Below are 61358 nucleotides of genomic sequence, written 5' to 3' on the forward strand. Positions count from 1 at the left end.
CAATGAGTGATGCTTTATCAACATTCGGAGACGACAAAGGCAGGTAAGCTGGCACCACACCAGCTGTTTTCTTCAACAGAGTGCACAGAAAACAACACGCAAACACGAATTTCATATTTTGGCACAACACAGCCATCTTCGCTCATTACTAACGTGCTCTCTTACGCTCATTCGTGGTTTAATTAATTAATTTCACAACTAAAAAGTAATAAGTCTTGAGTTAAAAGTCAAAACTCCCAAGTCAAAAGTCATAACTCCCAAGTCAAAAGTCATTAAGTCAGAAGTCAAAAGGGCCTTCCAGTGCTTCCATAGTATGCACCTCTGATATGTGAATGAATGTTCAAATATTCCCTCTTTCTATCTTTTTTTCAAGTAAAACATGCATTTTTATCCTACCATGTAAACAGTTTATTCCTAGCCGAATTGAAATGATTCCTACAAGCTCTAACAAGGATTATAAAATATATTCATTGAATTTTTCAAAATAATATATTAGAATAGGTTTCTATTGAAAACGTATGTCAATATGTATAAGCAAATGTCCAAATGAATGCATCGTGATACGAAAATGGTCAAATATGTCCAAAAGATTCCAACCTTTCAGATTATGTTATCTTAGTGACTTCCTATCACAACAATATATTTTTACTGAATTATTTTATTTACAAAATTTCTATTGAAATCGCAAATGATATAGGGAAATAGTAAATACATCGATCCCATGTGTAATCAGGAACAGAGGGACGCTCATTCTCCTTTGTAAACAAACACTTCCAGACGACTTCTAGTTTATACAGACGAGTCTGTCAGTTATCAAACAACTCTTTATGATTATTACTCCAACCTTATTCATCTATCAAAATAATAACTTCTCACAAAATGCCAGCAAAGATTCATTGGAATAAAATATCCCGTCACAAACGACACGACTGACATTAACTGACTGACATTAACTATATGGAAAAGTCTGACTTTCTATACGGATGTAGTGTGTACAATTTAGTTAAAATAGCAGGGAACATTTTCTCTGATTACTTTACGTATTTAATTACATAGGCCACACTTTCGTACTTAACATGTCTTCGCACTTCATAAATGGGTTATGCCGAATATATAACACAATATTTTAAAACGATCTTTTAAATAAACGGTATAAATCATATACGAGGGTGTGCAAATATGGTCAAAAATTTACTGAAAGAGCAAATATATAACAATTTTCTATTTTAAACCTAAGTACGCTCGTAATAATCTACTCTTAATAACAATACAAAGTTTCAGACATTTATTCTAATTTCAAAAGCTGTAACATAGTCATCCTTAGGTATACCTTTCAATGACTCAAACATTGCTGATCCCAGTTCATTTCCACTCTTGTAGTGATGACCTGCAAGATATGTTTTAAGCCTAGAAAAGAAAAAAAAGGTCACGTCACAGGGTGCCAAGTTTGCAGAATACGATCAGCCACTTTCTCAAACAAACAATCAAGTACAGTAGCTTCCTTGTGTGCAGGAGAGTTGTCATGAAGAAAAATTAGGACTTTCGTTCCAGTCGAAGGACAAATACGTATTATTAAAGTGTTGGGTTATTTTTTCGTTTTTTTTCTTAAAATAGAGAAAAACAGAATCCCTAAAGAAAGCCCAACACGGCAAAATTGTAAAATGTTGCAGGCTCGGTACCGTCCACGACCCCTAGCACCGGCTTAAGCAACATCTCTATAATACTTGGATTTAACAGAGTGGAAACTCGAAACAGAAATTTGGACAGCAGTTCCATGGATATTGAAAAATATAAGTTAAACGTACATGACACTTGCCAATCGCTTGACAATACATGGTCAACAATCATTTTGGTTGCCTAAATCTTAATGTTACACTTGCAAACTTGGTGTTAACATTGAAACCAGTCACAATTTTAGAAAATCGGTTAGTGAAATTATGACATCCTTGTCAATAATAAATGCTTTTGTCAGTAACTATGGAGCGTTTTCTACCCGACTTGCGGGCAGCTTAATTTGACTCGTGTCCATTTATTTGATTTTAGGCATTCACCTCGAAATAGTTGCACTTCATTGGTGCCACGAATATAACACATATCATTATAAACAATTATAGCTGATATCCTAGTTTTGCTCAAGTTTTGCTCAAGCTTTTATGTTAGCCCGTACTGCGGCACTTTAAATTGAGCGTTTACAAGCCATATATTAAAATGATGTTACCCGTGTAAGATATTTTAAATGTGACTTTAATGCTTAATCGGTTGAATACACAAATGATTTTAGTATCACTTGAAAGTAGATGCTTGAATCATAGCATACTTAACACAAACATAAAATTCAAGGGCTAAATATACTACATATTCCATCCGTCGAAATGATAAATTGAAATGATGATGTATATGCATGTTTACAGTTGGCAATATTAGATAAGAGAGCTTTTTAAATAGACATATGTTAACAATGCGGCTATGTTTGTCGGTACCAATAGTATGTAGTCCTGGAGATATTTTTCAGACTACTACATAAATATTTTATAACCTGGTTACTTTTTATATACAATGCTTACGTATCTTGTCAACGAAACTGCGACAATGAAATATCTCTAGTACATTAAAGGAAACATCACATTTATTGCCCCGCAGATTCTCTCAATTTCTTAATTTCAATTTCTATAAAGAATATATAAAACCTTGTAGTTTTTCCTGATATATAGTTTCACATCACAGAACGCATACAATGACCAGATATTGGAACTCTAAAATCATTCTATTCATTTACATGTAGTTTATGTTATTGTTTCGTTATGGAGTCCGGCTAGGCGAGTTATATGCAACGTTTTTTCCATCTTTACCATTGCTTTTAGAATTCATCAGTTAGAGAAGAGGGACATAGACAACTGTGTGGTACATAAAAATATAAATATTTTGGTTTCTGTTACAGTTCATCAATTGAACTTTTGCAACCATCTGTCAAGACAACTTTTCTGAAGCAATAACTTATGCTCGAAAATCAGAAGACAAACCGAGACTTTTTAATTTGCGTCATTAAATCACTTGTTTTAGACAATATATTGTCCCCCTAGGCAGTTCTAACTTATTACGCTATCTTAGTGAATAGTAATCTGTCAATACCTGCAGCTTTCTGCTATATTGTCCTTGAAGTCTAAATAATAGTTTCATTTACGGCTTTTGTAGCTAAGACTTTGCAGAGTTTTCCATTTTGATATATTAAGTAAACGATGCAACAATGAAAGAAGTTCACACATTCTATTACCGATCCAAAAATCAACGTGTACGGCTCCTACGAAATTCTATTATATTCGAATTTCAAATACTTCCAGGAAAGTGTTTCAAGATCTTTTGATAAAAAGGCTACCTGGCTGTTTTGATGAGAGCAACTTTGTGCTTCGTCGTTTGTATAATAACGCATTTTTTTTTTTTTTTTTTTTTTTTTTTTTTTTTTTAATTATCGGTAAATTATCGAGACATTGGAAGATCATCCATCATATAATATTCAAAGGAAGCGGATAAACTGTGAATTAGATACATTGTTTGAAGTGACAAGAGTGCCGCCTCGATGCATCATTTACCAACATCGACAAGTCAAATAAAAAACGTTGCTAATTCACTGTTTATTTCACAATTATATAATATGATTAGTAGAAATATCAAAAGTTATAACGAAACACAAGGCAAGTAATCTGCCGTATAGTATCCAGACATTTTCCTTTTAATGAGGTTCAAAAAATAATGTCTTAGCATCTGTATGTACTTCTACGTTTCTTTCAATTTGATTAAGTATAAAATAATTATATAGATTAGTCCGTTTACATTCTGTGTTGCTCGTTTTGACAAATTGCACAATTTCATTGGTTTTTTTTCATTCCTTAGTTATGGATACACATGGTGACATTGACAGCGTATATACAATCTGAGTACAAAGCTAAAATGAGATGGTCGGAATTACAAAACTGAATCAACTATACCGATTAAGAAATCAGACATATTGATTGTGTTATAAAGTTCTGTTAAGTTCACCATTTGTCTATAAATATCATTATTTTAACATGAACTCAGAAACATGCGGTGTTATTTGATTTTCAATTAATGTCAAAGATCAAATAACAAAGACAAGCATAATTATGTAAGAAAGAGCATCACAATTATGATATTGATTTATGTTGATATGAACAATAAGAATACTTGTGGCGCGGGTTATAGCGTTTTCCAGACAATGTCAAGTAAATATGTCCGAGGCGACATGACAAAGAAGGAAAGTCATACAATGATAAATGACCTTCTCACGTTTGGCACATAACACTTGTCATGTTCCAGGACTATCCTTTTTACACGTTACTCATTGACCTATACCGAAAAGAAAAAAGTTAAGAAAAAAGGTTGTACCTAATATGATTGATGATTCACTCGACCCTCTTGTCTGTTTAATAAGGGAATATTGTGAAGCTTGTAGAAGTTATATAAAATAATTACATTGCTCTTCGTCTTTTTCAAATCCTGATGATGTTGTCAATTAGTTCTTTCAATGCATTTAATTATTGTATTATTAACAGTCGTTATAAGTAAATACAACCAGGCAAACTACAGATATGTATGTAGTCTAAACTATCAGAACAGTCAGACAAAGTCAATCTATTTCAATAGAAAAAACTGATTACATACAATAATAAAGACAATATAGTCGAACAATCTTCTTTCACACAAGACATATTACGAACACAGGCAATGCAATATAAACATCTCAAAAGTCATTTTAAAATGATAAAACAACACTAATAATTGTTGTAAAAAAAGGATAACGTGTGTCTAACATGTGCTTCTTGTTGCAAAATAGTAAATAAATTTTGCATTTAATTATAGGTAATACGTTACAGGACATTTATCTTTCTGATTTAAGTTATCCGACTGTGTTTAAATTAAAATATACTGAACTTAATATATCAATGCAAATACATATAATGTATAGCTATTTTCTAATTATTTGATATCCACTTCATGTTGTATATTATGGCATACCCATGCCGCTTTTGTGTCTCTGTAAAAATGTTATTGCATGACCGTGCATATATTTTGACGTGACGTCATTTGCGTTATATAAACATATATTGTAACGACGCGCTTAATGTTAGCGTTAGACTAGAAAAATGATTCTTTTTCACTTTAAACAGTGTTTATTTTGTGTATGCGATTAATAGGAGGGGTGTTCGGGAAGTTTAAGGACTTTAAAACTCGTTCAATAAATTCGGTAATGAATACCCTCATATAATATCCTCTTTATGTATATTTGAAAAAAAAATATTCCGAAAATAGTTTTATTACAAACTGTTGTTTTTTCACAAGTTATTTGAAAGCGTTTAGTACGGCAGACAATATTCTATAATTCTAGAAAAAATTGATGATATCAGAATAAGTTGTTAAGTCGTTCCCGATCCCATATCAATTTAAATGTTCCCCACACGTCCAACTTCAAATATGATTTTTTTTTCAGGAAATAAAAATATGTTGCTGTTAGTTTAATTGTCAAGAGATGTTCTTTTACTCTCATGTACTACAAAAAGTTGTATATGATGCACTTGAGGTATAAAGTATTCTTGAATATAGTGGGTTTAAACATGTATTTTATGAGTAATCGCAAATTTGTTTGAAAGTTACGCTGTGTATTACCGATTCGTTTGTTTGTTTATTTGTTTGTTTGTTTGTTTTTTGTTTTCATAAAAATCCAGGAAAAGTTGCTTAAAGTTGAATATTTCTAAACGATAGTAAAGATTATCTGGTTGTTTTCTGTCTCGCAAGATATTGCTGAAAATAGTCATTATAATAAAATATAATTGTTTACTGTTTACTATCATTTGTTTGTTTTTTACGTCAAATAAATGTTGGAAGTGATGGTATTTTTTCTTAACATTAACGAAATGAATCATCAATCCCTCACCCTCTGATTCGGTTATCGTTATGTTCACGGGAACAATTTTATAGATATCGTCGATTACGAAGGAAGTCTCCTTTCTGTGAATACCATTACCAAGTCAAATGCTGTTATTTCAAGTCAATAACGGTCATTTATGTAGCACAATAATTATTTACTTTCTACATGTAGGCATGTAGGTCCGACATTATATAGAACGATAATCAATTGTTTCTCATTTATTATTTTTGTCATTATGTTTTCTTCATATTGAACTAATAATATACTGTTCGTATACCAGTGACAAATGAGACTTCCATTACTGATAATTATATTAAAAAGGGTTACACTTATCTATTTGAAGATTTTGAAATTATTGTTTTATAGACACTCTGCTTGTAAGAACACTTAAATCTGCAAAACAATTCAACGTGTTACAGTCAAAATCTCACACACACGTCCGTTTTCACACATATCAACATATCATATCCAACGTTTAGTTTTCTGGTAGATAGTATAGGTTTTCTTTGTTTTGTCGCTATTATTGGTGACAAAAATAGTGATGTTTACCTAGATGCGAGTAAGTTGATGTCTTTTTTATTAATTTAACTATAAGTTTCCAATTCTTAATTTTTACATTTCCCGAATCACATTACAATAGAGCAATAACCACACTGCTTGCAATGATGCAAACTATGTTCTTGAAAGAAAGCCCATAAGCTATAATTTAGAATTGAGTTATATCCACCCATGTAATAACACACGTTTGACCATCAATGAAACAAGACGAAATCTGTAAAATAGAACTGTGATTGGTCAGTCGGTCGTAAGTACCGGATGTTAAAAACACTGTTATGAATATTTTTCTTTTTCATGAAATTGAATTCCATTACAGCTTGTAATGTGGTTTATAGACATGTCCCATAAATACTTAGGAGTGTGTTGCTTGGTGTCCTGTCGTTTTTTAAAAAATTGTCCTTTTGTCAGTCATTCTAGATCATTAAGGTGACGATCTAAAAATATGAAAGCAAAGCTATTCAGACTTGACATGTTTCTTGTCATTGCAGGTTAAAATCGAAAACACAATAAAATATATTTTTGGGGAATGATTATTTTATTTTTGTTAAATTGTTTCCATTTACACTTACAGTCATTATAACAATTAAAGACCTTACCATACTTGTAAAGTTATGAGCATATTTATATATCAAAGTTTTTATTAATACAGTATGCTATATCTAACCATATCCGTGTTATTGTTTGTGCCGTGTGGAGGCTGTAAAAGGTCGCCCGTACATTCAATCAGAGATTGTTATATTTCCGATCCTTAAAAATCGTTCAGCACCACATTATCGTTGTGCTTGTGGTAATTTAGTTCTTTCTATTAGCCTATTTTCTTGTTGGGTGGTTCCAGTACTCCTCACTTGAATACTGTTGAATCACCCTTAGGATATGTGGCCTGCTTTTTAAATTTGACTTTTGACGTATTATCTGTGATATGCAGGCTTCATTACCTCTGATCCCCTTTCAAAATTCCATTTCATTTAGTTCTGCCAATTGTTTTCTCGGTTAGGGCACACGCATTTTTTTACTTGGGGACCATATGCCGCTTTTCGTGGAATGGCACTAACGTGTTCCATGATGACCGCCATATGAACACATCTGCGGATGTTTCAAATTTCAAAATTATTGTACTCGTTCATGTTAAATGTTGAATTCTGCTTAAGCCGGTGTGCTAGGGGGACGTGGACGGTAATTTGCACTTGACAGTATTGTCCATTAACAGACTCAGTCAAACCGAGCCTGCAATATTTTCAATTTTGCCGCATTGGGCTTTCTTAAGGGATTCTTATTTTCTCTATTTTATTGTATGTTCGTAACTAGAAGTTCTGTGAACAAAGATTTTGAAACTTTGTTCCGGTAAAAATTTTGTTTCGAAATAATTGCAACATTTGCATTTTTACATTTAATTCATCTTTTTCAGAAAAGAAGTAAATCAATAAAACAAATATTTACGCTAGCTTTGAACAATGGTAAGCCATGCTTTGATAAATGAACGATGTTGCCTTGTATAAGGACGGTGTGAGAATAATATGAAATGGTTTATCCTATCAATGTTCAAATATCTTGAAAGGAAGCAAATTGCTTTAATGGCTTTATCGATAAGAAATCTGCAGGTATCTCGTATTGAGACAGGAGTTATTAGTAAATGATAATGAACAAACAAACTAAAATTCCCTGGTGATTTTGGTACTTTTTTCATGTAGCAACTATTTTAGAATATGAGAGCTTTAATAATTTGAATTGTTATTATTATTGTTTGCTGAGTAAAATGTGGACTACAACTTGGCAGAAATAATTATTCTTCAATGTGACATTAACAAAATTAATATTATTGCCATTATTTTTATATTATTATTATTATTATTATTATTATTATTTCCATGTTTTTTTCTTGATTTGAGTGATATTTCAAAATTAGAAATTTACTTCAGGAAAGACTGAAACATATGTTTTAGTTTATACAGAATTTATTTCAGTTTGATTGTGTAGGAAGCTATATGCTTACACAAACACCTTCGATTTTGTTCCTTGAACTAACCAGAATTTGGTAATGAGTGAAACTTTTAATTTCATTAAAATGTTGTCTGGAGGTTCAGTTCGTATATTTGAATGCTAGACGGGGTCCTTCTCAAATAAAGTTATGACTGCCAAGATATTGTTTACTTTGTCAATATGTACAGTGGCATGTAATAATAAGAGGCAGGAAGTGGTTTCACACATTGTTCAAGCAAGCCAATGGTTGCATGTCTGTTACAATAGCAACCAAGGCATAACCATTTATAAAGCCCGCTCTAGGTATGCAGGTTTGATGTCTCTTGGAATTACTAAGTATTTCCATTCATTAATTCAATATTTATGATACACTCGGTTATACATTTAAGCTTCCTAGCTTCTGATTGCTATATATGATTTCATTTTATAGAAAGCTACATATAGATTGCAAATCATGTCTAAAAAATACATTAAATGATTGATCTGTTCGGTTGGTCCAAAACCAGACAACCACAATTTTAGGTCAAAACAAAACTACAATTATAAATCGTTTATATTATCTTTATTCACAATTGATTAAAACATGTTTTGATTATCCTGTCAGTGTATACATATATTCATATTTGATCATATATTCACATATTTATATATCAGGTCAAACAATGCATTCATACTGTATTAAATCAAACACTCTCTATATCAATCATAGCAATGCTTTTAATCAGTGTACAGAAATTTACATTTTATGAAAATGATACATTACAATAAATATATCTTCGTCAAAACATTAAAATAAAATTGGTTATTACTAACCACTCTGTACAATATTGAAATATATAATATATGTAGACTAGATTGAGTTTAGATATATATCCAGTATTGTTCTAGACAATAACAATTATAAAGATTTATATAATATCAATAAGATAATGCACTATTATCTTGTTGAATTTTGTCAATGTTCTTACCTACAATAATACATTCATTTGATCTTGTGCGATTAAATTGTGATAAGGTAATACTTAGTAAAGAACAATAAAATTTAAATCAAATAATAAACAAATAACACACTAAAATGATATTTCTATAAATCAAAATTCATAAACACATTACATGTATCTACGTAAAAAAGTATCAAACGTCTCTGATACCAAATTGAATACAATATACCAACATAATTATTGAAAATATATACAACCTGTTTACTTACAGACATTCAATAATTCTTTCAAATGCTTATATTATTTCTCTAATAATATATGCAAAAGTTTTTAATATATAGCATAATTTATGCCAAAACAGAAAGATGAAATGGTCATAAAGCTGTGTATGTGACTAGTGAGGGAGAAAAGCATTCTTTTTTATTGATCTAGACTCATCGTTCTAACAAATAATTGAATAATGTGATGCCTTATATTTTATATCCATAAACAGATGTTGTCGTTTGGGTTTTTTTCTTCTGCAGATAAATATATTTAATTGACATAGGCTGAGTTCAAATATATTAACACCATGATCAGCTATAAAAACATTACTTTTAAGACATGTGAATATAATTTAAAGAAATACTATGCTTCTCCTTCGGTAAAATACTTTTACTGTCGCAATTTATTGAACTCTCTGAAATTCTTACTGATTTCATTTCTTTTAATTAGAATAAAATAATGCGCAATCCATGTTTTGTAAGCTGCATTCTTTATAATTGTCGGAAGTAAATTGGTCCTTTCTTTTTTAAAAAAATATGGCAGTTCTTTAAAAACAGTATGTAACAAATTTGAACAATGAGGTTCCACTGTCTATACATTCATAATAATCAAGCTGGTGATATAATAGTACATACACTCACTTCTTCCAACAAACATCTATTATTACATCTATCACAACAATTTTATCAGAAAAAATGAATACATTTATTATCACAAAAATTGTCAATGATTAAGTTATAAATACACATTATAAAATCCTTCAAACAAATATCATTTGAAAGAAATTAAACTCTGTGTGTTTCTATCAACAGGACATTGCAGTATGGTGACCAAATACATCAATTTGAAGCACTTGAAGAAGATAACATGTGGTGTGTAAATATTCAACTTTTTCCATTTCTTTACAAATTTCAACTTTTTACACAGCATCTCCTTTCTTTCATTTCTTTCAATGGATCAGAATGATATAATTTGATTATTGCAACTAAATGGAATGTCAACTCGTTTCGTGTAGCTAATGTAGCTACATGCATGTCAAGAGGGAAATAATTCACGTAAAATGAAAAGAGTCACAAAAACGACTGTTTGTACTCGTAATAACGTTGTCGTCTGCTTTATAATGGAAGAGTCACTTGATGATTTGTATCCCTCTCCTACGCCAATAATTCCTGAAGAGTACAATAAATAAATGTTAAACAAGTACATGTATTAACAACAAAACATTATGTTAATAATTTATAAAGTAGCATTTAACAATACATTTTCAAAAAAAAAAAAAAACAATCTTTATGTATAATACATGTATTTTCAACCAACATTTTGTATTATTCAAGCAACATATACCATAACTGGCGATTTATATCATCCATCGTATTTCTAACCAACTCCTTACAGTATACGAGTATTTCCAAATATTTATACATGCCTTACTTACATGCCTTTTAGATTACTTTAATTGTACATGCCTTACATGCCTTTCATGTCACTAAACTGTACGCTTAAACATTACTTTTACATTAACTATTTGAAATATGATATGTTGTTGTTTTCTTTTATTTTATTTTTTTTTTGTTGTTTTTAGGGGGGTTGTTTTGGGGTGTTGTTGTTGTTGTTTTCATAACAATCGGAAAGCGTGATACCTGAAACAATTACTCAAAAAGACAGGTCATTTTTTTTGTTTGAACGCTGATTACATTCCTATAAGGTGTAAATGTTCATTGTTATTTGTTGGAAAAATGCTGTTCAAAAATTTTATTAATTTACCTGCTTTATGCGGGTTACCTGTCTGTATTTTACCAATAATAAAATTACCGTCAGAGTCTGGTATATTATCGTTATCTCGATGACCTACACCTACAACTAATGGCGGTTGCCGTGATGGTTGAAAAGGGTCACGTGGTATTGTGGTAGGTGGTGGAGTAGGCTCGAAATATTCTGAAATAGATGAAAAAATATATGAAAAAATCTGTGATCTTCACGAGCACCAGATATTCTGTTTACTTTATTTAATATGAGTTACCAAAAAACAATTATGAATTATTCTGTGAATAACAAGGAAAAGTGTTATCATTAATATTTTCGCCGCATTCTTTCCCGAAGTGAAAATATAAGCGCAAATCATTTTGGATATATAGCGTGATATCTTAGGGTTTAAGACTTCAATAAAATGTTACAAAAGTGTCTTGAAAAGCAACGCATTGTAACATTTAATGTATATTTTTATCTGTTACGCGCTAGAAGTAAAACAATATTTTTTCTCACCAGATAATAAAATAGTATCACTGTCTGTTCCCAAAGCATTAGAGGCCTCACAAGTGTACAATCCAAAGTCATGTACCTCTAAATTGATTATACTTAGATATATAGCATATGTGAAATGGTCCTCCTTATACACGTATGTTGTATATTTTCTATTGTCATTTGCCATTTCTCCTACAGGTTTGCCATTTTTACTCCATGACCCCACACCATGTGGAAATGCAGCAATTAAACATTCAAGCATGCCTTCCTTGCCTATTGGTTGGCTGATTTTCTTAGTTTTAAACGTCACTTCCGGTGGAACTGAAATTTGAAGATAATAATCGTGGTATAGATGCTTTGTCAATGATAAAATAAAAAAGACTTAATGTACGTGATTAAATATTACAATATTGCTGATTTCGTCTGTTATTTCAACTGACACTGGTTGTCACTTAGACCTTCAACAAGCATAAGAAAGGTTCATGGCACATGCATTTTATGGTTGGTTTCATTTAATAACAATTTAATTTTTGATCATAGAGGACAATGCCTGCATGTGCTGCTTAAATTAAACAAACTATTTCTCATCGCAAGATTTTTCTTACAAAACGAAAAGAAATGTTTATAAGTTTCAGCTTCTTGTTGTTTTCAATATATAGACTCGCAAATGTGTTTTATCTCTAATTAAATATTTAGTTACAGAAGAAATAAGTGAATACACTGTCATATAAACGTACATTCCACCTCTACATTCATCACACGATGCACGGGTTGAGCGATATTGTTACTGGCTTGACATTCGTATTGTCCTCCACAATATCGAGATATATTATGTATAATTAGAATCTCTCCCGTATGCCCAACATCTGAAAATACACAAAGATCCCTGTGAAATTTACCTTCTTCTACTGAAAATGTTTCAATATATTTTTCAAAACAATTATTCTATTTATATGTTTTTTTTTTTTTATCTTTGGATTTATGTTCTTATGTTGTGGTGAAAAGAGGTTACTAATAAGAAAATACAAACTTATAACAGATGACATCAAATAACTTTTCACAGATTTCTATATCAATAAAACAAGACGTATCTTTGTTTAAAATGTTTTGAGAATTTAATATCTGCAAAGGTCAACTGTCTAAATGCAGAGCTATAACGTGTACTATCATGTCTCAAGAACGTCATTAACATTTGCGATAAATGAATATTGAAGGGGTGAATGTTCACAAACCATAAAACTCAATATAGTTACAATAATTCTAAATGTTCAATTATCAATATATGTAAAAAGGGTTATATGTGTGTGTTTCATTTTACGCCTTTTCCCAACAGTATTTCAGTCATATAGGCGGGTAGTTTCCTAGCCATCGTTCCTGGAGAGTTACACCAGTACTAGACTACCTTCCTCCGTGCTTAACTACCAAAGCATCTCCCGGGGATCGAACCCACGCCAGAGAGGTTACTGGATTAGAAGTCATCGACTCTAACCCCTCGACCACGGAGGCGGTAAAAAGTGTTATAAAACATTATATTTTATTTTATTTTATTCATTTATTATTAATATTTCAAATATAATCAATCTAAAACATGAGATCAATTTCCATTCTTGAACACATAATAAGAGAGTTTTTTTCATCAACTTTATTATTCCAATTTTTGAACCAGTCAAAGACATTTTGATTATGTCATTAATGTCTTTTAAAATCCCCCAATGCCAGATCAAGGTTTGTTATAAATTGCCAATACTTGTCTGACCTCTCACAGTGTCGGCAGTTAATCAAACGACCCGGAAAGACATCAATTGAGACGTCCCGTCCAGCTTAACATTGACTTGACGTTATTGAAAAACATTATACCAGACAATATACAGTCCTTTTATTTGTTATTTTGATTATTCTCACTTTTGATTTCGTTTTGCTTTCGATTTCTTTTTCAGTATTGGTTCGTGTACAATGACATAAGTTAGACAATTCACTGTTTAAAACTTAAACGAATTTTTTTTATTTATTTATTTATTATTATTTATACTAAATTTCATTTTATCAATCAACATACTAAAATTGTATTCAAGAAAGTGATTGTATGATTTATTTTCTACAGCTTCAATTAATATATTTTTTCTAATTCTGTTTTAGTAAAATACTACATGTACTATACCTATATACTAGTAACCATTAAAAGAGAACAAAGTTACAAACGATTACGAGTATACCTTCGTGGTCGTTTTGTTTTCTCAAATTGTTATCTGTTGCTTTTATAAAGTAAACAAATATAGCTTAGAAATATTTACGTTCTTTCTCTTGATTTGTCTGTAAAGTGTTCCTGTACCAACTGATTGAAGGTTCCGGTATCCCTGTAGCAACACACTGTAGCTTAACTGTCTGTCCCTCCCGGACTGTTGTGTCGACGCTCGAACTTGTATTGTCTATTTCTGCAGGCACTGTTAAAAATAATTTTAGATCGTAAATTAGTATCTGAAAATAATCGTATATATTGACTTTGTGTAAAGGCACTCTTAGCATGTATATATAACAAACAGTATTTTTTGTTCGACCTAACATCGAAAATAATTAAACACCAGGTTGTTCAAAACATTGGTTAGTGATAACCAACGGATAAAATTATTATTCACTGGTTAGGTAGCCAGGGTATTATCCAACTGTCAAACAATGAAATTTTATCCACTGGATAGCTGGCCGCTGGTTAAGGATTTAACCAGTAGATAAGCTCTCTATTGGTTAATTTTAACCAATGTTTTGAACAACCCGGTCCTGATGTAATATATATAATTAATGACGTAGTCTAGAGTGAAATGATTATAGCTGATGTACACCAGTGAAATATGTTTATATAATCTAATCGTTTATGCACGTCGACGACGGAATCAATGCCAAACTTCCCATTCATTTATGGTATAAACTTTCCATGTGCATTCTATTTAGTTCAGTTCCTCTTAATAAATCTTTTGAATCTTCAAATGACTGTAAAATTTTTAAATATGATTTAACTGTTGTTTTTCAGTAAATTTTCAGGAAAGCATGAAAAACTAGTTTTTCAATAGTAAATATTTTTTTTCAATTTTTTTTCTAAATGGAGTAAAAGTTACTCTACAAATGTTTTGTACAAAAATTTATTAAAAAGTTCCCTTTTAGTTTTTATATCTCTAAAGAAAAATACACCCTTTTCTAAAATTTAATAACAACCAGACCCAAAAGTGTTTCCCTTCCCAAATTTCCCTAATATTCCTTTACTGATAACAATACCATATACACAGTGTTTCATTGGATAAACAGGTGGTGTTTATTAAAGAGATATAAGAAATTTGTAACCTTGAACTTTTAGTAGAATTCGTTTTATTTGTATTGGATCTGTATTTATTTGACACGTGTATTCGCCATCATCGTGTACTTGAACATGCCGAATGTGTAGATTCCAGTCGCGGACGAACGGACGTTCAATACTCATCCTCGTGTCGTCAATCACTCGGCGATCATCTGAACTTAACAACGTCCTCCGAGGGTTCATCCAGACAATCTAAATATAGAATTGTATATAAATGTTTAAAGTTATATACAAACTATAAGGAACGGGCTAGAATAAGAAGTTTTCTCTATGTTAAGGAAGATACGAGCTTTTTTTTCATGAAACTTCATGTACCTTCACGAGAAACGTTGTGTCACAAAATATGATTTAATATCCATTTAATTAATTTTTTCCCAATTATCAACGCAATTTTTTTCCTTTTTCTTTATAGAATATATTCAAGTTACATTCAAACCAACACATACACACTTGAAAAATAATCATAATAATCATAATTTAAAAGAAGTAATTACAATAAATAAAGCTACACTTTTTGTTTATAAAATACAAAATTTATATTCAATCGTACGGCAAACGTTTTTGACATATGAGTAGCAAATAGATGATTTATATAATTTAATCAAATTTAATATATAAACCTGACATAAAATATCGTGTCAATAATATTTCGATTATATTAGTATAATCATTAATTTTTCTACTGGGAAAGGATTTTTGAAATAAAATGGAACTTACCAGATAATCATTCTTGTTAATTACTGTACACGGTAAGACCGCTGGTTGTCCTTTAATGGCTGTTACATTAATTGGTTTACTGTCAAATTCCGGCGGTTGACCCCCGATCATAACTGGCCAAATTGCTAAAAATAGAAAAGACATAACAAATACACTCTATTTTGTAGTTTAAATAGCGGTATGCAATTCTGATACCATGACTTTTAAGAGTATGACTGGAAGCCACACTACCATCTAACATCAAACATTAAAAAAAATCAAATTACGGCATAAATGGAAATGGAAAACTAAACAAGCATTCATTTAATGATTTTATTATAATTTGAACACGGTTGATTTTAACAAAGATGTTTTAGTTAATGACAAATGGTGAAATACTGAAGATTATCGATGCAATTAATTGCATATAGTTTACAATATATCCCCCACAATGTGGTTTTGTTGTTGTTGTTTTGTTGTGTTTTTTTTTGGGGGGGGTGCCTGCATTTTTTTGCCAGCATTTTTTTACGATTGTGACTTTTTACTTGATTCAATTGTATTACTTCACAAAAATTGTTAAATGATACCAGTATACAGCAGTATACAGCAGTGATATCTATAAATTTGAATAAGTTTCGTTTGCTCAATGTTCAGATGGCACTGAACATCATTTCCTGTATCCCGAGCTTCGATAACAAATACTTTTAAATTAACTCTTAATTCCCTAATTATCAGTAAAGAACAAAAATTAGACAGCTCAAAAACAACAGAAACTAAACAAGGCAAGGTATATGGATATAATTATATGATCTTGTTTAAAAGGAAATAGGATTTATCCTCCATGATTAATTGACACCACAAACTATGATATGACATATGAAACAATTATAGACATGATTCAAGTTTTAAAACTCAACAGAGAAAATCTTATCAACACAGGATTTGATGACATACATAATCAGTCAAACCCTTAGTGTGTGTAGGCTAAATATGTATTTGATTTGAGAATAAAGCCTTAGATTCCTTTCATGTCGACATCATTAGATATTATATGGCACCTCAAAAGCTCAACCTATTTACCACCATCCGAGATCCACTTTATATAATTCATGTTGGTTGATGCGATCTCGATGTTTATAGCGTGATAATGTTTGCATTAAAATACCATTTGCATTTGGCAATGAAATATATGAAAAATAGTAAATTTTAATCCAACTTTTTTGAAAGGTAAATCAAAATATTATAGGCAAAATAGTTAAATTCAAAATTCCAATATCAAAATTTTATGTATATATGTTTTATACATTAAGGCATTCGTTTTAAATCTATACACCTCATTCCTGTGGTTAACAAAAATGTTGTTTGAATTTTTAATAAAAATATTATACTAAGATTATGAAGCAACATTATTATAATTATATTTTATCTAGTTTATAGAAATATTTTATTAGATTTAGTTCTATTCCTTTTAACGTACACATACAAACACCCAAATAGAGTATAAAACTATTAACCTAAAGAGCTTTTACTGTTAGCACCTCCTGCAGTATATAGGCTAACTTTTTATTCCTCGTAATTCATATATATGTATATGTCAAGCCATATATGGCCAGTTAAGCATTAAATTAAACCTACATAACGCAGAATGATTTGTAACTTTCTACTTTGAATGTACAAAAATATTTTTATGTGTGTAATTGCAGTTTGTTCAAAAAATTAAAAAATTTGCCCCCATTTTTTAAAATCAATATAATGAATAAATTTCGAAAAAAATTCAACAAGCTAATTATTTGGTTTTGAAGCTTTAACCTTTTTTCAAGCAAATTAATTTTTTAATTTAAAGTTGTCAGCAATTATCTCTAAAAAAATTTAAAATTTGGGTTTTGAAGTTTACTTTTTCAAACAAACATGAATTTAATTTAAAGTCGTAAGCGATCTTATTTAAAAAAAAAGTACAACTCTTAAAAATACAAAAATGTTATTTTTAAGTAAATTTAGGCCCAAAAATCAAGTTTGTTAACGATATAGACATGTTACAGCAAATTTTAAATTTCTTTATAAAAAAATTTGCACTGCCATTAAGAAAAGTAAAATATAAATGAAACGACAGATTTTTTAAGTTTTTACTCGCCAATATCAGTATTTTTTTTATTGAATTATCGGGGTTTACAAAAACAGAAACTTTTACAGTATATAATGTTTAAGGGCCCCGTGGTTTTAGGGTTTTTTTTAATAGGTACAGAGGGATAATTATTCTTCCTTTGTAAAACAAACTTTTTGCAGACGATTTTATTTTAAAAACACTTCTATTTAACAGACGATTTGTCAGTTAAAAAACCCGTTGATAACTCCAAACCCTTTCATCTATAAAATAAAATTTCTCACAAACCACAAAGATTATTGAAAAAATATCCCCCGTAAAAAACCACTTCGTAAAACTTTAACTATTGAAAATCTGATTTATTAAGGATGTAGGGGGGAAAAGATTTTGTTATTTTCGCATGGGACATTTTCTTTGATCACTTTGGGTATTAAGCAAATGTCATTTATTTTATAAGCCACACTTTCTCTCTCTAAGAAATTGATCTCCTTACAGCTAGTCATTATAAATCTTACTAAACGAAAACAATTCTATACTGAAGAATAATTAACATCGGAAAATGTATAGTTACATACAATTATGAATGCATTTTGGGGGGAAAAACAACCACAAAAGTAACATATGTTGTATTTTATAAAAGAAAAGGGGGGGGGGTAATTATTTTGGATTCCGTTACTCAGGACACACATTTGTCCTGTCAATGACTATTTTAAACAAATTTTAACAATTGATGAAGTGCCATAATTCAATAAAAGACAAATGGATGAGTGGCTGTAAATGCATTTTCTTCTCGTGGAAACATTTTTCAAATTTTCCTCTATATTAATATTTGCATACTCTTAAAAGTTCGATAAAACTGTATTATTATTAAACAATATTTGAAATCATATTCCTATATATTTATAAATTGCCTTTGGTATTTATGTTTCTCTAAAGGGTAATTTATTAGCCGCCAATATAATATGATATACTATAATAAACTTTATATATGTTATTATAAACGAATAGCAAACTATGTTATACAATCTCTGGTAGATACATGCATGCTTTTTCAGATAGGTAAAACAATGGTCCTGTAGTTTCGTCTTGTAATCTCAACATCCTTAATTTGTGCAAACAAAAGATAATAACAGTAATTTCGATGTAATAGCTTGTGATAATCGACATCATATTACAGTTATAGATGTCATGTTTGACTGTAAATGCCTCCTATAGTCACAAGAAATAGCCGTTTTGTTGTCACCGGGGCATGACTTAAACAGACAATATAAGCATTAAGTGTCGAAATATCGATATTCATGCTTCTGATTAGGAGAAAAGCGTTTCCAATCAGGACAATATATTATTTAGCATGGACTTGTACAATTTGTAAAGTAACAGTAACTATTGACAATTTAAAGGCATGTTGTCACAATTAAAATTGTTTCAGTTAAATAGTTAAAGTAGATATGGTATTTATTTTTATTTCTCAAAAAGCTTTTTATTTTTGGTATCCTGTTATAGTTTCCAAAAGGATATTTACTGGCCGATTGCCTGAGTCATCCTTTGCTTTTGTTGCTATCTGGAAATTAAACAAGACAAAGTTTTACCTATTGTTCCTTATTAGTATCATTAGTTTAAAGTGTTTAAGTTTTGCTATTAAAAGAATATTACGCTCATTTTAACTGCCAATCTGAGATAAATTAGTTGTATTTTTATAAATATTGTTTATTTCATTAGCGATTGGACAGTTTTTGATTATTCCAAATGTTCAGACTGACTATATCATCAAAAATACTGCACCCATTATTATAAATTGAAAATTGCTGATAATATCCAAAGTATGTTCATAAATGTTTATGTAGGTCACTGGTGCTATTGATTACTATGGTGACATTTAGATTAAAAAAGAAAAATTAATAAGAAAAATTAATTTTTTTTTAATATTATAGAAACTCTCCTTTTTTAGTTGGGGGAAAATTCCAAATTGGGAAGTATTTGTCGTTGTTCATAGGGGGCCCTTTTAAATTTTTTGTCTTTAACCTGAAGAAACTAAATTTTCTTTGTAATGCTTGAAAATTTAACAATGTAATTTTTGTTTTAATGCCAATGAAAAATATAACATTTGTTTTTTGCGAAAAAAGGGTTCATTGAATGTTTTGAAGCGCAATGGGGAAGTAATGACAGTTAGTCATATTGCATACAAACAGGGTTTTGCTCAGTAAATATTTGTCACAAAGAGTCTGATAAGTTATCAAGTTTATCAAACAAAACCGTGGCGGGAGTTAACGATTTCTTCCGTTTGCTCTAATACTATGTAAACATATAACGATACTTTATTGACAAACCTAATGTTTTTTCGTATTTTACTACAATTATTGCATTGAAAATACTAACTATCGAAATGCACGATGCAATCTATAGACTCCTTAATTTGCCAATAATAGTACATATTAAATATATGTTCATGAATTAAAGATTAATTTTAACACGTCTAAAATGTTACAAACAGATTGGATCCCAATTTATGCTGCAGGATGTGAATTAATGAGTCATATGAAGAGTTCATATCGTAGGGTAATATTGTTCTTAGAAGAGCAAATGAACACTTAATCCCGTAGGGAAATCATTCGATATCTAGTCGTTCTTTCTCAAATGTTGTGTGGCATAATCCTTCCATTTTGACTATTATTCTGGCTTAGATGCAAACTGCTAAATGTTATTGCCATTTAAGACATGTAAGATAAAAGACGGATTGAGATAAGGTGATACCCAAAATACTACAGTAACTATCAAACGCAGTTGAGACGCCATTCTTAGTATCAATTATTCGCAACTGATATTCAAAACCATGTAGTGCGCCCATATATATTGAAACATTGATATTATAGGAAAATCAAAATCCTGAAAATAATGGAATAAATTATAAAACGATTTGGGACTAGTGAAAAAAGAAATAGGTTACTTTTCAAACGTGAATCATTTCCGTAATTTTCGTGTTTGTGTTCAATTTAGTTACTTTTCAACATCATCCACTCTTAAAATTCCATTACATATACTATTTGCTATTGTCTCCTTCGGGCACACACATTTCTTTACTTGGTGACCCTAGGCAACCTTTCATGGAATGGCATGGAATTGTATGAACACATTTGTATATTTATTTATCTTCGAATTAAAGAAAGACATTATTTCAAGGTCGAATTCTGCTGAAGGCGGACTTAGATGGTGTGAAGCATAGACAGTAGCTTGATATTATCACTATCATCCGTTACAAGTACCAAGCAAACCGATCCTGCAGCAATTTCCGATTATGTCGTGTTTGGTGTTTCTACTTTTCTACTAATAGGTAAATGAAAGGTATATTAATAGTTTACAATTACTGGTTTAAACGATATTTTGTAATAGCTGCAGGATTTATTTAGTCAACATTGCACAACCCGAAAGAACATGACACAAAATTGTGTTACTAAACACTTTTAATCTTCAGAACAAATGATTTACTTTGCATATCTGTATATTTTGTTGATGTTAACGAAATCAAACTTATAACCTCTGATGAACAAGATTTTAGTTTGCAATATTTTTAGTTTTGCAGGCCCTGGGGTCTTTTTGACGTTCTATAGGAATTCCGTTTTTCTCTATTTTACTACAAAACGGATAATAATGAAGCTTTCTTAACAAGCAGATGTTTATCATTGGAGGATTTCTAGAGGTGTCAATTGTGAGGAGTCCTGGAGATATTTTTCAGACTTCTACATAAATATTTTATAACCTGGTTACTGTTTATACACCTTATTTACGCGTATCTTGTCAACAAAACTGCGACAATGAAATATCTCTAGCACATTAAAGGAAACATCACAGTTATTGCCCGCAGATTCTCTCAATTTCTCTCTTTCTATAAAGAATATATAAAACTGTATACTTTCATTACGATATATTTCTTTCCTTATCCATATAACATATAAGGACCTATTATTTGATCGCTAAAAAATAGATCTACTTCATTTACATTTATTTATGTTTTACCATTTGATTTTAAAATCAAATCGCACACGTTGATTTGCGATACTAATTTTGAGTACTAATCATTATTTTAATATTTCATATGTTATTCTGATACTTTAAATAGGTTTTCTACTTTACTTATTGAAAGAGAGATTCCAACAAGACAATCATTACACGTTTTCAATCAACACCAAAATAATAGATTTATCGCTTAAATTTAAAGCGAAGCATTTATATGATATAATCTCATTTATCAATCAAACTGTTCACGGCATGTACATGTTAATTTGAGATTAATTGATTGATGTGCTTAACTTTATGTTGTCAAAAATGTGACTTAAAACATTCAGAATCATTTTAGTATTGTTGCAGACTACTTGTTTTTGCCTTTTTGTTTATTTTATCTTTATTATTTTTGTTATTATTATTGTATTGTTGTTGTAGTTTGTTTGCTAGTTTATTGTTATGGCGATACTTAAGGAAAATGACTTTTGTTTCAGAAAAGAATACATTCACAAGGCAATCTCTGAAAACGAATTATTTTGATTTATGTTAATATAATAATAAATCATACTTGGGACGTGACTGCTTATAGCATCTTCCCAGACATTGTCAAGTTAACACGTTCATGTAGAAGTAACAGTACGAAAGTCGCACTTTGATGGACGATTTTCTCGCGTTCGACACATTACATTTTTTGTTCGAGAACTATCCTTTTACATGTATATCATCTATCATAGCTGGGAAGAAAATATAATTCTTAGAAATTATTAATTTGCAAGCATAAAACTTGCCAAATTACTTACAAAATACAGAAAGGTTAATGGTTAGATATATTCCATTTCTATGAAATAAACCTTTAATTGCGATTAATTGTTTGTTTTCAAATTACCATTTAAACTTTCTGTACTCTATTTTAGATGAAATATTCGGAACTCTTTATACAGTGTAGTAAAATACCTTACGAATAATAACATTTACCAGTATTTATCTACCTAAATCAACCATAAAATTCTTCGGGAATATCAGATTTTATAAAAGTTAGTGGCTCAAACACGGATTGTGAATTGTAATTTTAAACTTTTTATAATTAAGCAATACTGTTTGGTTTATAAACATATTACATTAATACCATAATATATATTATTTTATGTCTGGTATTTTACAGACCAGTAATTTGCTTATGCTTATTGTATATATCTTTTGTAGCAGAGACTGCCAGTTTACTGTAAAAAACTGATGCATAACATTGTCATTATAGAAGACTTAAAATACAAATCCAATTCACTGTAAGTCGATTTCGAATTTAGATTTTAAAAAATGTATGATATTAATGTCCATATTATTTTTAGAGAACATGGTTTTGTCTTACAGAAAAGAGCTAGCGAAATACCTCACACTGATTGCTTGCCCAGGGTTTGATATGTAAGACAAACAAACTCTTTCATATAAAAATAATAATTGCTCTTTTTTAAATAATTACATATACAAATTTTAGTTGAATTTAAAAAATGCTCGAATCTATTTATAAGTTGGCACTACATCGTTTTACGATAAAGATTTTTTTTAAAAAATTCATTTTTTTTTTTTATAAGCTTACTACCAAATATCTTGTAAACAAACTTTTATACAGCCCTTCCCAAACTCAATTTGATAGAAGGAATCTGATTGTGTACCGTAATAAAGACAATACAATGGGATAATTCTCTGTAAAACTTGTAAAACACAGCACTTATAAAGATCAGAAAACGGGTAACGTATGTCTCAAACATTGATTGTAATTGTATTAGTGAACTCAACAATGCACATATTTGTAGGTAAAATTTTCACGTGAAATTTACATTATCCATTCAAGTTCCCCAACGGCGTCTTCATTGCAATATATTGGATTGACATATCAAGTAGTCAATGTTGTAATGTTCACATACATTTAAATGCTTTACATCTTTGTATCTTGTATTACATGTACCTACATGTACCAGACAGTGGTATGTTTGACAGTTGAATTTAACGTTTACATGATTTCCTCGATGTAATGCAATTACTGAGGCGGGATGTAATTGGTACAAATAGTACATTCAGGAAAGTACAACATGTTTCACTTAGTGTGTGGGAAGAATGTGTTTACATGTTAGAGCAACTCTCTTATTTTAGAAGGTGTAGCTCTTATAATTGAAATAGATAAATGATATAAAGGAAAGAACATAAATTAACACAAAATTAAATGAATTAAATAAAATGAAATAAAAGTAAATTATATAAATGAAATAAAAGTAAAGTAAATGAAATAATATTTCATGCAATGATTATAATTTCAATTCAATATGAGCAATCAAAATTTAAGATAACTGGAAAACCTCGGCAGGTTACACTTTTTACAGACACAAACATTATGTAGACCTAGATGTTTTAGAAAAGATTATAGCAATTGCATCAATTTCTCGAAGTTATTTCTCAATGTAGGAAATACAATTCATTTTTCATATGTTTTTGCAGTTGTTAAAATACACTTTCTAAAGATTTCTATGAATGTAGCAATGTGTCTAGTTACGTTTCGAAATATTTAATATTCACTTTCTCTGATATTATATTTACATATGAGAAATACTCGGGAATGTTTTAGAAAAACAGTTTAGCACTTGTCACATATTATGTGAATGGGTAATTACCACTGTAGGCAATATTGTATAATTCTAGATTACTTTCCAAGAATTATGAATTATTATATAGTTATACGGCGTTGTCGATATCATATAAAATTTAATATTATACCCACTTCCAACTTTCAATCTGAATTTGCCTAGAAAAAAGTTTCGATATGCTTTTATTTGAATTATCAAGAGACACTTACTCGCTCTCAAATTATACGAACAGTTATATTTGTTATATTTGTTACGCTGAAGGTATTTAGTTGTCCTTAAGAAAGTTATTTCATGAGAATTCACATGTTTTGCAAGGAAGGTGCGCCTTGTATTGCCATTGGTTGTTTATCATAATTATCCAAGGAAATAGGATGTTTTAGGAGTATGATAGAAGAGGGGGCCTGCATTACATTTAATCAAAAGGCAACAAACATAATAATATTGATATTTCTGTTAATGTGAAACGTGACTTGTTAAGTTCCTTTAATCATTTATCCCTAATCGGCGGTCACAGTTATGTTCACGGAAATAAAACAATAGAAATCTCGAATGAGGAAGGCAATATCTGCTAATGCAATTACCATGAGCGTTATCGTTTCCAGACAATTAAGGTCATTTATGCAGCACAATGATAATTTACTTAAACTCGAATAACCATGAATACATGTTGGTGTATCGTTATAAGGAACGTCTATTATTATCAATAAATAATGAAACCCTATATCAATTTCTTGATCTGGTTAATACTGAAGCTGAGGAAGTTAGAACGTTATACTTTCCAATCATTTGATACATATACTGCTAATTTCATTCAAACTACACTTTTCTATTAAGATATTTGCATATTTAAGTAAGTTTTATAATTTGTAGGATGAAAGACACGTGGGTAAAATATGTTTTTCATTCTCATCAAAAAAGTAAGTTATAATATATTAAATATAAACAAGGAATATTTAGATGTACCTATCCCAAGCATGTATGTATGATTGTAATAGTTTCAAATGGCAGATTGAAGATTTAAGTAAGCATACAAATTATGACGAGTATATCTAACGCTTTCATAACAAATTAAGAATGAACATTGTCATATTATATGATATATTCAAGATGACAAAATTTCATCTTATTATTTTATCTTGAAATATAACATAGATATATGTTGGAAAATTTTCGATATGTACGGTTGATGAAACATGTGTCGTCGTGAATTGATGACATGATACTATACAGAACATTTTGCTTGCGTTTACTCTTAGGATTGAGACAATAAAAATGGAACTAAATCCGGTGCATCTCCAGTGGTAAATGTTCAATATAGCTCTACATGTCAAAAACGAAAATCGTTTATTTTAGTCATGTATATTAACGGAAACAAGCTTTTCATTTTAAATGATAAATATTTACCAGTGATAACAATTCGTTTTTGGAGAAATAATTTGTGATGTGCATGTTGAATTGTAAAATTGATACCAAAGACTTAGTTTTTTTACCGCAGGACAAATTACTTACTTATCATAAGAAACATGAGAAAAGTGGGGCTGATATTTTACCAAAAGGGTATTGTTCTACTTTTTTAATTATGAAACTGTTCGTTCAATATTCAAATTCATTTAAAGTCATTCAAGGTAATGAAATACAGCAATCAGTTTGATATTTGACTGGGATATATATGTGTACATTGCATATCAAAGGCATATATTGAAAAGTATTTATTATTTACATCTAAATTTATATTGCTTGTAATAAGGTATAAATAATATCATTCTGGGTTACATGATATTTCGCATACACACCTCCAGTGTATAGACGATTTTAAAAAAGTTTCAAAAACAAATAACAAGGTACATTGTAAATTTCGCTGCATTCGTTTGCGTGATTGTGTTATAATTTGATTATAAACCAATGAACAAAACATACTGAAATACACCCTAGTTTGTCTTACAAAATCTCCATGTGAATTGTAAAATCTTTGACATGAATTCATCTACTGTTATAGGCAATCATATGGAAAGATTTTTAAAATGAAACAGAAATTATCTAATTTACATAAGTGTTGATTTGAAACTGCTATGGCGTTTTTTTATTTCATTTGAGTGAACATTTGAGACATACTTCGTATATATTGATTGGAATACCTGGTCATTTTACATTATTTTATTAAACACAATAATTTTAAGGTTTTACATATCAAAGTTTACATAATAAAATTTTAAGTTACATATAATTAAGCATACATTTGAAAGAAAGAAACTTTCGTGTAACATATGCTGCATTTTGTAAAAAGGGACATACATTTTCTGCACTCCCCTTATTCAGGACATCAATTTGTCCTTTCCATGAAATTTTTAAACTAATTTTAACAAATGATGAAGGAACCTTATTCAATAAAACACAGATAGATGACTAGTTGTAAATGAATAAGTTATCATCTCGTGAACACATTTTCCTTATTTTCCTATATATGAATATTTGTATCATCATGTTCAATATTATGTTCATAAAATATTTTATAAACTAAGAGTATTGGAAATCATATTGCTATATATTTATAAATTGTCTTTAGTTTATCTTTCTCTAAAGGGTACTTTGTTAGGCTATTAGAATATGCTATACTATAATAAAACTTTATATTTGTTAGTATCAACGAATAGCGAAATATGTTAATATACAATCTCTGGTAGCTACATGCATGCTTTTTCAGACAGGATGTACAATGGTCCTGTATTTTCGTCTTGTAATCTGAACGTCCATAATTTGTGCAAAACAAGATAATAACAGTAATTTTCATGTAATAGCTTGTGAAAATCGACTTCATATTACAGCTATAGATGTCATGTTTGACTGTAAATGCCTCCTATAGTCACAAGAAATAGTCGTTTTGTTGTCACCGGGGCATGACCTAAACATACAAAATAAGCATTAAGTATCGAAATATCGACATACATGCTTCTAGTTACGAGAGATGCGTTTGCAATAAGGACAATATATTATTTAGCATGGACTTGAACAATTTGTAAAGTAAAAGTAACTATTGACAATTTTTAAGACATGTTGTCCCGATAAGAATTAAAAAGGTAAAGGCCCAATATGGCTCAGATATGGTTTTTATTTTTATTTCTCAAAATCTTTTTATTTTTGGTATCTTTTTATAGTTTGCAGAGGATATTTACTGCCCAATTACCTGAGTCATCCTTTGCTTATGTTGCTTTCTGGAAATAAGTACAATTATATTAATTTAGTAATTTGTATGGACGTCAAAATACTACTTTGTTTACATTTACTAATTTTATAACAAATATTTTCGCTTCCAGTTCTACTTTCTACTTTCAAGTAATAAGCATCTAACATGCTTTTAAACGTTATTTAAATGTTATAAAACTTTTACTTTTTATAAAGAAGAACAAGTTTATTCATTTTTAAGGCATAATGTGCCTTTGAAAAACGTCAAATATGGGTAACGAGAAAAATTACACTTTCATATTTTCAAACTGGATAGCGGCGTGTACATAACAATAAATATTAAATATAAATAAACGGCATTTATACAATCACTAAAATTACAAAGGTATGAGGGTATCATAATAATGCATATATTCCAAAGAAATTTTGTGGATTTTTCGTTTGTTTTCAAGACAATGTTTTACCTATTGTTCCTAATTATTGTATTATTAGTTTAAAGTGTTTACATTTTGCTATTAAAGTGATATTATGCTCAATTTTTAACTGCCAAACTTCGATAAATTAGTTGTATATTTAATAATATTATATTGCTGCCTATAACATAAAAATACTGCACCCCGGAAATCTAATATGACGAAAAATTAATTTATTTCAATATCACTAGAACACTCTCCATTTATTTTTAGTTGGGGTAAATGTCACTTTAAGCCATATGGTAAAGTATTTGTCGTTGTTCTTATGAAGGTCAGCTTTAATTTTGTGGTCTTTAACCTGAATGTAAGATAATTTTCTATATGTAATGCTATGAAATGTAACAATGTGTATTTTAGTTGTCAATGCCAATGAAAAACTATAACAAACTGACTTTATGCGAGTAAGATGGTTCATTGACTGTTATTATACAGCGGCGCAAATGGTGGAAGTTAATGAAAGTTAGTCATATTGCATATAATCAAGGTTTTTGCTCAGTAAATATTTGTCACACAGAGTCTGATAAGTGATCAAATTTATCAAACAAAACCGTGGTGAGAATTAACGATTTCTTCCGTTTGCTTAACTACTATGAAAACATATAAAGATGCATTATTGACATACCCAATGTCTTTTCGTATTTTACTAGAGTAATTGCATGGAAAATATCAACTATCGAAATGCACAATACAATATATAGATTCTTTAATTATTATAATAAGTGCCAAAAATAGTACATATTTAATATATGTTCATGAATTGTAGATTAATTTCTAACACGTCTAAAATGTTACGAATAGCTTGGATACCAATTTAAGCTGCAGTATGCGTATGAACGAGTCATATGAATTGTTCATATCGTAGGGTAATATTGTTTTTAGAAGTGCAAATGAACACTTAATCCCGTAGGGAAATCATTCGGTATCTAGTCGTCGTTCATCCTCGAATGCTGTATGGCATAACCCTTCCACTTTTCTATTATTCTGACTTAGATGCAAACTGCTAAATGTCATTGCCATTTAAGATAAAAGGCGGGTTGAGATTAAGTGATACCCAAAATACTACTACGACTTTTTTAGTTGAATAATGTAGCCGAAGCGTAATTCTCATCACTTATTCGCAATTTATATTCAAAACATGTGGTACGTGTTTTGTGGTTCTAATGTTCTACTTTACAAATTGGGTAATGAAAAACGAAAAGTGTATATTAATAGTTTAACGATCACTGGTTGAATATTATCTTGCAATAGCGCCAGAATTTGCTTCCTTACTTATGCTCTCTTCAGCCCATTTAGCCAACATGACAAAAAATCGAGAAACAAACACTTCCGAACAAATAATTCACTTTGCATTTCTGCATATATTTTGTTTATGTTAACGAAATTAAAAACAAAACAACAGATAAACAAGAGCAGGTTGCGACATTTTCAGTTTTGTCGTTTTTGGCGTTCTTTGAGGATTCCGTTTTTCTCTGTTTTACTAAAAACGGACAATAATGAAGCTTTCTTAACAAGCAGATTTTATCATTCGAGGATTTCTAGAGGTGTCAATTGCGAGGAGTCCTAGAGATATTTTTCAGACTTCTGCATAAATATTTTATAACCTAGTTACTGTTTATATACCTTATTTACGCGTATCCTGTCAAAGAAACTGCGACAATGAAATATCTCTAGCACATTAAAGGAAACATCACAGTTATTGCCCGCAGATTCTCTCAATTTCTCTCTTTCTATAAAGAATATATAAAACTGTATACTTTCATTACGATATATTTCTTTCCTTATCCAAATAACAAATAAGGACCTGCTACTTGGTCGCTAGAAAGATAGATCTACTTCACTTACATGTATTTATGTTGAACCATTTGATTTTTAAAAAAATCAAATTGCACACGTTGATTTGCGATAATACTTCTGAGTATCATTGCAATCTTGAAGTATTTCATACATTATTCTGATACTTTTAAAAAGTGTTCTTTATTACGTATTGAAAGAGAGATTCCTACAATACTATCATTTCATGTTTTGAAGACATCAACACCAAAAACTACAACTATCGCTTAAATTTAAAGCGAAGCATTTATAAGATATAATCTCATTTATCAATGCACATATTCACGGCATATACATGTTAATTTGAGATTAATTGATGTGCTTAACTTAATACTTGCAAGAATGTGAAAGAAAAACTTCAAAATAATTTCGGTATTGTTGTAATTTTGTTGTTGTTGTTGTTGTTGTTGTTGTTTGTTTGTTTGTTTGCTTTATTATGAGTAAAGCGATACTTTAATAAAATGACCTTTGTTTCAGAAAAGAATACATCCACAAGGCAATCTCTGCAAAACGAATTATTTTGATTTATGTTATTAATAATATAACCATTAAGCATACTTGGGACGTGACTGCTTATAGCATTTTCCAGACACTGTCAAGTTAACACGTTCATGTAGAAGTAACAGTACGAAAGTCGCATCATGATGAACGGTTTTCTCGCGTTCGACACTTCGAGGACTATCCTTTTACATGTATATCATCTATCATAGCTGAGAAGAAAATATGTTTCTTAGAAAAGATTTTTTGCAAGCATAAAACTTGCATATTTCTTACAAATCGAACGCAGAAAAGTTTACGGTTATATTCCATTTCTATGGAATAAACCTTTAATTGCGATTGATTGTTTGTTTTCAAATTAACATTAAAACTTCCAGTACTATATTTTAGATGTAATACCCGGGGCTCAGTATACAGTGTAGTAAAGAAACCTTACGAATATTAACATTTACCAGAATCTACCTAAATCAACCATAAAATTTTTCGGGAATATCAGAGTTTATAAAAGTTACTGGCTCAAACACGGATTTTGAATTGGAATTTTAACTTTCATACTTCAATTATATTGTTTTGTTTATAGAAATATCTCATGAATACCAGAATAAATAATATTTTATGTCTGGTATTTTTTTTGCTTATTGTAATCATATTCTGTAGCAAAGACCGCCAGTTTACTTTAATAAAGTGATAGACATTATAGTAATCTTAAAATACAAATCCAACTCACTGTAAGTCGATTTTGAATCTGGAATTAAAACAATGTATGATATTAATGACCATATTATTTTCTAAGGAACATAGGTTTGCCTTTTAGAAAAGAGCTAGCGATATATCTAACACTGATTGCTTGCCCACGGTTTGATATGTACATTGTAAGACAAGCAAACTTTTTTCATATAAATATCAAATCAGTCAATTTACTTAAAATTGTCATTAATGATAAACCTTTTGTATAATTGTCCTTTCTGTTAATAATTACATACATGTATAACAATCCTATTTCAATTTTTACATTATATCAATATATGAATTGAAACAATATCATTTTACGATAAAGATTTCAATTAATTCTTTCAATTCGTTTTATTAAGTTTATTACAAAATATCTTGCAAAGCCCTTCTAAAATAGTCATTGAGGTTTTACGAACAATACAAAGCACAGGTATCAATACAGTCTTACCTATCAGAACAGTCAGACAAAGTCATTTTGATAGAAGGAAGATGATTGTATACAGTAATAAAAATAATACAATCAGATAATCCACCGTCACATGAGAAATATAACGAACGCAGATAGAGCAATATATACATCTCAAATGTCACTTTAAACTTGTAAAACAAGTTGATATAGACAAAAAACGGTAAAGGAATGTCTGAAACAATACTTGTAATTGTATTAGTGAACGCAACAATGCACATGATTGTTAGTAAAAATTTCACATGAAATTTACTTTTTTCATTTAAATTCCCCAATGGAGTCTTCATTGTAATTTATTTGACTGACAAATCAGGAAGGCAGTGTTGTACTTTTCACAAACTTTAAATTATTTATAACTTTGGTATTACTAACATGCACCAGACAGTGGTATGTTTTACAATTGAATTAAAAGTTGACATGATTTCCACGTTGTAATGACATTATTGAGGCGGGATGTAATTGGTCAAAATAATACATTTAGAGAAAATACAGCATGTTCCACTAAATATGTGGTAAGAATGTGATTTTATGTAAGAGCAAGTCCTAATAGATTAATATTCGTGTCAATGAATAATAGAAAATAGCCAATAATTTGTTTTATAAAATATGATAAAAGTAAAGTAAATACATTAATATAAATTGCAATGATTTCTATTTCAATTCGAGATATCAAAATTAAAACTAACTTAAAAAGCTCGACAGGTTACACTTTTTACAGACACAAACATTATTTAGACCTTAATGTTTTAGACTAGCTAACAGTTTATCATCAAATTATCTTGCAGGAAATATTATAAAATTCTTATTTGAAATGTTATGAATGTTACAACTTGTCTAGTTATCTTTCGAAATTTAATATTCTATCTGATATTATAGGTATATGTAAGAAATACTCAGGTATGTATTAGAAAAACAGTTTAGCTGTTTTCACATATTATGTGAGTGGGTTATTACCACTGTAGGCAATATTTTATAATTCTAGATTACTTTTCAAGAATTATGAATTATAATGTAGTTATTGTGTTGCCGGTTTCATATAAGATTTAATATTATACTCACTTCCAACTTTAAATCTGAATTTGCCTGGAAAAAATTCTTGATATGCTTTTATTTGAATTATCAAGAGACACTTACTCGCTCTCAAATTATACGAAAAGTTATATTTGTTACGCTGAAGGTATTAAGTTTTCCTTAATATAGTTATTTCTTGAGAATTAACATATTTTGCATGAAAGGTGCGTCATGTATTGCCATTGGTTGTTCATCATAATTATGTAAGGAAATGGGGTATTTTAGGAGTATGATGGGAGAGGGGCCTGCCTTACATTAATCTAAAGATAATGCTAAAAATGGCTTTTTCAAGACAACAAACACAATTGATATTTCCGTTAATGTGAAACGTAACTTGTTAAGTTCCTTTAATCATTTATCCCTTATATGCGGTAACAGTTATGTTCACGGAAATAAAACAATAGAAATCTTGAATGAGGAAGGAAATAACTGCTAATGTTTGTTATTTTATGTTTTATTTGGGGGGTACGTCACAGCGAAAGAGTATAGGTCATTTGGCGACGTTCCAGCTTTACTGGTGGAGGAAGACCTCAGTGGCCCTTCCGTGCATTATTTCAGGCAAGAACGTGCACCTGAGTAGAACCATCGACGTTCCGTAAGCTAGCTGGATAGCTCTCTCACATGAACGAATCCAATGTCCTTGTCGGGATTCGAACCCACAGCGGTGAGGGGCAAGTAGTTTGTAGTCAACGACCTTTACCACTCCGTCACAGACGCCTCAACTGCTATGAATTTAAAGACAACATTTCCACATTTGAGCCGCTAATTTAACATCCATGGCAGACATAAAGCACATTTATGCAGCACAATTGCTAATTAAACTTAAACCGCGAAATTAACCATTGATTGTTTTTGTTTGATTGTAATCGTATATAAGAAACGTCTATTAGTATCAAGCATTTTATACATGTAAATGATTGCCATAGTTTCAAACGTCATACTAAAAGATTAAACATACAAATTATGACAAGTATATCTAACGTTTCCTTTACAAATTTAGAATAGACATTGTCATGTTATATGTTGTATTCAAGATGACAAAACGTTATCTTATTATTTTATCTGGAAATATAACAAATATATATATTGCGATAGTTTCAATGTGTACTGTTGATGAAATATGTTAATCGTGAAATGATGACATGATACTATGCTGGACATTTTGCATGTGTTTATTCTTCCAAAATGGAACTATTATCCAGTGCATGATACATTTATTTTAAAATAAAACATTTTCTCTTCCAATAATAAATGTTTGATGAAGGTCTATGTGTGAAAAACGAAAATCGTTCTTTCTTCATGTATTATTAAGGAAACAAGTTTTTCATATTGAATGAAAGATATTAATCAGTGAGAAATAATATGTGATATGTATTTAGAATTGTAAAATTGGTACCAAAGACATAGTTTTTTACCGCAGGACAAGTTACTTATTTATCATGAGTAAAGTAGGGCTGATATTTTACCAAACGGGTATTGTTCTACTTTTTATCATGGAACTGTTCGTTCACTATTCAAATTCATTCAAAGTCATTCAAGGTCATGAAATCATATTGCTATAAATTTATAAATTGTCTCTAGTTTATCTTTCTCTAAAGGGTAATTTGTTAGGCTATTAGAAAATGATATACTATAATAAAACTTTATATATGTTAGTATATAGCCATATATGTTATACAATCTCTGGTAGCTACATGCTTGTTTTTTTAAACAGGATGAACAATGGCCATGTATTTTCATCTTGTAATCTGAACGTCCATAATTTGTGCAAAAACAAGATAATAACAGTAATTTTCATGTAATAGCTGGTGATAATCGACATCATATTACAGCTATAGATGTCATGTTTGACTGTAAATGCCTCCTATAGTCACAAGAAATAGTCGTTTTGTTGTCACCGGGTCATGACTTAAACATACAAAATAAGCATTAAGTGTCGACAATCGACATACATGCTTCTAGTTAGGAGAGATGCGTTTGTTATCAGGACAATATATTATTTAGCATGGACGTGTACAATTTGTAAAATAACAGTAACTGTTGACAATTTAAAGGAATGTTGTCACAATAAAATTGTTTCAGATAACTAGTTAAAGGTCCAATATTCCTCAGATATTTATTTCTCAAAAACATTTTATTTTTGGTTATCTGTTATAGTTTACAAAAGGACATTTACTTGTCAACTGCCTGAGTCATCCTTTGCTTATGTTGCTTTCTGGACATTAAACAAGACAACGTTTAATCTATTGTTCCTTATTATAGTATCATTCGTTTAAAGTGTTTAAGTCTTTCTATTATTTTGATGTTATGTTCATTTTTAACTGCCAAACTGAGATAAATTAGTTGTATATTTATAAATATTTTTTATTTCTCATTAGCGATTGGGCTATTATTGAAAATATCAAATGTTTAGAATAAAATTCAATTACTGACTATAACATAAAAAAACTGCACCCATTATTGAAAATTGCTGATAATTTCCAAAGGATGTTCATAAATGTTTATTTTTCCGGTGACATTTATAATCAAACAGAAATCTAATATGAAGAAATATTTATTTATTTTATATTACTAAAACACTTTCCATTTATTTTTAGATTGCGTAAATGTCACTTTAAGCCATATGGTAAAGTATTTGTCGTTGTTCTTAAGGATAGCTTTAATTTTGTGGTCTTTAAACTGACTGTTAGATAATTTTCTATATGTAGTGCTATGAAATGTAACAATGTGTATTTTAGTTGTCAAAGCCAATGAAAAACTATAACAACTGGCCTTATGCGAATAAGGTGGTTCATTGAATGTTATTGTACAGCACAGATGGTGTAAGTTAATGAAAGTTAGTCATATTGCATACAAACAAGGCTTTGCTCAGTAAATATTTGTCACACAGAGTCTGATAAGTTATCAAGTTTATCAAACAAAACCGTGGCGAGAGTTAACGATTTCTTTCGTTTGCTCTACTACTATGTAAACATATAACGATACTTTATTGACAAACCTAATGTATTTTCGTATTTTACTACAGTAACTGCATGGAAAATATTAATTATCGAAATGCACAATGCAATATATATATTCTTTAATTATTATAATAAGTGCCAATAATAGTACATATTTGATATATGTTCATGAATTGAAGATTAATTTTAACACGTCTAAAATGTTACAAACAGATTGGATACCAATTTATGCTGCAGGATGTGAATCAATGACTCATATGAATAGTTCATATCGTAGGGTAATATTGTTCTTAGAAGAGCAAATGAACACTTAATCCCGTAGGGAAATCATTCGATATCTAGTTGTTCTTCCTCGAATGCTGTATGGCATAACCCTTCCACTTTTCTATTATTCTGACTTAAATGCAAACTGCTAAATGCCATTGCCATTTAAGATAAAAGGCGGGTTGAGATTAAGTGATACCCAAAATACTACTACGACTTTTTTAGTTGAGTAATGTAGCCGAAGCGTAATTCTCATCAATTATTCGAAATTTATATTCAAAACATGTAGTACGTGTTTTGTGGTTCTAATGTTCTACTTTACAATTAGGTAAATGAACGAAAAGTATATTAATAGTTTACGATCACTGGTTGAATATTATCTTGCAATAGCGCCAGAATTTGCTTCCTTACTTATGCTCTCTTCAGTCCATTTAGCCAACATGACAAAAAATCGAGAAACAAACACTTCCGAACAAATAATTAACTTTGCATTTCTGCATATATTTTGTTTATGTTAACGAAATTAAAAACAAAACAACAGATTAACAAGAGCAGGTCTGCGACATTTTCAGTTTAGTTTTGTCGTTTTTGGCGTTCTTTAAGGATTCCGTTTTTCTCTGTTTTACTAAAAAAGACAATAATGAAGCTTTCTTAACAAGCAGATGTTTATCATTCGAGGATTTCTAGAGGTGTCAATTGCGAGGAGTCCTGGAGATATTTTTCAGACTTCTGCATAAATATTTTATAAACTAGTTACTGTTTATACAGCTTATTTACGCGTATGCTGTCAACGAAACTGCGACAATGAAATATCTGCAGTACATTAAAGGAAACATCACAGTTATTGCTCGCATTTTTCTCTTTCCCCCTTTTTTAAAAAATATATAAATGTATACTTTTATTACATATATTTTTTTCCTTTCCATATAAACCTACTATTTTTATCGTAAAAAAATAGATTACTTCATTTTCTTTTAAGTTGAACCAATTTTTTTAAAAAAAAAGCCAAAGATTTCTAAAAACCGGAATTCACAAAACAACTTTTTCTGAATTAAAAATGTTCTTTTTACGAGAAAAGAGTTCTACAAAACTATATTTCCTTTCAAGCATCAACACCCAAAAATAAATTTTTCGCTTTAAAAAAAGCGATGCATTTATAAGATATAATCTCATTTATCAATGAACATATTTACGGCATATACATGTTAATTTGAGATTAATTGATATGCTTAACTTAATACTTTCAGGAATGTGAAAGAAAAACTTCAAAATCATTTCGGTATTGTTGTAAACTTCAAATGCTCGTTTTTTTATTATTATTTATATTACTATTATTTTTTATTATTATAATTAATGTTTTGTTGTTGTTGTTGTTGTTGTTGTTTGTTTGCTTTTTTATGAGTAAAGCGATACTTAAAGAAAATGACCTTTGTTTCAGAAAAGAATACATTCACAAGGCAATCTCTGCAAAACGAATTATTTTGATTGATGTTAATATAACCATTAAGCATACTTGGGACGTGACTGGTTATAGCATTTTCCAGACACTGTCAAGTTAACACGTTCATGTAGAAGTAACAGTACGAAAGTCCCATCATGATGAACGGTTTTCTCGCGTTCGACACATTACACACATTACATTTTTGTTCGAGGACTATCCTTTTACATGTGTATCATCTATCATAGCTGAGAAGAAAATATGTTTCTTAGAAAAGACTTTTTGCAAGCATAAAACTTGCATATTTCTTACAAATCGAACGCAGAAAAGTTTACGGTTATATTCCATTTCTATGGAATAAACCTTTAATTGTGATTGATTGTTTGTTTTCAAATTAACATTTAAACTTCCAGTACTATATTTTAGATGTAATACCCGGGGCTCAGTATACAGTGTAGTAAGGAAACCTTACGAATATTTACATTTACCAGAATCTACCTAAATAAACCATAAAATTCTTCGGGAATATCAGAGTTTATAAAAGTTACTGGCTCAAACACGGATTTTGAATTGGAATTTAAACTTTCATACTTCAATTATATTGTTTGTTTTATAGAAATATCTCATGAATACCAGAATAAATAATATTTTATGTCTGGTATTTTTTGCTTATTGTAATCATATTCTGTAGCAAAGACCGCCAGTTTACTTTAATAAACTGATAGACAACATGGTCATTATAGTAATCTTAAAATACAAATCCAATTCACTGTAAGTCGATTTTGAATCTGAATTTGAATTAAAATTTAGTGACTACTTAAAATTGTCATTAATGATAAACCTTTTGTATAATTGTCCTTTCTTTTAATAATTACATACATGTATAACAATCCTATTTCAATTTTTACATTATATCAATATATGAATTGATACAATATCATTTTACGATAAAGATTTCAATTAATTCTTTCAATTCGTTTTATTAAGTTTATTACAAAATATCTTGTAAAGCCCTTCTAAAATAGTCATTGAGGTTTTACGAACCAGACAAAGCACAGGTATCAATACAGTCTTACCTTATCAGAACAGTCAGACAAAGTCATTTTGATAGAAGGAATATGATTGTATACAGTAATAAAAACAATACAATCAGATAATCCACCGTCACATGAGAAATATAACGAACGAAGACAGAGCAATATATACATCTCAAAAGTCACTTTAAACATGTAAAACAACGCTGATATAGACAAAAAATGGTAAAGGAATGTCTGAAACAATACTTGTAATTGTATTAGTGAACGCAACAATGCACATGATTGTTAGTAAAAATTTCACATGAAATTTACTTTTTTCATTTAAATTCCCCAATGGAGTCTTCATTGTAATTTATATTGGACTGACAAATCAGGAAGGCAGTGTTGTACTTTTCACAAACTTTAAATTATTTATAACTTTGGTATTACTAACATGCACCAGACAGTAGTATGTTTTACAATTAAATTAAGAGTTGACATGATTTCCACATAGTAATGACATTACTGAGGCGGGATGTAACTGGTCCAATTAATACATTTAGAGAAAATACAGCATGTTCCACTAAATGTGTTTCATGTTAGAGCAACTCTTAATATTTTAATTGGTGCTAATAGTTTTATTCGTGTCAATGAATAATAGAAAATAGCCAATAATTTGTTTTATAAAATATGATAAAAGTAAAGTACATGTAAATACATTAATATAAATTGCAATGATTTCTATTTCAATTCGAGATATCAAAATTAAAACTAACTTAAAAACCTCGACAGGATACACTTTTTACAGACACAAACATTATCTAGACCTTAATGTTTTAGACTAGCTAACAGTTTATCATCAAATTATCTTGCAGAAAATATTATAAAATTCTTATTTGAAATGTTATGAATGTTACAATTTGTCTAGTTATTTTTCGAAATTTAATATTCTATCTGATATTATAGGTATATGTGAGAAATACTCAGGTATGTATTTAAAAAAACAGTTTAGCTGTTTTCACATATTATGTGAATGGATTATTACCACGGTAGGCAATATTTTATAATTCTAGATTACTTTTCAAGAATTATGAATTACAATGTTATTATTGTGTTGCCGGTTTCATATAAGATTTAATATTATACTCACTTCCAACTTTAAATCTGAATTTGCCTGAAAACAATTCTTGATATGCTTTTATTTGAATTATCAAGAGACACTTACTCGCTCTCAAATTATACGAAAAGTTATATTTGTTACGCTGAACGTATTAAGTTTTCCTTAATATAGTTATTTCTTGAGAATTTACATATTTTGCATGAAATGTGCGTCATGTATTGCCATTGGTTGTTCATCATAATTATGTAAGGAAATGGGGTATTTTAGGAGTATAATGGGAGAGGGGCCTGCCTTACATTAATCTAAAGATAATGCTAAAAATGGCTTTTTCAAGACAACAAACACAATTGATATTTCTGTTAATGTGAAACGTGACTTGTTAAGTTCCTTTAATCATTTATCCCTTATATGCGGTAACAGTTATGTTCACGAAAATAAAACAACAGAAATCTTGAATGAGGAAGGAAATAACTGCTAATGTTTGTTTTTTTATGTTAATTTTTTTTTTTTTTTTTTTTTGGGGGGGGGGGGGTACGTCACAGCTACACAGTATAGGTCATTTGGCGACGTTCCAGCTTTACTGGTGGAGGAAGACCTCAGGGGCCCTTCCGTGCATTATTTCAGGCACGAACGGGCACCTGAGTAGAACCACCGACGTTCCGTAAGCTAGCTGGATAGCTTTCTCACATGAAAGAATCCAAAGTCCCAGTCGGGATTCGAACCCACAGCGGTGAGGGGCAAGTAGTTTGAAGTCAACGACCTTTACCACTCGGCCACAGACGCCCCAACTGCTAATGTAATTACCATGAGCGTAATCATTTTCGGACAATAAAGGACATTTATGCTACACAATGCTAATCTTAAACTCGAATAACCATGAATGCATGTTGTTGTATCGTTATAAAAAACGTCTACTATTATCAGTAAATCATGAAACTCCATATCATTGTCTTGATCTGGTTGATAATTAGGCTGAGGAAGTTAGAACGTTATACTTTCCAATCATTTGATACATTCAGATTACACATTTCTATTAAGAGATTTGCATATTTAGGTAAGTTTTTGAATTTGTAGAATGAAAGACACGTTGGGAAAAACATTTTTCATTCTCATAAAAAAATAGTAAGTTATGATATAATAAATATGAACAAGGAATATCTAAATGTAACTTTATCAAGCATTTTATACATGTAAATGATTTCCATAGTTTCAAACGTCATATTGAAAGATTAAACATACAAATTATGACAATTTTTTCTAAGTTTTTCCCTTTCAAAGTATTTAAAATGTTTAATTTAAGATGAAAAAAACGTTATCTTTTTAATTTTTCCTGGGAAAATAAAAGAATATTTTCGACAGTTTCAAGGGGTACTGTTTTAAAATATGTAAAATCGTGAAAAAGATGCCTATGCTGGACCCTTTTGCATGTGTTTATTTTCCCAAAAAGGAAAATTTACCAGTTGCATGATACAAAAATTTTTAAAAAAAAATTTTTTCTTCCAAAAATAAAGTTATAAGGGGGTAGTGTAAAAAAAAGAAAATCGTTCTTTTCTTTTGGTATTTTTAAGGAAACCCAAATTTTTTTATTGGGTAAAAATATTAAACGTGAGAAATAAAAATGTATAGTTTTAGAATTTTAAAAATTTGGCCCCAAACTGTTTTTTTCCGCAGGCAAGTTTTTTTATCATGGGAAGTAGGGCTATAACCCAAACGGGAAATTTTTCTTCTTTACATGCAAACTGTTCGTTTCCCCTGTTCAATTCATTTTAAAATCATTCAAGGTCCTAAATATATTTCCATAAAAAATAAATTTTCTCTAGTTTTTCTTTCTTTAAAGGGTAATTTTTTAGCTATTAGAAATGAATAAATTATTTAAATTTTAAAATTTTTTAGTTAAAACCCATTTATGAATTTTTGGGACTACCTGCTTCCCTTTTTAAAAGGTTTTTCACTGGCCATAAAATTTTCACTTTTTTAATTCCTTTCAAAAAAACCCATAATAACAAAAAATTATGTAAAGTGGTGAAAAATTTGACCCTCAATTAAACCCATGATGTTTATTTTTTGAAATGTAAAAAGGGTCTATAGTACAAAAAATGTGTTTTGTTGTCCCCCCCCGGGTCATGACCCCTTAAAAAATTTCAAAAAAGCATTAAATGTCGAAAGGAAAACGTTTAGTTTGGGAAAAATTTGGGTTTTTTTTCCAAAACAAAGTAAATTTTAGGGATGGACCCTGTTTTCAAATTTTTTAAAATAACAAAACTGTTGAAACCCCCAAATTTAAAAAAGGGTTTTTCCCAAAAATTGGAGGAACTATTTAAAATACAAATTTCCTCAGATATTTATTTTTAAAAAAAATTTATTTTTGGTTTATCTGTTTTTGGGTTTCCCAAAAAAACATTTACTTGTCAACTGCCTGAGTCATCCTTTGCTTATGTTGCTTTCTGGAGATTAAACAAGACAACGTTTAATCTATTGTTCCTTATTATAGTATCATTCGTTTAAAGTGTTTAAGTTTTGCTATTATTTTGATGTTATGTTCATTTTAACTGCCAAACTGAGATAAATTAGTTGTATATTTATAAATAGTGTTTATTTCTCATTAGCGATTGGACAATTATTGAAAATTACAAATGTTTAGAATGAAATTCAATTACTGACTATAACATGAAAAATACTGCACCCATTATTTTAAATTGAAAATTATTGATAATATCCAAAGGATGTTCATAAATGTTCATGTTTCTGGTGACATTTATAATAAAACAGATATCTAATATGAAGAAATATTAATTTATTTTAATATTACTAGAACACTCTCCATTTATTTTTAGATGGGGTAAATGTCACTTTAAGCCATATGGTAAAGTATTTGTCGTTGTTCTTATAAGGTCAGCTTTAATTTTGTGGTCTTTAACCTGAATGTAAGATAATTTTCTATATGTAATGCTATGAAATGTAACAATGTGTATTTTAGTTGTAAATGCCAATGAAAAACTATAACAACTGACTTTATGCGAATAAGATGGTTCATTGAGTGACATTGTACAGCGCAGATGGTGCCAGTTAATGAAAGTTAGTCATATTGCATACAAACAAGGTTTTGCTCAGTAAATATTTGTCACACAGAGTCTGATAAGTTATCAAGTTTATCAAACAAAACCGTGGCGAGAGTTAACGATTTCTTCCGTTTGCTTAACTACTATGTAAACATATAACGATACATTATTGACATACCTAATTTCTTTTCGTATTTTACTAGAGTAATTGCATGGAAAATATTAACTATCGAAATGCACAATGCAATATATTAATATATGTTCATGTACTGTCGATTATTTTTAACACGTCTAAAAATGTATTAACAGATTGGACACCTAATTATACTGCAGTATGTCAATGAATGAGTCATATGAATAGTTCATATCGTAGGGTAATATTGTTCTTAGAAGAGCAAATGAACACTTAATCCCGTAGGGAAATCATACGGTATCTAGTACTCGAATGCTGTATGGCATAACCCTTCCACTTTTCTATAATTCTGTCTTGGATGCAAACTGCTAAATGTCATTGCCATTTAAGATAAAAGGCGGATTGAAATTAAGGGATACCAAAAATACTACAACAACTTTTTTTTAGTTGAATAATGTAGCCGAGGCGAAATTCTTATGAACTATTCGCAATTTATATTCAAAAACATATAGTACGATGTTATACATGTATAGTGAAAAACAGAAATAGAAATAATGAAAATAATGAAAGTAATTTAAAGAGATTGGGTACTTGCGAAAAAAGAATCATCATTCGTCATTTCCGATCATATCAACCCGTTACCAGGATAAATAACACCAATTCTGCAGGCAATTTCTGATAATGGCGTTTCTACTTTTCCACTTAATAAGGTAAATGAAAAAAAAGTATATTAATAGTTTACGATCACTGGTTAAAGATTATCTTGTAATAGCGCCAGAATATAATTTCTTACTTATGCTCTCTTCAGTCCATTTAGCCCAGAAAGGACATGGCACAAAAACGAGTTACCAAACACTTTCAATCTTCCGTACAAATAATACTTTGCATGTCTGTATATATTTTGTTTATGTTAACGAAATCAAACTTAAAACAACTGATGAACAAGAGCAGAACCTATGAAATTTTCTGTTTTGTCGTTTTCGGCATTCTTAAAAGATTCCATTTTTCTCTGTTTTACAACAAAACGGATAATAATGGAGCTTTTAAACAAGCAGATGTTTATCATTCGAGGATTTCTAGCGGCATCAATTGCTAGGAGTCCTGGAGATATTTTTCAGACTTCCACATAAATATTTTATAACCTGGTTACTGTTTATACAGCTTATATACGCGTATCCTGTCAACGAAACTGCGACAATGAAATATCTCTAGCACATTAAAGGAAACATCACATTTATTGCCCCGCAGATTCTCTCAATTTCTCTCTTTCTATAAAGAATATACAAGCGAGGTTTTACGCACTGCTGTGCAACGATACTTTTAGAATAACCAAAAAATGCTACGTATACACATAGACGAATGTCCGTTTAGATGTGCGCAGTTGTGGAAATTAAAGGGGAAGCATCACGACACAAACATTTCGTTACGTCGTACGAATAGTACTTGTTTTATGCTGTGACATGACGGGTACCCTTGAGCCAATGTCGTATTGTGCCAGGAATACGACACCATGTACATGCATATTAATATATAAACATAACTGACACTCTCGTAATGGTTTATCCTAATGTCTTGGACATTATTAGTTTTATCCCAATTAAAGATATCTAAACTTTTAATAAGCAAATGACCGACAATAAAAATATAAAAATCAAATTTGAGCATAAACATTTAGTATACATGTATATAAGTCAATAAAGGCACCAGACCCGTACCAAATCTAACCAAAAAAAAGCACATACATGTGACATCGCTTTACTATTATCGGCTAATTAAGTTTTTGAAGCCGCACAACACTATACAAATCATTTCAAAAGTAAAAGTACACAACTTTAAAATGTATACATTTAAATTTCTTCGAAACAAACTTATTGCCTAGTTTCTAAATGTAAACAAACGGATAGATTGAATAGATCAGATGTTTTATTATAATCCAATACAACGCATACGCAGTTTGTTCCGTGTGAAACAGTTCGTCTTTAGATTTACCTTTGCTTTTATAGATGGAACGTGTTTACGCATGATTTAATTTAGCATGGTTCCACGATATTAAAATATCGGTAAACCACAGACAGTTGCACAGTCCGTTATTTGTATACGGATATAAGAGAACACTGTCTTTTCATTTGAAGAAAAATGTAAATAAAAATGCAACAAAGCAAGACATCTTAAATTGGTCCTGAAGTGTAAAGCTGAACAATGTGAATGTTTTAATATACTGTTGTTCTTATTGACGACTTGCAAAGTTAATCGTGTCATCCCGCAGTAAATCATGCGACTTTTTATTTATTTGATTTTTATTATTTTTCTCATTATTATTGTTTTGTTGTTGTTGTTTAATTTTTTATAGGTAAGGTGAAACTTAAAGAAAAAGAAAAGAATACATTCACAAGGCAATCTCTGAAAACGAATTATTTTGATTTATGTTAAAATAACCATTAAGAATACTTGGGACGTGACTGCTTATAGTATTCTTCAGACACTGTTAAGTTAACACGTTCATGTTGAAGTAACAGTACGAAAGTCGCATGATGATGGACGATTTTCTCGCGTTCTACACATTACAATTTTTTGTTCGAGGACAATCCTTTTATCATAGCCGAGAAGAAAATATGTTTCTTGGAAATGAATTTTTCCTAGCATAAAACTTGCATATATTATTTACAAAATCCGAGTGCAGAAAAGTTAGTGATTGAATATATTTCATTTAAATGGTCAAAAAATTTTCTTGCGGTTTATTAATTGTTTTCCAATTAACATGAACACTTTTTTTACTCTATTTTAAAATGAAATACCCGGGACTCTATACATATAGTTTAATATAAACAAAAATGAATCATAAGATTTACCAGTATTTTTTTTCACATAAATCAACCACAAAATCCTTCGGGCATATCCGAGGTTTTTTTTAAAAATTAGTGGTTCAAAGACGGATTTTAAATTGGACTTAAAACCTTTATAGTTTGGATCATAGACATATCACAATAATACCAAAATGTATGTTATTTTATGTCTGGTACTTTTACAGACCAGTAATTTGCTTATTGTGTTCATCTTTTGCAACAAAGGTTACTGTAATAAACTGATAAATAATATTGTCATTAAAGAAATTTTAAAATAAAAATCCAATTCGCTGTAAATCGATTTTGAATTTGGATGAAGCAAATGTATAACATCAATGACCAAATTATTTTCTAAGAAAAATGGTTTTGTCTGATAGAAAAAAAACGAAATACCTTACACTAATTGCTTGCCCGGATTTGATATGTAAGACAAACAAACTTTTTCATATAAATATAAAATAAATTGTTTTGTATAATTGCTCTTTTTTAACCAATTACATATACACATCATATTTGAATCTTTAAAATGCTCGAATCTATATATAAGTTGACACTACATCATTTAACGTTAAAGATTTCAAATAGTGTTTTCAATTCATTAAAACTATATAACCAAATATCTTGTAAATTTATATACCGCCCTTCCCGAATACTAGTAGTCATTGTGAGTTGTACGAACTGGACAGAGTACAGCTATAAATACCGTGTATACAGTGTTAACTATCTGAACAGTTAGACAAACTCATTTTGATAGAAGGAATCTGATTGTATACAGTAATAAAGACAAAACACTCGGATAATCCTCTGTCTCATGAGAAATATAACTAACGCAGACAAAGCAACATATACATAAGTCACTTTAAACTTGAAAAATACAACACTTGTAAAGATCTAGGGCACGGGTTACGTATGTCTCAATTGTTATTGTTTTAGTGAACGAAATAATGCACATATTTGTTAGTAAAAATTTCCTTCATTTCGTTCTAGTACCCCGACGATTTCTTTATTGAATTGTGTTGAACTGACAAATCAAGAAGTCCTTGTAGTACTGTTCACATTGATTAAATGATTTATATATATATCGTATTAACTACATGTACCAGACAGTGGTATGTTTTACGATTGAATTAAAAGTTGACATGATATCTTCGTTGTAATGACATAATTGAGGCGGGATATAATTGGTACAAATAATACATTAGGGAAGTTAAACTTGTTTCACTTAGTGTGTGGTAAGAATGTGTTTTCATATTAGAGAAACTCCTAATATTTTAATTGGTGCCAATAAATAATGGAAAATAGCCAATGAATAAATATAAAACGAAATAGAAATGAAGTAAATACTAATAATGAATTATTGCAGTGATTTCTACTTCAATGCGAGTAATCAAAATTAAAAAATTAAAAACTTGTATTTAATATGCTTTTATTTGGATTATTAAGAGACACTTACTCACTCTGAAATTATACGAAAAGTTATATTTGTTACGCTGAAGGTATTTAGTTTTCCTTGAGATAGTTATTTCTTGAGAATTCACATATTTTGCATGAAAGGTGCGTCATGTATTGCCATTGGTTCTTCATCATAATTATCCAAGGAAATATGCTATTTAGGAGTATGATAGAAGAGGGAGGCTGCATTACATATTATCAAAAGATAATGCTAAAATGGTTTTTCAAGACAACAAACACAATTGTTATTTCTGTAAATGTGAAACATGACTTGTTAAGTTCCTTTAATCATTTATCCCTAATAGGCGGTTACAGTTATGTTCACGGAAATAAAACAATAGAAATCTCGAATGAGGAAGGAAATGTCTGCTAATGTAATTACCATGAATGGTATCGTTTCCAGAAATAAAGGTCATTTGTGCAGCACAATGATAATTTACTTAAACTCGAATAACATATGAAACCATGCTTCTACATGCATGTTGGTTAATCATATATTGAACGTCTATTATTATCAATAAATCATAAAAACCTATATAATTTTCATGATATGGTTATTACTGAGGCTGAGGAGAAGTACGTTTATTAATTGTAGAATAAAAGACTAGTGGGGAAAAACGTTTTTTATTCTCATCAATGAATTAGTAAATTATAATATATTAAATATGAACTAGGAAAATTTAAATGTAGCTATCCCAAGCATTTATGTATGATTGCCATAGTTTCAAAGATTAAACATACAAATTATGACAAGTACATCTAACGTTTTCGTAACAAATTAAGAATGGACATTGTCACATGTTATATTCAGGATGACAATTTTTTTTATTTTATCTAAAAATATAGATATATATGATACTATGCAGGATAGTTTACTCTTAGGATTGAGACATTCCAAAAAGGAAATGAAACATTTACGTTAAGACAAAAACATTTTCTCTTCCAATGGTAAATGTTCAATAAAAGTCTAAATGTGAAAGACGCAGACCGTTTTTCTTCATGTATTATTAAGGGAAAATGTTTTTCACATTAAACGAAAAATATTTAACAGTAATGACAACTCGTGTTCGGATAAATGCTTTGTAATATATATGAAAACATGTCAAAATTAATAAAAATGAGTGGATAATTCAATATACAAGTTATTTACTGATAATAAATATAGTAGAGTTGATATTTTACCAAAAGGGCATTGTCTTAGTTTTATATGAAACTGTTCATTACTCATATTCATTCAAAGTCATTCAAGGTCATGAAATAAAGCAAGCAGTATTACAGATCCTGTTCACCTTGATGTATGTGACCATTGAATTATTTAAACTGTTAGTAATTAGGTAAATATAAATAATACCATTCGAGGTTACTTCATATTTCGAGGTTACTTGATATTTCGCATACAAACCGAAAAGACGATTTGGAATACGTTTCGTAAAAATATTACAAACTCTTTTTTGCTTGCATTCGTTTGCTTTATATTATGGATTTTTTTGATGGTAGAAAATCATCATCATAAAATGAAACAAATATAGTAGCTTACAAAAATAGTCAGTAATGCAGAATAAATGAGAAAGCAGTCTTTAGTAACGAAAGCATTGATAAATGAACGATATGTCCGCTTTTCTTTGGACAGTTAGAAAATAGAGCTAAATGGTGTATTCTATCATTGATTGATAGCAGAATTACTATGATGGTCTTATCTGAGCTGAAACAGAGATAATAGCGCCCGAATGATTAGGAACAAAACATGCTGAAATTCACCCTAGTATACTTTACAAAAATCTCCACGTGAATAAAGAAATATTGGACATGAATTCGTCTACTTTTACGGCCAGTCATATAGAAAGATTTTTAAAATAAAAATGAAATTTATATAATTTACATGAGTGTAGATCTGAAATTGCTATGACGATTTGTTTTGATTTTATAAAATATGCCTACTTTAGGGACAGACCTCGTATATATTGTTTTCAATACCTGGCCGTTTTACATGTTTACGTAACACAATAATTCAAGTTTTTACTTAACTTCATGTTCAATCTGTCTCAAATAATTTCAAAAAACATCTTTGTGTGTTTTTCGAACCAGACAAACATCAATATTATTATGGTGCAAACTATCAGGAAACTAACAAGCTCAATTTAACAGAGAGTATTTGATTACAAATAGTTATAAAAACAATACAATCGGATAATCGTCTATTTCACGAGAAATAAAAACGAACGTACATGTATGAATACACATCGGAAAACATTTCATGCAGAAAAAAGGATAAAATACTATTAGTCGAATATATATGATTTCCCTATAATGAGTAATATAATGTTGTTGCATATAATTAGTTGTAACTATTCTAGCTTAAAGCACTGGTTCGTTTTTCTTATTACGTTTACTTAAAAGGCAAACGTTATAAATAATACATCGGTCAAGGAGATACACGAATATAATTTAATAATCTGTTAAAAATTCTATTAAACTGGATAGATTGTGTTCAATATACTTTGTTAATTTGTCAAATGTTGGCAATAGCTGAGTAAATTTGATCATTAATGGTCAAACATAAAGTGTTTAAAAAAAGATCTTACCCATGTAAATTGAAAGCTGGAAACACAAAACCAACTTGTATTCTTCATATTCGGTCTTTTTCTTAGAACTTCCATACAATGTCTAGTTATTTTTTTCATTAAAACACTATAATAAGATAAAGGGCCGTAAGCCATCATTAACATCAGGCAGGGTTGTATTATCTCTAGTGTATTGCGATTGCAATATACAAATACTTTTCCCCTCTCAATGATACATTTTCGTTTTCTTTTCTTTTTATTTTACAGAACATGTTTCAGTTTTAATAATTATATTTAATGATAAAAAATATATTTTAATAGTTTAATGATATGACTGGTACTTTTTATTTTTTTTTTTTTTTTTTTTTTTTTTTTGTTGATGAATTAATTTTTATGCATATTCTTATCTTATCTACATGATATATAGTAAAACAGTTTGGTCTGTTCTTAATTATAATTACATTTTGTTATTCGTTTTCAGTTGTCCTATTTGTAGAATCTACCTTTATCCTCAACAATTTAGAATGTGTTTGTAACTGTATTTTTCTGATTTAAAAGTTGCTGTTTTTATTTTCAGTGAATCGTAGCAGCCGATGAAAAGCTAAGATAGACTGTTCTATGCACCTGCTCACATTTATAACTGCTAAAATTAATGATAGGAAATCGTGTGTTTCTTTTTCAAAATGAAAGAAGTAAAAAGCTGTGTTTTCCTTTCACTGTTTTGTGCATTAAATCTTTTATATGAGAAGTAATATTTAACTTTTATTAAATTAAACTGATCATTCATCCTATTTTTGTCTTAAAGATTTTTTATTTCAGTTTCAATTCATTTCCGGAAACTACATTTTTCTGAACAAATATTACAGTAAAATTTTCTTAATGGTCCTACAAAAATAATTGCCATCGGTTGTGTTACATTTCGGATTATGTTTGCAGAAAAGCGACATCATGAAATGTTGCAAATATTTACACTCGTCTACAACAATGGTCAGCCTCGCAGAAAGATTGCGCTAGCCGTCTTCAGCAAACATGTCACCATTGACAGATGAACGATGTTTTCGTGCTTTGGAAATGTGAGAGAAAATCTAGCTAAATGGTTTATCCTATCACAATTTATCTGCTCGAAGGGAAGCTTTATTGATAACAAAACTTCTGGTACTTGGTATTTAGACAGGAGTTAATGGTCGCAAGTGATTAGGAAGAAAATACAAGAAGGGTATACACTTTAACATGTGTGTGATATTTCTTGATGTGTTTATTGCTCTCATACTGCAGAAATAAATATTACAATGTGGTTAAGATGTTGTTCAGTTAAATATGTTTTTCTCGTTAAGATATTATATACCCAATATGACAATGAGAATTTGCTAAATATATTTTAATGAAAATGATATAAGACGGTCCAATGAAACTTCTTTATTTGTAACGTCAATTGAAAGTGTAAGAAAGGTCTACCGTAAAATCTAGATTATAAAACATTAAAAGTTAAAATGATTTAGTTTATATATACTGCATGAGAACTATGTTTATACTGCAGTTTGAAATCGTCTTGCAATTCACACTACTATAAGTAGAGACATATTTATTTCAAACGAAACTTTTCTTTCTAAAAAAATCATTCAAATAAATACATATTTAAAATGAACTTGTACGATCAGGTTATTTTCTTTATTGAATTTATTGTAACTAATGTACATTCTTTAATACAATTTACTATTCCGAAGTGTAGGGGAGTTTATTTCAATCCAGACAAACAACCATTCAAACTACAATCTAAACTATCGAAATATTTGAGAACATCTCTTTTGAACAGAGAGTGTCTGATTGCAAGTAGTAATAAAGACAATGGAATCACATAATTTTTTGTCACACGAGAGCATGATCGAGCAAAGTCAATACAATATAATAGGTTTTCAAACATCACTTAAAGCCGATAAGGATGATCAAGGGCGGCTTATCCTAAAGCAACGATATACATTCCTCTTATGAGTAGAAAAGAAACTGCGGGAGATTGCTGGTTTATCACTTAATGATATCTAATTTAGATAGAATCTAGACAAATTTGATATACAATAACAACGCTTGTTTACTTACATTTATCTTTTTTTCTTCTTTTTTTGTACTTGTAAATGATACCTTACATACTAAATGATAATATACACGCGCAATTGATTTTATTTTACATGTTAATTACAAATGAAACAGTTTTTATCTTCCATGCTCTTGATTTTTGTTGTTGTTTTGTTTTTATTTGTTGCTGATTTTATATTTTGCTGATTTTTGTGGTTTGGTTCTATACAGTATACTTGTTGTTTTATCGGTGTTTAGTTTGTTCTGATATTATTTCGTTGACCTGGACGTGTTTGTTTTCGTTTATTTTCATTTCCCTTATGATAATAGTTGATAAATTAAATATTTTAATATTTAAAACTTTTTGGAAACAAATAAACGCGCCTGTATCAACATGATGATGTCAGGAAAATTAAACATCCAGTAAACTTTATTTAAAATGTGAATATTATATTTCTAACCTCTTTACAGGCAGTATTATATAATTATAAAATAGCTGCTGATGATTTAAAATATTTTGCGATCTGGATACTTATATATAATGTTAACAAGATATCATCAGGTTACAGTTGATAAGCTGTTGAAGTAACATTACTTAAGAAACAGTTATTTCAGTCCGAAATTATAAAAATAAATGTTATCTATGAAATCAAAGGAATGTATTTATCTACATTCGATTGTATACTTTTGAAGAAAATACATCGATGATATTCTATTCCATTGAAAACATAATAAACCACATGTCTGTAACGATCAGTTATGGTTATGTCCTCGGGAACATCACTATAGAAATTGCCACGGGGGCACTAATGTTCTCTGTATAGATATAATTGTCTTTAAGTATAATTGCTTAAATACAATAACATACATTATGTAACGATTTAATAACTTTGCTAAAAACAATTCCTTTATCAAACGTGTCTTGTAAACAAAGGTCGCCGTATCCTTCAATGTTAGAAGATTCTGTCTTATTTCCGAACGTGTCAGAAATCATTCGCTCATAACATTTATGCTGATTGCAAGGAGCCTTGATGAAAACACTGTATGACTACTAATCTTTGTTCACCTTTAACTTGCTTAAATAATTAAAGTATGGAGATTTATAGAGTCTTGTTTCGTAAAAGCAATAATCTTTTCTCAAGTCTTTTTATGCATTAAATACATTAAAGTGACGTTATGTTCATCCATAGGTAAATGGTCGGTGAACTGGTAAAAATCAAAATACATTTTGTCTTAATTGGTTCAATTATACATTTTGATACGAAAGAAAAATCAATAATTCACATGGCCAACGGAAATGTCTATAAATATCCTTTAGAATGTATTGGAAATATGCAATTCTAAAAAGAATGGGGCAGTCTTTTAATCATTTAGAACGTTTATATATTGTATCATTTTATTATTAATAAACATTTTTCTTTGTCAGTTGTTGGTCAATCATCATTCTAAAAGTCAATCTTTTGAAATATACTATTTTTTCAACTCAACTTGACAGTGAAAAATTGAGCACAATGTCACTTTTAGATAATGTTTGTATAACGTTTGGTCCAACTCTTTTGCATTGTATTATGCTTAAGCTAATGATGTTAGATGGTGTAAAGTTAGCATGTGCAAACTATTCAATAACATATTATTTAACTAAATTTAAAACATTGAACAACTTTTTGCTATAAGGCTATTTTTAGAATAGTATGACATATAAATTTTTCAATCACTAATTCGACTTTGTTTATACTCGTGTATCATGCATAAAACGCAGATTCATGAGAACCTAGTTCGTTCTCCACATAACGATCAATCAAAGTCACAAAAGAAGAATGATAATCATTCATAAAGAAAACATGGTTTTGTGTGTATAAGAGTTGAAAATTGCAATTCATGTTTTTACTCTCATAGTGTTTAGTAATGGAAGACTTTCGTCTATCATCTGACACTGAATAGGTTCGTGGGGTGTATTATAAATGACTGCTACATTCTGAAATTAGATTGTAAGATTCTGTATTTAGTCTCAATATAATTTTACTATTTGGGTTGAATCAGGTGGCTTATAATATGTTTGTTTATATTAATGTGAGTTTATACTATAGGAGTGACATTTTGACTCAGTATTAATTGCACTTGAAAATGATTGGGTAAACCTTTTTCTTAACGTTTGGTGTTTGGTGACCCGTTGATTATTTCAAATATGATACTAACTTGAGATGGCACTTATGATATTCGTTAAAACAAGCATGCTCCAGATATCTAACATAATTCATAAGCGTTTCTGTTCTTGGAAACTCACTACTTGTAAAAATAATTATACAATATAGTAAATATTCAAAACGTAGTAGCAAAATTCCACGTTCCGCTACCAAAATATTAATACGACATCGTGCAATGTATGTATGTATGGAAGAAATAAAATATCACAATCCAATATATCAAATTTTAGTCTCTTCAGTCGCCTGGTATATTTAGAACAGCATAGCGTGCGAGACAATTTAATACCATTGATATAAGTTCATGTCATTTTCGTTATTATTAATGCCATGATTATGACTATAGAACTGTGATTCTACCGTATATATTAATTTATAAAATAAAGAAATATGGATTATGCCCTGACTTTTATCATAATAAAGAATGATTAAACAGTCTGAAGATGGCTGATATACTGTACATCATAGCTAAGTTTTAATAATTTCCTGCTATAATGTTTGGGTTCTTGTAACAAAGTTCGTTTAAATCATTTATATTCAGACTAATTTATTTACTGGAAAGATTGACCCTAATTCACCTTTTATCTATTGCTTCAAAGTTTTTTTTAATGGCTGGAAACAAACTTAATAAGTTTACTGTCAAATATCGTAATCTAAAATAAACCCAGAACAAAATTTAATGTGTAACTATAAAGGGGTTTCCTTCAGAACACTGAACAAATTGATATTTGGTAACCAATAAAATTATCACATTAATATTCGAACTATGTATCTTGTTTTATTATTAACACCCGTACGTGTATATTAATTTTCCCCGCACATGTCGCTATCTTTATAGAATAACAACTATATATAACTGGAGAGAGAAATAAACTCAATCTAATTTTCTATAATTTAGGGAACAACTGTTCACACATGAACACTTACTAGTGTCATTATGATATCATTATACAGTTCCCTCATGATTTCATCACTTTATGATTATACTGACATTTGGCATCCGTACATTATTTATTCACGCTGACATTTGCAGCGATGCGATAAACATGGAATTACAACATGGACATGGGTTTCTCATCCTACAAAACTATGCTTTTAAGGCCTCGAAAAAAAAAGAAATCGCCCTTAGACTTTGGCAGTTAATAGTACAGTAGTAGTCAATTTAAAAATCCTAATACAATTGTTCTTTTCAAACTTTTAAAACTAATTTTTAAGACCTTTAATAAAGTTATATTTATACAATGATATTTGTTTATGATCGTACATGATACGTCTGTCCTTCATACAAGTTTGTTTTTACAGTAATAGTCAATTTTTGCTTGTTTTCACAGCTGTATGCTAGTAACTTGAAATATAATGTTTTAAGTTTACAAAATATATAGTTATATAATATAATACATGTATTCAGACAAAACTACATCAATGTTATAATACGTTTCTTTCTAAGCAAAAATTTTTAATTTGTAAAGTTAGAATAATAGGCGTACAAGACAATGACAAGACTGGATCTGTTAACATATTCAAAAAGAAGTTATTTAAATACCGTAATCCTTATACAATGTATATACCTTTCCACGATAATAAAGTAAAATAATAATTGTAAAATGTTTATTCAATGAATGATACTGTAACAGTAATGTGTATTGACCCCCAAAATCCCAGATGATATTTTAAGCAAACTCTGAAATTACTAAGTTGACGTTCTTACATACGGAATAGAAATATGGAAAACTGATTTTTATCTGCAATATTTTGAAGATAGGTCAATAATGCTTGGCCATGAAGGAACCATAAACTCTTTGAGTAGATATTTGTGCATTATCTGAGAGATGTTTTAACAATTATGGAAATCCATTAGGCCGATAGATACGAAGGAGATCTTTTCATTCATTTGTTTTGTCTACTTTGCAATTTATTTATTAAGAAATGTCTCTATGCTTTCTATTTCGTTTCAATAAAATAGCCTCATAAATTCACGGCGGCACGAGGATTTATGAGATTTACTCGTGCATTAGTTCGACCAGACTAAGTCTCTTAAAAACGTGCATGTACCACATGAGTGACATTTAATGTAAAGATTTTAGGTACAGTCAAACGTGTGAATCCTGATTCATATACAAACCTGTTCCTTTTAACTGTATTTTTTATTTATTTTTTATTATTATCTTTATTTTTTTAAATATATGTGTTTTTGTTTTTTTTAAGTATTAATTTTACCCTTCATTGTCAATAATTCTTTAATCATTATTCTAATATTCATGTAACTTTTTGATACACGTATACCATTCGAATAAATACAGAATACTGTCTTAAATACAGTGTATATTTTCTAAAAAATGATAATAATGAATTATAATACTGCAGATACAATTATGTTACACTATACATTGTAATTAATGTAATGCATCTGTAAAATGAAACATATGGGCAGTGTCTTTGATACTTTATATCTCTACAGTAATTTAGAAATAATTGTGATTAAACCTTACGCCATTTATACCATTTACGTCCTATAGAATAAATTTATATGTAAATAATTGCGCATCAGTCCTTTGCTGTATGCATATAAGTTTACAATCATGTCAAAAATTTAGTGTTAATTTGTAAATTTCCGCGATGTAAATTGTTAGCGCACGCGTGTCCGGTTTGATGCCTGGCCAGTTATATTGACTAGTAAATAATGGGAAATTGTCGGACAACACTTTATAATTGCATATATTGAAAAACACTTTTAAATTGGCTTAAAGCTTTTAAACATAGATTTGATGATATAAATGTTTCGAGTTTAAACAACTTCGAAAATTAAAAAGTAAATATCATGAAAGAAGGACAGCTTATTTTTAATGTTATTTCATCCGATAGTAATAAAGGCTTTAACAAATATTTGGGCAACATGAATAGCGACATTTGTATAGTTATATCAAAGGACTTAAACATCATTGTTTTTTCCTTTTATCCAACATTTTCACATTACACCGAGTACTGAGCCATAAATAGGGTACACATTTAAAAATGATTATTTCGTATAACAGCAATGGTCAGTTTATTCAAGATTAATCATTTTTAACAATAAAGAACTAATTTTTCTAATACAGTCGAGATACTGGATGGAATAAAACAACTTTGTAATAATAATTTATAACAATATATTCATTAAAGACTTAGTAACGATAAGAATAATAAACAATATCATTTATAATACCAAGTACAATTAAAAATATATATGATTAATCATGGTGTAACGTACATGTATTATCTCAGTTAACATATAATATGAAACAAAGTTTTTTACTCTTGTTGATAATTTTAACATGATACCTGCGTACATTTAACATGTTCTCTTGAAATGAAATCATATCTACATTCGGATTCTTCAGATTATTATCGTATCCAGATTAAAAGATAGGTAAATTTTAACGATAGTAAAAAGATTCCTGGTGGAATTTGATAACGGTTTAGCAAGATAAGAGGCACCAAGTATATCTGACTGTTTAATTTCAGTTTTATTACTGGTATCTTCATTTTGGCGTATCATCATAAACTGAAGATTTTGTTGATAGAATCAAAAATATGTTCACTAAAATAAATTATAAACTTTATTAGTTTTGAAATAGATGAAACGGTAATATAATTTTAGAGCGTTGAAAATATCAAAACATTTTTAATTTATGGAAATTTTTCTGCATGTTTTTATATTTTAATTTCACATTAATAAATGGTTAAAAACAGATTGGTATCGTTACAAAAATATTAATTCGTGTTCACGTTTAACTAGATATGTATTAACCTATTTTGTTAAAATTCCCATTTTTCTTTAGGTGTTTATCGATGAAATGAATACATCAATAACTAAAATAAGAATAAAACGCAAGAAATAAATTTTCATTTACTCTTTTTTTCCTTATTTTTTCCTTTTTTTTAATTCTTTTTTTTCATTTTGCTCCACTTCATAAATTCCCCGTTATAAATAATAATGTTTAAATGACAAATTGCAGCAAAAACTTATTAAATAAAAACTTGCTCACTGAATCATGGTTTGCTAACATTCACGACACCTTTGTAACTCTGAAAATATTCTTTAAAAATGTGATACCTAAACTTGACCATCTGACCGTATAAATAAATATAGTTGACGAATGAAAATAACATGTGTCTTTGTGTACACTACCTTAATATAGATATATAATAATGGATTATTTAATTTTTTAAAAATTAAGTAAACAATAACCTGTTGCGATTAAATTTGAAATAAAAATAACATAACGATAAAATTTACGTTATATTTATAATACTGTATATTGAAAACCGTTATGAAAAAAGAAATACATTAATTGCTGAGGAAAATAGGACACATTTTATTGTGACTATTTAAAACATTGTATGGGTCACAAGAATTAGCAATAAATAATCGGAATGTTGTTGCCACTTACCTTGAACAAATAACATTGCGAGACTTGTCTTCATTTTTCGACAACGTTTTTCGCCTTGAAGTTTTACTGTCGTGGGAATTATAAAACAGCTGCCGTAAAAACTTCTCTGAAGACCTAAACAAGACGATAATTGCGTTTCAATAAATTTTATAGCCCTTACTTTCGAGCGTTCCTGTCACTAATTAGGTTGAATTTCCCTCATATTATAACTAATTACCAAGCTACACTAAAATGTATTAAGTGCCCAAGTTTCCTCTGCCTCTAGTTTCCTGCTTGGAATAAATTTGTTATATTCCGGTTCACTTTTACACTATACTAAATGTGCACTGAACAGAATACAAATTAAACGACAAACCGTGTGGTCTGAATGACAAAACTACGAAAGATAAAATCCAATTTGTTTGTATATACACATATATATAAAATATGAAGAAGAAGAACAAAAAACAAAATTTAACTCTCGTAATATTCACACAACATTATCCAAACATATGACAAAAGGTTAAACACTTTCCATCACCTCATTAACAATGGAATAAAAGAAAGGCGTATATTGCGCTCTGGGCGTACAGGCCTGATAATTTAAGAATGGTTCGTACAAACCACTGCTCCTGTAATAACTAGCTATCGGAGAACTCTCAGTAACTCGCTATTTGATAACCCCACTGGCGAGTCATCACTCGTGGATCGTTATGTTATTCGTCTTTCTTTGATTTTTGTCCAGTCTCATCCTTCATTCTGACTAACCCGGTCTCTTATTGTGAGTTTATCTTCATGTCACTTTTAACATTATTATCTTTTTTCGGACACTTTGCTCGTTGTTCAACCGTCGCGGTGATTTACAGTTTCCGATGATATATTTTAAATATTTTTAGTTGTATTAGACCACATCGTTGTTTTGTTTTAATTGATTTTCAGTTCAGAATATTACAAATATATTATAAAGGTTTTTATATAATTATGCAAATTGAAATGATATAATAGTTGTTCTTCATATATTATGTAATATAATCACATTTGGAAGACTGGTTTCAATTCGCGGTCAAATCTGATATATTTGTTTATACACGAAAGGGTTTTTAAATTTGCTTTCTGACTAGAAAGTTTAGTTTCTTCGACATAATCATTACTGTTATTGTTGTTGTCATTGTTGGCGTCATCACTTTTGTTATACATTATTCATCTAATACATTTATATATGTATATATCCAGAGATAAGTATAACGGCTATAAATTTGTAAGTTTTAGATCATACATTGGTCCTTCAAGTTTCAAGTTTTACTTACATATTCTCTTTTTGCATACATACAAATACAAGAGATAATACATGTCAATTACATTACATACAATAAGCCACGTGCATAGCATAATTGTATCACATTTGAAGCATTGGATTCGATTCGTTCAAATGTATATTCTAAAAGTAGCATTTGTATTTAATTTATTTGTATGATTTCAATGGTTTGTGTTTTATTACTACATGTATTGGAATATTTTTTTGTTTATCGAAGTGTCGAGAAAAAAGACATTTCAAATTCATATAGCTTAGATTAGTATATGTTCTACATAGATAAGTATATTTAAGAAACTTTTATTCATGTTTTATAATATACATTTATCTTACCTTTATGGATACTCTATAATAGATGCTGACACTGTCTCTCTCGACATTGCAAGTATTATTTATCATAAATTATTTGTTACTATTATATAATTATTTGAATCTAGAATCTCTAAAATAAATTAAATAGTTAATGAATGATAACTATCAAATCATAAAAGAAAAGCAATACTTGCAGTCACGTCATCTTGCTATGTAATGAGAAATTTACTTATGCATACATGTAATTGCATGTACATATATCATGAAAGCTTTGGAGTTAATTTGTAAATAAAAGATACTTCTTATTATTCTTTATCATCATCTTTGTTGTGCATTTTAAGGTTTAAAAAAAAACTTCAAATGTTTTATATAAGAGTGGTTATTGCATTGTTGTTGGGTTGGGTTTTTATTTTAATTTCATTTTTCAAGAAAGAGGTGCATTATTTCTGTAGTATATACCATTGCATGTGAACAAAGGGAAGAAACTGCAATAAATGTTTTTGTCTATTTCAGCATAAAACATACAATGCTCTGTTAAATTTAGTATACAGTGGTTTTCAGACGTGTAAAACGAGATTTACAAAATTATTTTCTTCTATTCTATTATGTTTCCTATAATGTTAATTAATAATACAATATCGTCCTCGTATACGAATGAGTTTTTTCCATGTAAGAATTTCTACATTTTATACAGTTGTAGACAAAGGGAAATCACCCTAACATTTCATTGTTACTTGCAAACAACTGGTAAAATGTTAAACAATTTTTTCAATTGACCAGTACTTATTTCTAGTTATTGGAAAAATGTTGATAAAATTTGGCCACTTTTTAGAAATTTGTATTTTATAGAAATGTTATAAATCTATTCTGATGTCAGGAGCTACTGAAAAAAGATGTAAAAAATAACAACTAAAATGTATAGTTTACTGTGTTTTATGTTGTTATTGTTTCTTTTCAACCGTATTGTATATCTGGAAGTTTGTCCTGAATAATACAAAATAGTTTAACACTGTTCATCTAAACTATCCATTGATTAACTCAAGTCAAGTAATATTATTCTAAAAAGTCGGATTAATAACATAATAATTATTATATATGTACAATGTAACACAAGCTCTGAAGAGCCTTTAAGGACTACTTTTAAAACATAGCATGTTACGATAACTTAATTAAGTTTATGAGAAATATGGGTAATGACGTATATAGACATGAAAGAACACAAACTCCTCACAGTGATTACCTCCCTTGGCAGAATTGTAATCAC

The 61358-nt window shown here is 29.5% G+C and overlaps 1 protein-coding gene across 2 annotated transcripts; it reads right to left on the minus strand.

The window, feature by feature from the left end:
• Positions 1 to 9483: 9483 nt before the first annotated feature.
• Positions 9484 to 59211, minus strand: LOC132722983 (neurotrimin-like). 2 transcript variants are annotated; one of them, XM_060707627.1, is made up of 8 exons: positions 58492 to 59211; positions 15983 to 16107; positions 15253 to 15457; positions 14214 to 14363; positions 12660 to 12788; positions 11944 to 12243; positions 11494 to 11616; positions 9484 to 10850 (listed from the first exon to the last, which is right to left on the minus strand). In XM_060707627.1, the coding sequence occupies exons 1-8, from the start codon at positions 58523 to 58525 to the stop codon at positions 10717 to 10719; spliced, it is 1200 nt and encodes a 399-aa protein (XP_060563610.1). In that variant the 5' UTR covers positions 58526 to 59211; the 3' UTR covers positions 9484 to 10716. The 2 variants fall into 2 exon arrangements, with proteins under 2 accessions (XP_060563610.1, XP_060563609.1); XM_060707626.1 differs by having other exon boundaries at positions 11446 to 11616; positions 58492 to 59206.
• Positions 59212 to 61358: the final 2147 nt, after the last annotated feature.

Source organism: Ruditapes philippinarum, unplaced genomic scaffold, assembly GCF_026571515.1.
Source record: "Ruditapes philippinarum isolate M1 unplaced genomic scaffold, ASM2657151v2 ctg560_1_1_1_1, whole genome shotgun sequence".
Taxonomy (NCBI): domain Eukaryota; kingdom Metazoa; phylum Mollusca; class Bivalvia; order Venerida; family Veneridae; genus Ruditapes; species Ruditapes philippinarum.

Coding starts and splice junctions, on each gene's coding strand:
- LOC132722983 (XM_060707626.1), bottom strand. CDS start 58,525: ATGAAGACAAGTCTCGCAATGTTATTTGTTCAAG. Junction 14,364..15,252: donor AATTCTACTAAAAGTTCAAG/GTTACAAATTTC, acceptor TATTTTTAACAG/TGCCTGCAGAAATAGACAAT. Junction 11,617..11,943: donor TGATACTATTTTATTATCTG/GTGAGAAAAAAT, acceptor CATCTATTTCAG/AATATTTCGAGCCTACTCCA.